The sequence below is a fragment of the Neovison vison genome, chromosome 2 (genome assembly GCF_020171115.1).
Source record: "Neovison vison isolate M4711 chromosome 2, ASM_NN_V1, whole genome shotgun sequence".
Taxonomy (NCBI): domain Eukaryota; kingdom Metazoa; phylum Chordata; class Mammalia; order Carnivora; family Mustelidae; genus Neogale; species Neogale vison.
In genome coordinates this window covers 49,766,560-49,838,648 of record NC_058092.1, presented here as the reverse complement: position 1 = coordinate 49,838,648, position 72,089 = coordinate 49,766,560, and positions in this window count along the sequence as shown.

Below are 72,089 nucleotides of genomic sequence, written 5' to 3'. Positions count from 1 at the left end.
CACTTCTCTCCTAACATACAGTCACTGGAAAACCAATGCAACAGCAAAGATTTTTAAAATTGTAAATAATTTGAAACATGAAGAAAAATCGCAAGAATAAGAATAGTATTGATGATAGCCAAATGTTTTTTACTCAGGTTCTCCTATTTTTAGTATTCTGCTCTATTTGCTTGATCATCTCCTTTCTTCTCCCTTTTCATGCACACACATGCAGACACACAGACACACACACAGACACAAATACACAGATGCACATATACATGTACATAGATACATATAGACAAATATACAGACACAACTCAGACACAATTATACACACGGGCACACACACAAATACACATAGACACACACAGACAGACACAAATACACAGATGCACACATACATGTACACAGATATATACTCATACAACTCACAGTTATACACACACATGGGCACACACACAGATAAATACATAGAGACACAAATACACAGACACACACATTCATGTACACAGATACATAAAGACAAAGAAACACAGACACATAACTCAGACACAGTTACACACTTAACTGACTTAACACACTTAACACATACACAGATACACATAGATAGACACACACATAGACACATAAGCTCAGATAGACATGCAGATATACACATATACACACAGACACACACACATTTGCACAGACTTTTTTCTGAACCATTTGAGACAAAGTTGCCTATCTTATAGCTTTTAATTTTCTTATTTGCTATGAACAATGATATTCTTTTATATAACCATGAGGTGATTATCAGCTTTAGTAAACACCGAACTAATACTTTGATATACTCTACTGTCCTTATTCCAACTTTGTCAATTGAATAATATCTTCTATAGATTTTTCTTACCTCCCTTATAGAGTCCAAAAGTCAAAATTTTATAAAAAGCTGTACCCAGAGGAGAGTTAGTTACTCCTGAACCTCCCTTTCTCTCTATTTCCTCACACCTGTAGGTAACCAACTTAATTGTTTCCTGGTTTATCCTCTTGTACTGGTAAAGATAAGCAGGAATTTGTATGTTCTCATATTTCCCCTTTTACATAAATACATGTTACATATGTTATTTTGCATTTTGCTTTTGTTACTTAACAGTATCTCCTGGAAATCACTCTATGCCAGTGCATAGAGATAACCACTCTTTCCTCCAGCAGCGTAGAAGGACACTGTGTAATACTATGGTTTATTCAACCAGTCGCCCGTGCTTGAGTATTTGGGTAGTTTCCAATGTTTTGCAAATAAAAATGATGCTGCACTGACTAGCCTTATGTGTACGTAGTTTCATATTTTTTGAGGTGTGTATTCAGGGTAAATTCCTCGAAGTGGCATTGCCGGATGGAAAGGGGATACACATGCAGTTTTGATACTGACAAATTGTCCTTTAAAGGGGTTATACCGTTTTGCATTCTTAGCAGTGAAAGAGTACCTGAGAAACCCAACGTTTCAACTTCCATTTTTAAATCAGAAGGGATTTGGGAGCCAGAACAGAATGCAGAGCAAAGGTCAGGTGCTGCAGGGAGTAGGAAAAAAGGATGCCCAACACAAAATCAATTCACAAAATGCTTTTTTTCCAGACACTTGGACACCATCTGCTTAAGGGCAGGGCAGTCTTATTTAATTTTTCACTCTTGGGCTAGGCATCTCTAGTAAGATTTCTTGCTACAGATGCCAATGTAGTAGATGATCTGTAGATATTGACTATTTAAATGAATGGAAGAATGAACTGGCAAAAACCTGGCCTTGTTCATGGGAATAAATGAATAATAAATAAATCTACGTGGGAGATTATTTTGAAGGAGTGTATCTCACCTCTTCTTCTCTCTTTCCCTCCTAGACAGTTGCTTCCTTGTATAGCCATTCCCGGGGACTGAGCAGTTTGAAGTTTCCAGAGATGAAAACTTGTAAGCAGTCCTTTGCATTAGGAGATGGGGCTGCACAGAGGCCTATTGTCCGCAGGGACACAGGGAGCTCTGTGGTGAAAGGGGAGTGTCCTCCACCACAGCCTGGTCTTTTCAGCCTGAGCATTGCCTTTTCTCTCTGGAATGTAATATTCTACCCATGCCCTTCGGGTGGCATTGTGCAGTAGCAAGGTCAGCCGTGGGGGGTGGGGGGCACAAGCAGGGAAATGATCTCTGGATGGGCAACCCAGTAAGTCAGAGGCAGCATCAGAGGGCACAGCCAGGTCTGGGCCTCTGAATGAGTGCTTTGTGAGAGTCTTGGTGACAGTGGCTGGAGAAGCACCTTCCTCTTGCAGCTCACCTGGTGGCTGAACAAAGCTGTCTTTCAGGCCTCAGGCCCCACAGCAAACACTGTACAGGTGATAGATCTGCTTTCCTGCCCTGCGATGGCCCAGGGATCACATTTCTGCCTGGCATTTCTTGTGGGTTGCCACTAGGGCCCATACTCCTTTCCAGAAAATGAAACAGCCGGACCAACCCAGGAGGAGATGGAGCACCTGTTCTGAGGCCGTAGGGGTCACTGAGACTCTGAGGATTTCTTTTCAGAGTCACAGGGGAACAGGCATAGCTATTCTATGTTTCTGCTGACTCTTGGCATTGTCCACGTGAGCAAGCACTCTTTGTCTGGCTTTCAGCATTTCTACAATCCTTTTTTATTTTTTATTTTTTTAATTTTTTTATTTTTTTTTTTCTACAATCCTTTTTTAAATTTGATCTCCATGATGGTTTCAAGGGGTCAGTGTGGCAACTTTTACGCAAGAGAAAATAGAACCATGCGTGATGAGCTGAAGTGGGTCCAGTACGGCAGAGTCTTCTGCCTCCAGATTCAGAGTTCTTTCTAGGAGACTCTAGTCCACAGTATTGCAGGATCAGTGAGAGGGTGGAGGCGACATACTATGCTGCAACGATATTTTGGGTTTTGTTGTGGCTACTAGCCAGACTTGAAAGGACAAGAGGTTTTTTTCCCCCCTCCCTTAATGCAAAAGCCAAATCTCTGTGCTCTGAGCTTGGGTTCCTTGTCATTTTTATGTGTCAGGGTTAAAAACAGAAACTGTGAAGCCCCTGCAGAAAAACACTCGGGATTCTATTTGGGCTTGTAAGTTTGTGGAGAGAGGCTGGTGCTGTGATTCAAGGGATAGAAGGGGTTAACCTGGAAGTGCAAGGATGGGTTTCCCTTGTGTCTGACTGAGACAGGGCTAGTTGGGATTTGGGGTGTTTTTGTGAATGGCAGAGATCCATGACCTACGTGTATGAAGCACCAAGTATAGGGAGATGTCCATGAGAGGACTGAGAAGGCCAGCTGCCAACGCTGAGGCATTTGGGGCAGGCACTGGGTCTGTGTTGAGTGGAGAGGCCCACTGTGGAGCATTTCTGAGCCACCTGGAAGGCTGTCATCTGCTAGATGGCAGGGTACGGTTGGCCCAGTAGCATCTTGTACAGAATGGACGTATAAGTAAGGATGATGAGCACCATGTAGTAATCCCTCATTTTGTGAATATCATCTAAACGTCCAAGATTGTTTTTAAAACACTAGGAAGGGAAGGAAATCCCTCCTCAAAAGTGACTGAAACTGAATCTTCCCCACGCCAATGAAGTAGGATCTCAGAGACAAATTTAATTTGCTTAAAGAAAATGAAATAATTCACTCACATATTCATTCATTCCACAATATTTTTTGTTACCGTGAGTCAGTATGATCTCAAAGAACATCAGTATTTCCTTCTCTGAACATCTTAACAAAATTTGATTAAAATGGATTATTTTGATATTTAGCCTCTGTTGTGGTTCTGTTTTCTCTGTCATGCTTCCTCTTCGTGGGTCATTTGCTGCAGTGTTTGCATAAATCCTCCTCTCCCTTCAAAATATGCCTCAAATGTTTTTTTTTCCCACTAACTTTTTCCCACAGATTCTTTTTTCTCCCACTAACCCATAAATTAAAGTGGAGTTGGGTCTCAGCTTGAACATGGGCCACATCTGTTTAGGGATCCAGGCATGTCTGGGAGTGTCTGGAAAACTGCAGATTTAGGCCTGATGGAGCTCTATTTTGGGGGGCCATTGAGAATCCTCCTGTGAAAGAAATCATGACATTTCCACTTGTGGGATCCAGACAGACACATTTCAGCATATCTGGAGAAGCACTAGAGTGACTTCAGGTTTTAAGGAGGGGATATCAAATCACCAGGAAAGACCTTATCCTCTGGTGACAAGGAATCCTACCTAAAGATCTTGGTACAATAACAAACTCTACCTTCATAGGCCAGAGTGCAATAGCTCTGAACATACTACAGTGTTTGCCATTTGGGTTTATCTCCTAGCTTGCCTTATTAGGCTCTTTTGTAGGCTTGCTCTTGGGAATATGATGTTGCTATATATAAAAACAGAAATCACTGCTTCAATCTCTGCAAACTTTGGGATAAAAGACATACATCTTGGTAACCCCTCCCTGCCTCCTCATTGTCAGAGATTTGCATGAAAGGAATATAGATAGTCTCCTCCATTTGACCATAAAATTGTGTTGACACTTTGGCACATTGAAGTCTCAGCCACTGAAGGTGGGGCTTGTCAGAACAGAGGTAGAATAGCCATGAACCTTCATCTCAGGCTTGACTGGGGAGCATAGAGGAGCAGCCAGCACTGTGGTGCCTTGTGTCAAGTATAGCACTTCTTCAGGAGTGAGATCTGCTTGTGGAATTCCAGAAATTACTTGAAAGAGATCTCTTACAGGTGGTTAGTGTTAGTCCAGTGGATGCAAAATGCCACAAAACTTTTCGTTGTTCAAGTAAATGTAACCCAGAGCCTGAAGTGTGGTTGAAGGGATGATGGCAACAAGGGTGAGGAGGGTGGTAGGGGAAGGTGCTGAACAGTCTGGGAGCCAGTGCAAGGAAGCACAAATGATCATGAGGACTGAGGTCTGACTGTGTTTCATGAAGATCATTCTGGAGGTTGGTTACTGAGAGGGAAGGGGTAAAATTGAAGATGAGGAGCCCAATGGGATGGGATTCTTAATATTTCTAGGGTTACGCCTGACCGTGGAGTATATCCTGTGCAGGAAATAGCATTTCCTCCCCAATTTCTTCTATTTGGATGGACTGACTGTCTGGTGATTAAGTTGCAGACTTGGTCATTATCTTGAATTCATTTTGACAACTCTGCTTTCTAGTTATCAAAGAACCCTTTAACTTAGAGACATTTGTTGAAGAATCCTTCATTTTATGAGTCTTGTTGATAATCACACTTTTGTCTCAAAATTAATTTCTGCTTTTATTATAGGCATCTAGAAGTCCTGACCATTCTGGGATAGTGGTTAATACAGAAAGAATGGATGAAACCTGGTTCCTCTAGTAGGATTCTCACTCTCCCATGTTTTCTCCATTTTGCTTTAAGTAATGAGAATACGCCTTTCTTTGAAAATTTTGTTTGCTCTTTAGTATGTCTAGTAATGTTTGTCAACCCTTAGTTCTTATTTGACCCCTCCCTCCTACACTCAACATACCACTCCTGAAGTGCTTGACTCTCTCTCACCAGAAACAGTCACCTTCTCCGTACTACACAGAGGAACTTTACATGTGTGGCAATGTAAGAAAATTTACATGAAAGGCCAAACACAAGAATTACTGAAAATAAGTTTGTAACTGTGATATTGTCCTTCATTTAAAATGCCATTGGGGGTCATCAGAGAATGCTTTCCTACGGTGCCTGGTGAAGGACTATGAAAGGTGGGCCAATGGGTCATATAGTCAGAGCGGGAGGGCAGCTTGTCACGGGTGACTGCAGTGACATAATGTGGGAATTGCTTGTAACTGAGGAGTTTGGTTTACTTCTTAGCTATTTATGTGTTTTTATGACTGATGATTATTTTAAGATATTGAATTGCAATTATACCATTATAATATCATCTTTTAAAAAGATAATTGAGCTTCTTAACAATAGATATTGAAACTTTATGAGTATTATTAATCTGGCAAAGATCAGAGCTGGAACATTTCAGTTAAGGGGATATATTTATTCTTTTTTTTTTTTTTAACATACTTTGTTCCAAAGTGTGGAGGATTTAAAGGTGTACTTGAAGTTAATTTAATCACATGTTCAATAAAATTTTATTTTAAAAATAAAATAAAATGTAAATGAAATTTACATTTTTATTCTCCATGTGTTAGAATTTCTCAAAATGGCCAGCTTTCTTGTCCCTTTAAAAGTTACTTTAAATATAAACTAAATAAAAGGAAGAAACATGGAAATCTAGTCAGGTAATTTATGGTTACGTGATTTTTTTTCAGAAATCTTTATTCCAACCAAGATTATACATGTAAAGGGATGCTCAAACCTTCGATAGTACTTCAAATCCTTTTCTGCCCAAACACTGAATTTCCTCAAAAGTGGCTTAACATTTTTTTTTGTCAAGCCATAGTTGAAGACTATTCTTTTCATAGTTCTAGAAAATAATCTTCTCTGTCTCATTTTTATTTGTATAAAAAATGGTTAAAATGGGACAATGCCATTTTTTACCCTGAATGGTGACTGCCAGCTATTAAAATGCTAATTTCAAAAAAAAATACAAAAAACCAAATAGAAGAGCCAAAGACAGCCAGGAAACAAGAGGAATGAAGTCTACTGAGTGATTAATCATTTGATTAACCAGGTAAGTCTCTGGCACATTACTAATTAGCTCACTTACAAAGCCCTGGACTGAGCAGCCCTGGTTTGATTAAAGAGGTGCTGAGCCATTCAAACCCTGATGCTTGAGCTTCTTTTATAAAACAAAATGCTACTTTCCTGGGCTAAGCTCATCTCTTTAATCCAGCTGTGATTTCTCAGGCTTCTAACACTCAAGTCTAGGCACATAAATCAAAGAGAAGAAAATGGTCTTCATGAATGTTTAGAGAATATGACCTATATTTTAGGATGCTTTTTTCCCCCCTAACTTAAAAAGGGGTTTTTAAAATTATGAGGTTGGGGTAACTACCTGTTGACTGTCTTCAAGCTGTTGCTTTGGATGACCCTTTAGGTTATCTGAAAGTCTTGAGAGAGGTCTGCCTTTGTAGGAGGAAATAAATCTGCTCTCATTATACTCTATTAATCTGGGAGGATTTATGAGCTCAAAAAAAGGATATTTGAAATTAACAAAGGCCTTCTTTACTAGGGAGTACACCTTTAAAATATTTTTTAAGCTTATTTCTTTGTGGTTAAGTATTTGTACTCTTAGTCCTGTGAATGCCACCCCTGCCTCCCATGCTAAAGTACCCATCTTCTTGTTGGTACTAAAGTAGAGCCATTCTGGCTGCTTAAAGAATAAGGAGGTGTAGTGCGCTTTTCCTGCTCCATGGTTCTACTTTGGGTCTTGTATAGGATCTCTGCTTCTTTACTTTAAAGCTTATTTAAGACAACGGAATACTTTCTCAGGCTGTGCACCATAGCAATGAATCTAGGGGCCTCAGTTGTGGTCTCCTTTGTGACTGTTGCAGGAATAAAGAAACTAACAGAAATGTTGGCTGGATCTATCGAAGTATAGGGTTAACGCCAAAGCCAAATTCTTATCTCAGGATATTCCAGGTTGATCACATCATGGCTAGATGTCCTCTCCTTGTGGGTGCTGTAGTATAAAAGGGCACTGATAATCACAGCTCATCTAGCAAAGGCCAGAAAGGACAGGATGGTGTGGGAATCCTTGCCATGAGGGGAAGAGTAAAAAAATAGGAGAAGAGAATGCTGGGGTAGATCCAGGGTAGAGGAATGTGGTAACTGTCTTTGGATAGTTGAAGGGTGTCATGTTGCATAGTGTGAAATGTGTTCTTGTCCACTTTGTATCTGCAACATGTCATAGCACAGCGCTTGGTGAAGAGCAACCAAAACAATATATGAGTGATTTATATTTATGGGCACAACAGTGGTCACCGTACTTTGAGTGCAGCGCACACCATATGCCAGTCATTGTAAGAGTGCTTTGCTTACCTTACCCCAGAAATTATTCCTGTCTGCAATTAATAGCAGAGGAAGCTCAAGCTTTAGATTAAGACACTTAACCAAGGTCACAGAATAAATACTTAAGCTAGAATTTGAGCCATGTCTGTCAGGGATGGAGGACCCCTCTCCACAGTGCTCTGTCTCTCAAGACCCCTCTCCTGATGCAGCAGGAGGATGATGTCACCCCACACTGGGTGTAGAGATTACTTAAAAATAAATTAACTTTAAAAGAGCTATAGAAGATAGTGAAAGAGGGGCGCCTAGGTGACCCAGTCAGTTAAGTGTCTGACTTCAGCTCAAGTCATGATCTCAGGGTCCTGGGATTCAGCCCGGTGTCAGGTTCTGCACTAAGTGGGGTGTCTGCTTGTCTCTCTGCCCTTGAGCCTACTCATACTCTCTAAATAAGTAAGTAAGTAAGTAAATAAATAAATAAAATCTTAAAAAAGATAGTGAAATTTATAGAAATGTTATGGAAGCTGTAGTAAAACATAACCAAAAACTTTAAGTGGTATTAAGCTGTCTGTATAGCTGTGTAGACAAAGCAGTCTTTTTTCATTCAGGAGAGATTCAGTTAAGTGCTCCCTCCTAATTAAGGAAATGTAAAAATTAAGCTGAGTGTGCATGCACAGCCTTAGCAGAAAAGCATGACTGCTCTTGAGTGCACATGGACATATCCGTGTGATTTAGCGAAAGCTGTGTTTCTTAGGTCCTCTGACGTATGGAGTCTTTGGGCGGGGATAGATCCGTTTGCCTGCTGAGATGGAAGAGTAGATAGAAAACCAAATACCTGCTTCACACGGTGTGAAGGAAGGGATCTTGACTGAGTAGATAGGGACAGACATGACCAAGGTGTGCTGTCAAGAAAGGACTCCAAAGGGGCACCTGGGTGGCTCAGTGGGTTAAGCTTCTGCCTTCAGCTCAGGTTGTCATCTCAGGGTCCTGGGGTAGTCCTGCATGGGGCTCTTTGCTCAGCAGGAATCCTGCTTCCTGCTCTCTCTATGCCTGCCTCTCTGCCTACTTGTGATCTCTATCTCTGTATTAAATAAACAAAAACTAAAAAAAGAAAAGAAAAAAAGAAAAGAAAGAAATCAATCAAAAAAGAAAGGACTCCAAAGAACCTAATGGCCCCAGAGTAACTCACTGTGAGAAAAGAGAAACATGGTGACTTCCAGATTGACATGTCCAGCTTCATTCTCTTTCATAAAACCCAGACTTGTATATCTAACCTGACATCTCCTTTAGTAAGTCCAGGGAATAATCTCCTGATTCTCTCTGCTCACGGCCCTCCACTGGTTTCTTATCTTTCTCAGGGTAAAAGTCGACATCTTTACATAGCTGCCAGTATGCTTTATGATCTGGCCTCATCGTTCCCTGTTTCTAGTCTTCTGTTCGGTCCCCTCTGCCCCTGCCACGCTGGCCTCCTTGATGTTTCTCTGCCATACTCTGGGCTTCTGCGTTGGCTCTACTCTCTGCTTTGAACTCTATCTCCAGATATTCACAATGCCTGTCTGCTTGTTTCATGTGGATTTCAGAAACTACCTCACTGCTGAGGACTTCCACAAGCCACCCACCTAGAATAGCCAGAACTGGCCCTCACCACCTTCCCCCTGGGTACTTTATCACTGTGCCTTGTCTTATGTCTCTTCCGTGCACTTGTCACCATCTGACATATTCTATTCTTCTATTTTTGTTGTTCATTTTCTTATTTTCTGTCTTTCTCATCTAGAAATATGAGCCACCCTGTCCCTTTTGCCTAGACACCCAATGGGCACTTGTAAATGTTTTTAAATGAATGAATAAAATGGGCACCTTGGAATGTGACCGTGGTCAACCTAAAAGTCTAAGCAATTGTGATGATTTCCACCTGGGAAAGTGGTAGGGGGGAGGTGGTGGACCATGGTCTGTCAGATCGCACAGGTGCAGCCTCAATAGTGACCTCATGTGGCATGAGAGTCAAAGTCATCAGAGGGCTGACTTCAGACCCTTTACTTTTCTTTCAGCCTGGCCTGGGGTTTGTAAAGTAGGACTAAGTAAGCTCCAAAGGTCTTAGGCAATTCTAAGTGATATGTTTTTAAAATTTTAATTCAACATATGCTGTGATAAGGCAATATGTTCACATGACTTTAAGATGCAAAGGTACTGTAAGGTAGATAGTGAGGGGTTACCCTCTCACCTCTGTTCCTAGTCACCCAGAAATCCTCGGTTTCTTGTGAGGCCTTCTGGAAATAATCTATGCAATCTTAAAGAAATACACATAGAGACTTGTGTATTTTCCTCTCTTGTTTATTTTGTGCAAAATATGGAGTTTTACATATGCTGTTCTGTACTTTGCTTGTATTTTTTAACTAAGATGAAACATCCACAGTGAGGTACAGCAATTTTATTTATTCATTAATTAAATATTTATTAATTAACAAATTTTCCTTCTAACATATACTCATATAATCCTCATCTACATCAAGACACACATTTCTAGCATCCTGACATCTCCCTTGTGCGTCTTCTCAGTCTCCCCCGAGGTCATTGCTATTCTCACTCTTACCACTGTCTGCTTGTTTCCTCTGGTCTCGAATGCCATATGGAATCAGCTCATATATGCTACTGTGTTTCTGACCGTTTCCCTCAAGAGCGTGTGCTTTTTAATATAAAGACGTATCTGTTTGTGATGATTGTATTTCAGAAAGATAAAGGACATGAAGAATTTCCTCATCCTCTTTTATGATTATATGGTATCCCATTCCAAAAATGCCCTATGCTTTGCTTCACTGCTCCACCCTGATACAGAAGGGTGTGGCAATAAAATAGGCAGAAACACTGGTGCAAGTGCATGTGGTCATTGAATATGAGGGAGTGGAAGCTCTAGGTCAAATAGTGTGTATGTGTATAATTTTGAGAGGTACACCCAGTGTCCCGTGGTGCTTGTGGGGATGCATAACCCCATCAACAAGACCCGAGAGTGCTTATTTCCCTAACCATCCAAGTGTTTTCAAACTATGGAGATTTGCCAATTTTAAAGACAAAAGTGACATCTCAGTATATTTTCTCATTATGAGTGAGAATGAACATTTCTTATTTTAAAGACCATTTTTATTCTTTTGTAAACTTCATACATAAAATTTGACCATTTTCCATGAGATTAGTTATTTTTTCATATTTCTCTCTGATCACCCCAGAGGTATTAGGAAAATTTCCCTTTGATGTGATAAGGATTCCAGATATATTTCCCCAGATATTTCATTTGTCTTCTATGTTTTTGCCATTTACAAATATTTTATTTTTATGTGATCAGACTTAATTAATTTCTTTGAATTTTCAAGATTTTGTTTTATTGCTTAAAAGGGCTTCTCTACTCCTAGTTTGTTAAAATAAATCATGTACTTTTTTCCAATCTTTTAATGGTTTCTTCTTAAATTGTTAAATATTTTGATATTTCCAGAAGTCATTTGTGAGTAAGGTATGAAGTAGGCATCCAACATTTATTTCCCCCAAATTGCTCCTATCACACTCGTTCTCTTTATTCATGGATCCAGTTTTTCCAAAACTGAAATGCCACTTATCATATGACAAATGCCTCTATGCATTTGGGTTTGTTTCATAATTTGACATTGTTCTATTTATATGTATAAATATGTTCTATTTATACCAGACTAAACTACTGTAGCTTTACTATGTTTTAATATTTGGAAGAGTTATAAGTAGGGGTAGGTCAACATGAAGTTACTGTTTTCCCTTCTAATAATGAGAGCAGGCTGTATAGCAATTAATTATAATAATTAAAGAGGTGTAACTATATTTGCATCTCAAACTTGGGGAACAAAATACAGTAGCCAGAGAAGAATAAAATACAGCAATAAGAGGGTCTTAGATTAAAATTCCAAAGTACATTCCTATCTCCTTCCTAACCCTCATTCCCCCCCCACCCCAGCACTTGTGTGCACATGGACACACACACACACACACACCCTGCAGATCGCCTGCCTGGAGCAGACAGGACAGAGTGCCCAGAGGACTGTAGATGGTAACATGAAATGGGTAAGTCAGCTTGATTGTGGAGCCTGTCCCTTTACTCTTCATCCTCTAAAAGTGATCAAATAAATAACAGATTTTATAACTCCATTTTCTTAATGATTTAAAACTTTATTTCAACTTAATTAATAATTTATGTATTTACTTATTCTTTTAAAGATTTTATTTATTTATTTGACAAACAGAGATCACAAGTGGGCAGAGAGGCAGAGAGAGAGAGAGGAGGCAGGCTCCCTGCCTAGCAGAGAGCCTGATGAGGGGCTCGATCCCAGGAGCCTCTCTGATCATGACCTGAGCAGAAGGCAAGGCTTAAGCCACTGAGCCACCCAGGCGCCCCTAATTAATAACTTAAAAAAATTATTTCTTGAAAAAACATTTATTGACTCCACACTTTTTAGAATAGTCAAAGTCCAAAACATTGCCAACACCAAATGCCAGAGGGGATGTGGAATAATAGGAACTCTCATTATTGCTGGTGAGAATGCAAAATGGTACAGCTACTTTGGGAGATTGGCAGTTTCTTATAAAAGTAAAACTCAGATCATATATAAAAAAAGTAAACTCAGATCATATATAAAAACCTGCACATACATGTTAATAGCTGTTTTATTTATAATTACTAAAACTTGGACTTGGCACAATGTCCTTTAGTCGGTGAATGGACAAATAACTGTGGTACATCCACACAATGAAATATCATTCAGCACTGAAAGAAAATGAGCTATCACGCCATGAAAACACATGGAGGAAGCTTAAATGTAGACTTCCAAGTAAAAGAAGGAAGTCTGAGAAGGCTATATGCTGTATGACTCCAACTCTATGATATTCTGAAAAAGGCAAAACTATAAAAAAAGTAATAAAAGTAATAAATTGTGGTTGCCAGGGGTTAGGGGCAAGGGAGGGATAAACAGAGCACAGGGGATTTTTAGGGCAGTGAAACTATTCTGTACAGTGCTGTAATGGTGCATACATGTCATTATGTATTTGTCAAAACCCTGCATTTGTTAGTGTAGCTTCACTGATTGTAACAAGTGTACCACTCTGGTGTGGGCTGTTGATAGTGAGGGAGGCTTTGTGTGGGGGGGAGCAGGGGGTCTCTGTGAAATCTCTCCACCTTCCTCTCAGTTTTGCTGTAAACTTAAAACTGCACTAAAAACCTGTTCTGTCTGTTCAAGAAAGGATTTTTTTTTTTAAAAATATTGAGTTTCCATTATATTTTAGATAATTTTAAGGATTAAGTGATAGTCCTGACTGTCGTGGATCTTGAGACTGCTGATTCAAAGGTTAGTGATGTCTGATGAAGGAGTCCTAAAAAGTCTTGAAGGGGAAGCAGTAAGTTTGAAGGGTTTTGGTGGTAGTCACCTGTTACAATTCTGACTACACAACATACAGGCACAACTTTGGGCATAGTTTTTGAGACCACGTGCCCAACTGCAAGGAGATAAAAATGCTTCATTTGTAATATTATTCTAAGGATTAAATGATAAATGTAAAGGACATAGAGTAGCACCTGACAAATAATAGGTGTTTATGAGATAACAGGTCCTTCCTGATGCCTTGTATGCCATTCTACTTGGGCAAACCAAAGGGTAACCTCGCTCAGAGAGTGCTGGCTAAGGCTTTCTGAATATGTAGCATGCATATTTCTATAGAGAGCTTGCCTGGCCCTGGCAATTTCCCCCAGAATCTTCCCAGATTACACATTTTTTTTCAAACTATTAGACACAGACTAAACATTCATCCTGCATTTCATGTACCTTTCCCTGGGCTTCTCATGTTTACGCTTTCCTCTTCCCTTTGGCTGAAACCTTGTCTTTTTAAGACATTTCCCAAGTGAAACGCCTTCATTTAAAACAAAGAAGGTAGATGCTTTTGACAACTGTACATCATTATGATATTTATACTACGTATAATATTCCTAACATCTGCTTCTGTGTCAGTTTCCCAAGGCCTAAACTGAGTGATGATATGACAGGCTGATGCAAAATCAGCTATATCAGTTTGATGCACAGTTCTGCTTTTTGGGGGGAGGCATCAGAGGTCAGAGCTGAGTGCTCTTTAGTATCAGTGTGAGAAGAGACTGACTTATGTCACCCAGACAGGAAATATGTGCCATGTGTCTGACATCCAATCGGGATTAGATTCCCTCCTTCCATTCCTCCCTCAGTACCCTATGTGTTTGCCCATGGACAGGTAGTGTTGGGTAGTCATTAAATTCTGTGGGCTCTGAAATCTGACTGCTGTTGTGTTCAGAACCCACTACCATCGTGAACGCATTTTGGACCTGTATTAAATTGCTGATCTACTCTGTGCCTTAGTTATCTCATCTGTAAAATGGGCTTAATAATAGCACTTACATCACGTGGCTAATGTGAGGATTGAGTGAATCAATGCACAAGAAGCACTTGTGCTTTGTACTATCCTACGTGCTTCTTATGCATTTAATTTATTCAATCCTCACAACAACCATACGAGACAAGTGGCATTATCAGAAATGCTCAAATATGCTTAATATTTTTTTGTATCAAAACAGTTATCACACTGAATTGTAAATCTATGTTTACTTGTGTCTCTACCCCACTAGCCCATGAGGTTTTGGAGGGAGGGAAGACATTTTGTTTATTGTTGTATCTCCAGATCCTAGCTTGAGCTAGCAGGTAGTATGTGTTCAATATTCATTTTAAAATTATTTTTAAATAATTTCAAGTTCAATAATCATTTTAAAAGTAACAACAGTATGGAGGGGCCTTGAAGGCATTGTGCTAAGTGAAATACGTCAGGTAAATACTATACTAAAATACAAATACTGTACGATATCACTTCTAGGTGGAATCTAAAAAAATCTAAACTGGTAAAAACAAAAAGTAAAATCATGGTTACCAAGGGCTGGGGGTGGTAGAATTGGAGAATTGATATTTAAGGGTATAAACTTATAATAGTTGATAAATAAGTTCTGGAGATCTAATATGCAGCATAGTAATTATAGTCAACAGTACCATACTATAAAAGGTGCTAAGAGACTAGCTCTTAATTATTCTCACCACAAGAAAGAAAAGAAAATTATGTGACATGAGGTGGTAATTATATTGTAATATATAAATGTATCAAATCAACAGGTTGTACACCTTAAACTCACATAATGTCACGTGTCAATTATATATCAGTTTAAAAAACTATGGGGTGCCTGGGTGGCTTAGTCAGTTAAGCATCTGCCTTTGGCTCAGGTCATGATCCCAGGGTCCTGGGATTGAGCCCCACGTTGGGCTTCCTGTTCACTGGGGAACCTGCTTCTTCTATCCCTCTGCCCCTCTCCCTGCTTGTACTCCCTCTCTCTCTTAGAGAAATAAATAAAATCTTAAAAAAAAAACAAATAAAAAATGAACGAATGGATAATATATCACCCTGGTCCATCAATTCAGTAGTTGGGTGGGGACTGAGGTCGTGTGGTGGTCTTGTGGTATCAATCAGCAGAAAGATGTTTCTATAGAGATCATCCAGGTTGTACACTGAAGAAACCCAAAGCAACCATCTTTGTAGACTGTACAAAGCAGTGACGCTGAAAAAGACATCCTTAGAAACCATGAAGATGGGATAGGGAGGGAGACAAATCATAAGTGACTCTTAATCTCATGAAACAAACTGTGGGTTGCTGGGGGGGAGGGGGTTGGGAGAAGGGGGGTAGGGTTATGGACATTGGGGAGGGTATGTGCTTTTGGGTAAATTGGAAGGGGAGGTGAACCATGAGAGACTATGGACTCTGAAAAACAATCTGAGGGGTTTGAAGTGGCGGGGGGGTGGGAGGTTGGGGTACCAGGTGGTGGGTATTATAGAGGACACAGCTTGCATGGAGCACTGGGTGTGGTGAAAAAATAATGAATACTGTTTTTCTGAAAATAAATAAATAAAAAGAAAAAAAATTCACAGTGAAAAAAAAATTCACTGAAATATCCAATTTAAAAAAAAAAAAAGAAACCATGAAGAAGTGATAGTTTTGCACATGAATAATTATTCTTTTTTTTTTTTTACTTTTTTTCCAATTTATTTATTTTCAGAAAAACAGTATTCATTATTTTTTCACCACACCCAGTGCTCCATGCAAGCTGTGTCCTCTATAATACCCACCACCTGGTACCCCAACCTCCCACCCCCCGCCACTTCAAACCCCTCAGATTGTTTTTCAGAGTCCATAGTCTCTCATGGTTCATCTCCCCTTCCAATTTACCCAAAAGCACATACCCTCCCCAATGTCCATAACCTTCCCCCCTTCTCCCAACCCCCCTCCCCCCAGCAACCCACAGTTTGTTTCGTGAGATTAAGAGTCACTTATGATTTGTCTCCCTCCCTATCCCATCTTGTTTCATGGATTCTTCTCCTACCCACTTAAGCCCCCATGTTGCATCACCACTCCCTCATATCAGGGAGATCATATGATAGTTGTCTTTCTCCGCTTGACTTATTTCGCTAAGCATGATACGCTCTAGTTCCATCCATGTTGTCGCAAATGGCAAGATTTCGTTTCTTTTGATGGCTGCATAGTATTCCATTGTGTATATATACCACATGCAGCATATTTTTACTCAAAAGAATATTTAAATTCAATTAAAAATAGCTTTCTCCCAAAGTGGGGCATTGAGCTAGATGTGGATTTTAATATTTTTCTTTTCAGTATGTGGTCAGTTTCCATATGGTTTATTTCCCATGGTTGGTTTTCTTAAACACATGTTTCTACCTTTTACTTCATAGAGTCAGCACTTTATGGTCATGGGGGCACACCTAGGAAGGCCAACTAAATCAGAGTTTCAGGGTCAGGAAAAGTTAGTGGAGAAAATGACAATTCAGTTGACAAGAGAGAGCTACCCAAGCATAGTTTGAGGGCAGCAGGTCCTGGCCAGCATCACCCACAAGAGAAAGTTGGGGTTCTGGGGGATTTTCTGATTGTATGATTGGGGTTGAGGGAGAGAAAGGAATGGCTCTAGGTAAGTATTCAGTCATTGACAGATGTTGGGTCATAGAAGGTCTTGCTAGCACACGGAAAGAGGGCTTTCTAATAAGGGCAATGGGGAATCACTGAGGGTTTTTTTAAAATTTTTTATTTTTTATAAACATATATTTTTATCCCCGGGGGTACAGGTCTGTGATTCGCTAGGTTTACACACTTCACAGCACTCACCATAGCACATACCCTCCCCAATGTCCATAACCCCACCCCCCTTCTCTCAACTCCCCTTCCCCCAGCAACCCTCAGTTTGTTTTGTGAGATTAAGAGTCACTTATGGTTTGTATCCCTCCCAATCCCATCTTGTTTCATTTATTCTTCTCCTACCCACTGAAGCCCCCATGTTGCATCACCACTTCCTCATATCAGGGAGATCATATGACAGTTGTCTTTCTCCACTTGACTTATTTCGCTAAGCATGATACCCTCTAGTTCCATCCACATCATCGCAAATGGCAAGATTTCATTTCTTTTGATGGCTGCATAGTATTCCATTGTGTATATATACCACATCTTCTTTATCCATTCATCTGTTGATGGACATCTAGGTTCTTTCCATAGTTTGACTATTGTAGACATTGCTGCTATAAACATTCGGGTGCATATGCCCCTTCAGATCACTACGTTTGTATCTTTAGGGTAAATACCCAGTAGTGCAATCGCTGGGTCCTAGGGTAGTTCTATGTTCAACATTTTGCTGTTTTCCAGAGTGGTTGCACCAGCTTGCATTTCCACCAACAGTGTAGGAGGGTTCCCCTTTCTCCACATCCTCGTCAGCATCTGTCATTTCCTGACTTGTTAATTTTAGCCATTCTGACTGGTGTGAGGTGATATCTCATTGTGGCTCTGATTTGTATTTTCCTGATGCCGAATGATATGGAGCACTTTTTCATGTGTCTGTTGGCCATCTGGATGTCTTCTTTGCAGAAATGTCTGTTCATGTCTTCTTCCCATTTCTTGATTGGATTATTTGTTCTTTGGGTGTTGAGTTTGCTAAGTTCTTTATAGATTTTGGACACTAGCCCTTTATCTGATATGTCGTTTGCAAATATCTTCTCCCATTCTGTCAGTTGTCTTTTGGTTTTGTTAACTGTTTCCTTTGCTGTGCAAAAGCTTTTGATCTTGATAAAATCCCAATTGTTCATTTTTGCCCTTGCTTCCCTTGCTTTTGGCGATGTTCCTAGGAAGATGTTGCTGTGGCTGAGGTCAAAGAGGTTGTTGCCTGTGTTCTCCTCAAGGATTTTGATGGATTCCTTTCTCACATAGAGGTCCTTCATCCATTTTGAGTCTATTTTTGTGTGTGGTGTAAGGAAATGGTCCAATTTCATTTTTCTGCATGTGGCTGTCCAATTTTCCCAACACCGTTTATTGAAGAGGCTGTCCTTTTTTCCATTGGACATTCTTTCATGCTTTGTCAAACATTAGTTGACCATAGAATTGAGGGTCTATTTCTGAATTGAGGGTCTATTTCTGGGCTCTCTATTCTGTTCCATTGATCTATGTGTCTGTTTTTCACTGAGGGGTTTTTAATAAGGGTGCTGATATGAGAAAGTGTTTTCTTTAGAATGACCTTTCTGACTACTGTGTGAAGAATGGGTAGAGAAAGAAAGATGATGACAGTGAGACCTCTTAAGAAGTTACTGCAATTCAGATGCCAAGGGTTGTTGATTGTTCACATAAACATGGTGCTCTGGGGGATAGAGAAGAGTAAATGGATTCTAGAGATATTTTAGAGGTTAATGTATGGAGTGCCATGGTTTATTGGTTATAAGGAGTGAGAAAGAGTTGAGACACCCATATTTAAGTAATTGGATGATGTGGGTATTATTAATTAAGGTAAGAGGAAAGGAGCATGTTTTGTGAGAAAGAGAATAAATTCAGTTTTGTACATGGTCTATCAAAACAAGACGAAAACCAGGAGGCAATAACACAGAAGCCAAGGGAAGAAGGCTTCCCTAGGAGAAAGGAGTGGTTACCAGTAACAATGCTGACAAGAGGTCAGATAAAAAAAGAAATAAATTAGAAAAGTAGATCCAAATTTCAGTTAGAAAAAAAAAACAAATGATAGAATTATTAAATAGGTTAAAGATGTAAAAGGGAGCGATTTTCATGGAGAAAGGTTTCTAGTGCAGAGGTTTGGGAGAAAAGGGAGAAGTAGAAAATGAATCTGTGGAAGATCAAACAGCAACATCAACATGGTGTGCTTTTATTATATGTACCTTGTAAAGTGTTTTACTCGTATTATTGAATTTGATGCTCTCACTCTTTCATTTTTGACATTCTTTTTTTTTTTTTTTGGAGGTGAAGTAATTTTTTTTTATTATTTTAATTTTTTTTATTTTTTTATTTTTTTTTTCAATTTATTTATTTTCAGAAAAACAGTATTCATTATTTTTTCACCACACCCAGTGCTCCATGCAAGCTGTGCCCTCTATAATACCCACCACCTGGTACCCCAACCGCCCACCCCCCCACCACTGCAAACCCCTCAGATTGTTTTTCAGAGTCTATAGTCTCTCATGGTTCATCTCCCCTTCCAATTTACCCAAAAGCACATACCCTCCCCAATGTCCATAACCCTACTCCCCTTCTCCCAACCCCCTCCCCCCAGCAACCCACAGTTTGTTTCGTGAGATTAAGAGTCACTTATGGTTTGTCTCCCTCCCTATCCCATCTTGTTTCATGGATTCTTCTCCTACCCACTTAAGCCCCCATGTTGCATCACCACTTCCTCATATCAGGGATGATTGACATTCTTAAAAGGTCCCTTTCATTGATGAAAAAACTGAAGTTCTGAAAGGTTAAATAAATTCACCTAAGGTCACAGAGCTAGTAAGTGAGAGTCTGAATTTGAACACAAAACTGTAGTCTCAGAATCCTGCTCATAATCACCAACTATGCAGCCACCTAGAAAATGTGCATAAAACACTGTGATGAGTAGAAGATGAGAAATAACAGGTGGCCACAAAGACCCGGGTCTTTGAGAGTCTGACCCTGTGAATTGCATCATTTGGGATCCCTTGCAGGTTGCTCTCTGTTTGGTTTCAACCAATGGGAGATTGGTAGGGAGAAAGAGAGAAATATCTTAACGTGTTTTGGTATTCCTCATCTGGTAATAGCTGTCTACCTCTGACAGCTCTTCCTCCTTTAAGGCTTCAGTCCTCACTGAGCTCTGGTAGACGACTACTTTCTCTTTGTCACTTAAGCCATAGTGGGGAGTAATGGCATTCAGCTATTGCTGGTCTCTTGTCACCCCACCATCCCTTTTTTATTCTCTTAACTATATGCATACCTTTCTACATAGGGGCTTCATTAGAGTCTCTCCATTAGAATCATCTGGAAATGAATCATTTCTCCTGCAGTGACCCTGAATGGAGATAGTAGCCAAGGGGTAAGGGAGACATGGGGACTGAAAGATTTAACTGGCTGCAAACCCTGTACACTCCATTGCCATAAATAGCAGTAAGGAGAGTCCTAACACTCACTCACAGTTTTTGGCACTCCACAGTTTATAAAGAGCTTTCACGTAAGTTCTATCATTTGAGTCAAGAAATAATCCCAAATAGTAGGTGTGATGATTTGCATTTACGTTTCAGACAAGCAAACTGGAACTCAGAAGAGTTAATTTTCTCAAGATCTCCCAGTTGGCAGAGCTGAGCTTCTGAAGCCAGACCTCTTGAGACCAGGACAAGTGTTCTTTCTACAGCACCTTGTCTGCTTCCCGAGAGTTAGTGAGGTGACAGGATGCCTTTTCTATACAGAGCCTCCTGCAGTGGGCAGGCAAAGAACGTCTAAATCGTGTCAGGAATCCCCAAGGACTTAGTGCGTTTCACATGTAGCTAGATTCATGTGAAACAAAAATTCCCTCCACCTCCTGGGACCTGTCTCCCTCTGTGTAGGTTGAAGAAGACTAATAACATGTGCCAACTTCACCAACAGTATCAGTATAGAATGGAAACCGATAGAAGGTCTCTGGGGGCTGAAAATAACTGGACAAAATTCTATAAATCACCCCATGATGCCAGGAGATCATGCTGATGATTTCATTGAGCTTAATCCTTGGGTCTGCCACCCTTTTCCCACATATTGGACATTTCTCCTATGAATGTTGCTTATTTCTCAGGATCTGTACTAGCTGGCCATAGACGCACATTTGAAGACATCTTTTGAGAGCCTACTCTGTGCCTGATATTTTCACATGCATGATCTCATTTGGATTCCCATAATAACTCAGACAGGTGAGGTGTCTTTCCTCAAGGTGGTAGGACTAGTAAGAAAGAGCATGGACTAAAACCTAGGTTTCCTGGTACTTTTCAGAGGATAAGTCCCTTAATTCTACTTATGCCAGTTAGAAAGCAGCTCCTGCAATTTCTTGCCCACTTAAAAAATTTTATTCATTTATTTATTTGAATTATAATTGACATACAATATTAGTTTCATGTGTACAAGATAGTAATTTGATATTTTTATACACTATGAAATAATGGCCATGATAGGTCTAGTTACTGTCTATTACTATATGAAATTATTAAAATATTATTGACTATATTTCCTATGCTGTACATTATGTAATGGTGACTTATTTATTTTATAACTGGAATATTTGCCTCTTAATCTTCTTCATGTGTTTCATCCATCCCTTCCATCCCATTCCCCTCTGGCAACCACCAGTTTGTTCACTGTATTTATGAGATTGCTTCTGTTTTGTTTGTCCATTTGTTTTGTGTTTTCAATCTTACATAAGGGAAATCATACAGTATTTGTTTTTCTCAGACTTATTTCACTAACTCTTTATACCACCTAGGTCCATTTTTTCATGTGTCTGATAGCCATTTGAGATACATATATCTTTTTAAATTAGTGTTTTCATTTCATTCCCATAAATAACCAGAAGTGACATCGCTGGATTGTATGGTAGTTTTATTCTTAATTTTCTGAGAGATATCCATACTATTTTCCAGTATGGTTGCACTAATTTACCTTCCCACCAACAGTATACAAGGGATCCCTTTTCTCCACATACTTGCTAACACTTATTATATCTTGTCTTTTTGATAACAGCCCTTCTGACAGGTGTAAGGTGATAGCTCATTGTGGTTTTGATTTTCATTTCCCTGATGATTAATAACGTCGAGTATCTGCATATACAGGATGTTTTCTTTAGAAAAAATGCCTATTCAGTTCCTATGTTCATTTTCTAGTCAGGTTTTTGTTTTGTTTTGTTATTGAGTTGTATGGGTACTTTATATATTTTGGGTATCAACCCCTTATTGGATTATCATTTGCAATTATCTTCTCTCATTCAGTAGGTTGTCTTTTGGTTTTATTGATGGGTCCTTTCATTATGCAAAGGCTTTTTAGTTTGATGCAGTCCCATTTGTTTATTTTTCTTTTGTTTCCTCTGCCTGAGGAGTCATATCCAAAATATATTGCTAAGAATGATGTCAGAGAACTTACTGCTGGTGTTTTATTCTGGGAGTTTTTTTTTTTTTAAGATTTTATTTATTTATTTGCCAGAAACAGAGGGAGAGAGAGCTAACGAGCACAGGCAGACAAAGAGGCAGGCAGAGGCAGAGGGAGAAGCAGGCTCCCTGCCGAGCAAGGAGCCCGATGTGGGACTCGATCCCAGGACCCTGGGATCATGACCTGAGCTGAAGGCAGCTGCTTAACCAACTGAGCCACCCAGGCGTCCCTTATTCTGGGAGTTTTATGGCGCTAGGTCTTACATTTAAGTCCTTAATCCATTTTGAGTTTATTTTTGCAAATGGTATAAGAAATGGTCCAGTTTTATTCTTTTGCATGTAACTGTACAGTTTTCCCAACATCATTTATTCAAGGGATAATCTTTCTTCTTTCTTTTCTTTTCTTTAGATATGTCTAGGGGAAACTGAAAGAAGCATCAAATTCATGGGGTTGAATCTGTTGATTCAGTCTAGGGGTGTATAGAAGGGGCTGTGCTGAATGCATAGGGAATGAGGTTTATGGCATGGAGATTTATATTTTCAAACCCAGGTCTTCATTTCATCTTTCCCTAGATACGTAGAGAGAAAGGAAGAGGTCTAAACTTGTTTGTTTATTTCTGGGTTATGAAAAGGTAGGCTTGGAAAACCTCTCCACTAAAAGTAGCTCCTGAGAGTTGTTCTAACCCAGTGCTCCAGCCTGAGCAGAATAGCTCTCAAAGTGACCATGACAATGACAGTCAATATATACTAGCCATTATTCATTTTATTATTGTTTGTTGCCTAAATCATTGGAATAGTGTACTAGCCTCAGGGTTTATAACCTTCTTAAGAACTAATGGTTCATCCAGACATCATTCTTGAAAGAAGTCTTCAATCCTCAAGTGTGACAATAACAGCCTGAATGTGGCAGTGGCAATGGAGATGCAAAGACACTTGCGTTGAACAAACTCATAGACGTTTAGCATGGAGTATATGGCTTCTCAGTTTGATCCAAAATTATGCTCTTGCCATGTAACCTGTTTATGATTCTCCTCCATGCCCACTGAGCTACAGTTCTACCAAACTATTCAAGATCCTTGAACATATCATACCTTCATGCTTCTGTAAGATTTTCCTGCGGCAAACTTCTATCCTTTTCCATTTGAGAAATGCCTGTGTTTCAGACCCAGTTCAAAAATCATCTTTTCTCTGGAGCCTTCCCTGATTCCCACTTCTCATTCCTACTGCTCTAGAACTGAACTTTCCTTTTTTTTTTTTTTTTTTGTCCTCCTCAAGTATTGACATTTTATGTTTAGCACAGGGCTTATTACTTATAGAAAGCAAGCTATTTGCATTTGCATTTCTGGTAAAATCTCCTCAAGGGAAATAGCTGTTCTAAAGTGGGCACTCAATGGAAGCTGATGCCTGGATAAGGGATTTAATTCTCATTCTGTGTGTGGAGGATTCTAGTATTTGATGATTCTCTGATCTTCACGAAGCATTCCAGATTGTGGTTACACAACGGCAATTTATATCTTAGCTTTCAGATAGGACCAAACTTTGGCTTGATGCCTAACAATATAGTGGACATAAATTAACAGTGGAGCAATTTATAGTCTGTCATGTCTTATTGCTTAATGAATTTGTCAAAAATCATATTACTCTGAAAATTATGGCAAGCAGGGTCCATGGGGCTTATGTCTTTAAGAACAAGATTGTTCCAGCCTCCCTCAAGCAAAACTGCTTCACTTCTTTCTTCTTTTTATGTGGATACCAGAATCTCAGAGCACTTCTGTTTACTTATCAAATCTCTGTTGACTTTCACTTTGCATTAGGACTACCAGGGATGTCCTTGGCCAGTTTGCAAATCCTCAACCCCAGTCCACCTGCTGTCAGAGCCAAATAGGATTTAAGAGTCTCTTAAACTCCTGATTCTATGCTAATATGATGTCATCTGTTTCTGGCTTATGCTCACTCTAGACTTTATTACTCATTTTTCAAACAAAGCCAAAGGCTTGTCCTCTATTATGAGGGTACCAAGCAGCACCCCTAATGCCCCAACTATTCCTCTATCCTCTTTCTCTTTTCCAATTTATTTACTCCCCAAACCTCTTAACATTTATTCCTCTTTGTTTCTCAAATATGAATCATTTTTGAATGCTATTTCACAGGGTAAAGAATCAGATAGGCTTGGGATTTTCTAGACACTAAGTTCCTCATTTGTAAAATGAGATTAACAACTAACTCATTTGGCTAGTGTGAAGATTAGAGTGTGCCTGGCATCCGTCTACCTGTCCGTCCATCCATCCATCCGTCCATCCATCCATCCATCCATCCAATCATCCATTCATCCATTTAAAACTCATTCATTCATTTTGTAAATGTTGGAGAACATAAAATGGGTCAGGCCCAATGCTTGTCATTTAGGATGCATAGTTGAACTTAGTGCTACTGTCAAGGACCTCGGAGGTCACTGGGAGGATGAACAAATTAAAAAATAAATAAAAACTAAGATGGCAAGTGATTGAGACATGTTCAGACAAGATGACAGCTTCACAGTGATCTTCACAGGGCTCTAGGGAAGTGTGTGGAGGGCTGCCAGGTCTCTGTTCTGGAGGGACAACTGCCCTTAGGTTTGAGGCCATGGTTAATACTCAGAAATGACAATGGCACTGCTGGTGGGAGCGATAGCACTGGCAATAGTAGTTTTGATTGTTGTTATCATATTTCTCTGTTAGTTTCTCTCTCTCTCTCTCTGTTCCTCTTTCATTTTCTTTTCGCAAGGCTCTCTCTCTTCCTTAAATTTCTGCATTTCTCCTTTCACACTTTATCTTTTAATTCTTTTGGGAGCATCTAACTATGGAATAACTGATGGCCAATTAAAACACAATTGGATCTTTTTATTATGTATTTTTCCTAAGGAAAAATTGCCCCAGTGACACCTGAGCATATGGAAGAGCCATGGCTGGGTTGCAAACCAGTGGGGGCTGCCCCATGAAGGTGGCAGATGCCCCCGGGCAGCTCCCTGGCTCATCCTGTGATCTGTCTCCTTGGCCAAATGGAAGCAGGCCAGGCACCTAACAGTTAACTGTGATGCTTTTTTCCTCCATTTCATTTCAATCTCTTTGTTCCATGCAACCAAAGAGCTAATGCCTGGCGAATTTATTATGACCCATTGTTTGGCTTGTGGAATAAACCGATTCTTCCCCTTTCTGTGTTCTGACTCCCCCCTTTGTCTGCAATTTTATTTTATGGTTCTTTTTGTACACATCCAACACATGCTGAGGTTATTGAAAAGCACAAATTACACAGAATTTAATTTGCATATCTATTGAGGGTCCAATCCCAGAGTCCTTAGTCAGGCAAAATGCCCATTGACTCTTACCTCCTTTACTCTGCTCCTTCTTGGCAGCACAACCTGCAGGCTGCCCCTCTGCTGCTTCTAGCACACCTGGAGAATGGCCTTCATGAATGGTTTCAGCAGAGTCACTCCATGGAGGACAATGAGTTGGGTTTTGTGAGCTTCCAACAAAGTCACTCAGAGTGTCTTAGTGGGCAAGGTAGGAGAAGAGAGGTCAGATAACAGCCAGTGAGGTCAATTTAGTACTGGTGTTACTGAGAAAGTGCAGGTGTTGAAATCATACAGGATTATGTGTAAATCCCTGTTCTTTCAATTACTTGCTTAAAAAAAAAAGGTTTTATTTTAAGATGGCTGTCAGTTCACATGCAATTACAAGAAACACAGAGAGATCACTCATGTACCCTATAACTGGTTTCTCCCATCATTTGATTTTGACCTTGGGCAAGACACTTAATTTAGCTAAGTCTCATTTTATTCACCTATAAAATGGGTGAAATAAAGTACATACCACATGAAATTGTTTGAAGATCATTTAAAATAGCATTTATGAGACAACCTAGCATGGTACTGGTACCCAACCTGTCCTCAATAAACAGATATTCTCCTCAGAATAAATGATGGTAGCTGAATAATTCTGATCATGAGAAATAGTAACCTTGAGAAAGAGTCTAGAAATATATTCATAATTTTGATCTAAAACCTGCTGTCATGAAAAATAGCTTATGTATTTAAATTTTGATGTAAGAAAAAAAAAGAATGATTCTTACAGAAAAAAATTTAAAAATAGAGTTACATAAAATAACCTAGAATCCTAATATCCAGTTAAAATTATCCCTCATAAGTATATATCCCTCATAAGTAGATCATACCTCTCATAGTCTTCATAACCATTATTTTAGGGCTGTGTGATATTGTGGAGTAAGGAATATCAGATTTTATTTACATTTGAGGTGTATTCAGTGTCTTGCAATTTATTTCCTTTCTTCTCCTCCTTCTCCTTCAACTTCTCCTTCAACTTTCACTCCTCTTATTCCTCTTTCTCCTTTTTTATTTTTTACCTATAAAGAGATCTACATTAAACATCCTTGTAAATAAATCTTTGCGTTTATCTATGATTATTCCCTCAAAGTCAATTTCTAGGAATAAATAATTATGGCTCAAAGAGTCTCCACATTTTATGGTTTTTGATACATAGTAACTACATTAGTATCAGCTATTTAGGTCAATGATTCTTTAATCAAGGTACACATCCAAATCATCTCTTTAATTCTATAATTCTGAGTCTTGGCCTCTGGAGACTTTATCTCAAGGATCTGGAACTTTTAAGATGCTCCCAGGAGATTCCCCTATGCAGATCTGCTTGGGTACCACTGGCTGAGAGGAAGTCAGAGGTAAAAGTCAATAAAATTTTCAAATAACAGGAGGCAGGAAAGAATTAATTAATTGGGTGATAATATCAGTTTTCTCAAAAATGCTCATATACTGGAATTATAGGAATGCACTGAGGAGGCTTAATATATAGGGAACACCTTTTGTAAGCTCCACACTGCATTGCCATAGCACGTAGATTATCTGAAGATTGAAACAATCAGGCAAGAATGTGCTCTATTTTACAGATGAGGAAATTGAAACTCAAAGAGTTAACTTACTTGCCCAAGGCCAGTATTTGCAGAGCTAAGTTTTGGCTTCTTATCTCCAAATCTTATACTTTTTAATTTTTCCATACCACAAATTTTTTAAAAAATTTTATTTATTTATTTGACAGACAGAGATCACAAGCAGGCAGAGAGGCAGGCAGAGAGAAAGAGGGAAGCAGGCTCCCCGCTGAGCAGAGAGCCTGATGCGGGACTCAATCCCAGGACCCTGAGATCATGACTGAGCTGAAGGCAGCGGCTCAACCCACTGAGCCACCCAGGCGCCCCCATACCACAAATTTTTATTGGTGAATTTAAGGGGAATCAATACAAAGCAATGAAGGTGGATCTCAAATCCAAATGGACAAAACACCATCAGGAGATACACTTTATCTAAGACATCTGTAAGAAAAATTTGATGTAACATTCTCAAAGTGTAGTCCAAAAATCACTGATTCTAGAATTATTGGTGGGAGAAATTATTTAAAAATGCAGGTTCTTGAGCCCCACCTTAGATCTACTGAATTAGGATCTCTAAATTGGGAGCCAGAAATCTGGATTTCTGATAAACACCCAGATGAATAGCAGGCACACCAAAGTTTGAGAACCAAAAGTTAAAGAGTTTTAATTAAATCTGGGTTTAATATAAATCGACAAGGTAATACTCCTGAAAAGGTAAAGAAATCTTATTGGGAGTCAAATTTATAGAGATCAAAGAGCAAACACGCCTGTGGTATGGAAGTCACTTTTGAGCAACTCATTTAAGGATATTTAAAATTTGTAGTGTACACAGAGAAGTGTAGCCAGCATGGGGGGTATACCTGATACAGTTCAAGGAACTCTGACAGCTCAGCCTGCAATGGCAAAACTTATGTACCAGATAGCATTGCTCTTACCTATTTCTAGTTATAAGTGATGATATTTGCAACTTAATATAAACCAGCACTTGATTTTTAGGAGTATTAGAATTAGATATTAAATACAAAGAGCATATAGATTCCTGCTTTTAATTATGTTAAACTACTTTTGTATATGCTGATTGAATGAACTAGTTAAATAAAGTGTTCATGGAAACAACTATTCTTTTTTCTTGAATCTAATAAAGTTTGGCTTCTAGAATGTTTTACTTTTGCTCATAAGAATTAAGCTTATTGACAGTATTTTTTTAAGACTAGAATAAGAGAATTGCCTTTATGTTAAGACTAAGCATTTAAAAATTATGTTTGAGACTTTCACTTGTAATTTAAAAGAAGGTCAGTCAAATATTTCTTAAACAAGATAGAAAAGTCATGAATTATTATAAAAAAGATAGATAAATTAAAAAAAAAGATAGATAAATTGAACTTCATTAAAATTAAGATTTTTTTTAATCCCCATTAAGCAAGGGAATGTGCAGTTTGCACACTTGGATAAGATGTGAACCATACATATTTATAGAAAGAACTTATTCAGAATATATAAAAAATTGGTATGTGCTTTTGGGTAAATTGGAAGGGGAGGTGAACCATGAGAGACTATGGACTCTGAAAAACAATCTGAGGGGTTTGAAGTGGCGGGGGGGTGGGAGGTTGGGGTACCAGGTGGTGGGCATTATAGAGGGCACGGATTGCATGGAGCACTGGGTGTGGTGAAAAAATAATGAATACTGTATTTCTGAAAATAAATAAATTGGAAAAAAAATTCTTGTAAGTCAACTAAATAGCAAAAGACAAGCAACACAATTAGAAAGTGAGCCAAATACTTGACAAGTTTTTCATAGACAAGGATAGACAAATGGTCAATAAGCATTTGAAAAGTTACTCAGCATTACTGCTTAGCAAAAAGCACATGAGAACCACAATACTATATCAGTACACATCCATCAGACTGGCTAAAGTGGCTAATAAAAAAAAGGTTGGCAACAATGTAGACCTCTTACACTTGCTGGTTGGGATGTAAATTGTATAAATACATTGGAAAACTGACTGGTAATATATACTAATGATAAAAAATATGTTTTCCTTGATACCCTCTTAGACATATACCACAGAGAAGTGAATGCATATGTCCACCAAAAGACATGTACAAGAATTGTCATACAGAAACTTTATTTATTATGGCCAGATCAAACAACATAAATGTTCATTGGCAGTGGGGAAAACAAAAACATTTGTGGGAATTTCAATGTGATGGAAAACTACATAGCAATAAAAAAGGTGCCATACTGTCTCACACAATAACATGGATGGATCTCTAGTCAAGATTGCATACTGTATGCTTCTATTTTGTGAAGGTCAAGAATAAACAAACTGATGGATGATGATAGCAGTCAGAAAGTGGTTATCTCTGGAGAGCGGTGGTAGACACTGACTGGGAAGGGGCAGGAGGGGAAACATTGGGTATTGAAAATGTTCTATATGTTGAGCTATGTTGTAGTTACAAGGATACACACAAATACAATATATATTATAACCTAGGATTTAAGACTTTAATATAAAACTTCAATAATTAATATGAGGAAATGAAGAAGGAGACCAGCACTTTGCTATCTTAATATAAGCTAGATCCTACATGCTTGTATGTGATATCAATAACAACTAAAAGGAAAACAATGATAATTTATTAAATATTAGAGACCCTAAGTTTTTTGTCTAAAAACCACAGTGGTCCCTATGGTTACTTGGGTTTTTCTAGACATGATAATGTCCTTGTGGACATTACTATTTTACAAATGAGGAAATAAAAACAGGAAATCACTTTCCTGCAGTCTGTGAAGCTAGGATTCAAAAGTAATTTTGTCATATTCAAAACATTTGCTTTAGACCTTAAATTTCTTGGAGGGTGAAGACGTGTCCGTTTAACTCACTTGGGTATCTCCAGCACCTGGCACAGGGTCTTGCGATTATTAGGTACGCAATAAACAGAGTTGGATAGATAATAATTAAATGAATGAACAAATGGTCATGTTCTTTCCCTTCTACTAGGCCAGATACTTCTCTGCTGGTGATGTCAACATAAGTGAGGATCAAAATTTATTCCCCCCCACATTTCATTGGTGTGTAGACTAGAATTTAAAAAGTAGCTCAAAACCAACAATGCTCCTAGAATTGAAATGTGATGGAAATTCCAGTCAATCCTGAAGTGCCTTGACTTGGTGGCTTTCTCTCCACTAACTCACCTTCTTCTAGCTCCATGCACTTTACTAAAAGGGCTTCCTGAGGATAAGCCATTACACCTGTCTTCTGTGGCCCTCGTGTATGACCTGGACCCGGGGCTGATATGCAGATGGCAGGCACTGCATCAGCCTTTCAGATTGTTAATACTTTGAATAGCACCCTAACTTCAGACCAAAGGGCGATAAGCCTCATGGAAGGTTTGATCACTGCTTAACACAAGAAAGAAATTCCCAAGGTCACATGAACTGCTTCCTGAAGAAGCTGAGTCCCCATTAGTGGGGGTGCCCAATGCTTTGGACAAGTTTCTGCAGATGCTATGGAGAAGATTTTAATACCAATTGAAAACATGAACAAGATCTATAATTATCAAACTACTTTTTGTTTATTGATCCATTTTTTAATGGAACAATCAGGTGGACGCTCAGTCCATGAAAGAGGTAAAAGAGATCCTAGGTTGGCATGTCAGGGCTTCCTTCTTACCTTCCACTGCAGAGGCTGGCAGTACAGTTGGAAAACCTCGGACTGGGGACTGTATGTTCTCTTTAGCAGGGTGGTGGAGGCTCTTATCTCTGAGGCCTCTGTGGAAATCTTTCTCCAATGGGAGGAAGGGCTGTCTTCATAATGTGGGACTAGGGGCAGCTCTCCTCTACTGTCACAGGATGCTGAAGTTTTCATCTGTCAGGCTGTTCTCCCTCCATTTTTATTAAATAATTTCATGTTGCCAGAGAAGGGCTCTTATTATGGTCCCCTTTTGGGGGTGCTATCACATTCATCACCTCTTTTCCCCTCTCTGTCAGTGCAGGGGAATCTGGGCTTCAGCATTAGGGAAGTTGGGTTTACAGTTAGATGGGTGGTTAAGACAGAACCTGAAATCCCTCTGTAGTGTTTCTTTATCTTCAAGTAGTGATCATCGTGGCTGCTTTGCTTCCTTACAGTATTGCTGTGAGGGCCAAATAAAGAAAGGCAGTGAAAATGGTATGACCATAAAATACTACACAAACTCAGGTTTTAATATAGTTCTTACAACAGATTAAAAATATATGTATTTAAACATCTATGTTGTTTGCAAACTGAGAAAAAGTATTGTGTTCAGCTGTAGCAGGACAGATCATGTAGGAAGGACTAGAGCAAATGAAGTATAACAGTAAGTGCTCGTCCCTTTCCACAAGCTCTAGTCCCTAACTTTCAGGGCTATTGTAAAGTAGGAGTGTGTATGCGTGTAAGGAAGGACCATGAGTCTAACAAACTTGATTTAAATTCATTGTTATATTCCTCCTGCAAACATTGAGAAACAGTTGTGGTAAGGTCCCTATTTTAGAGTTGAGGAAACTAAGATCCAGCAAGTGTGAGCATCTTATCCACAGCAGTTACTGGCAGTGTCTCATGAAGGAAATTGTTGATGTTATGCAGTGGTGAGGGGAGAGGGGATTGTGCTCTTCTATGATATCATTGGTGAAAAAATGTACGATGATTTAGGTAAGAAAGAGAGACAAGGAGGGTCTTCAGAGCAGAGAAGTTGTTTGATAAATGCCACAGGCCTAGGGTGAGCTTGTGCCAAGGATGGTCTCCCCCTACATGCATTTTGGTGTTCCTGCTCTGAGACACACTCTGCCAGTTCCCAGAGAGACAGCCAACAGCACCTGGTTCCTCCTATTACAATGCCCTGGATACTTGCAAGAACAGTTTGTATTTATACTTCCTGTAGCTTCTACTTCTTCCTCCTTCCCCCTCCTTTTCGTCCCTCAATTTTTAGTCTGTAAAAGACACTGTCAAAATAGAGTGTGGATATCCTTCCTCCTCTTCTCCTCACCCTTTGCCTTCCTCCTGGTAACAGTCTCTTATTTATTTACTCTGTGCCAGACTTTGTGCTACGCATTTAAGGCAGACCATCTAATTTAGTCTTCATAACATCACTGTGGAATGTTTTATGATCCTATTTTAAAAAATAGAACTGGATATTAATTTCTTCAAAATAGCTTGGCATGGCCAATAAGTGTTCAAGCTGGCTTTCATGCCTGGGTCTTTGGACTCGAAGTATATCACACTTAACAGGATACAATAACTGCTCTATTCAGCATGCATATATGTTTGCTGCTGGCATTGATAGTTACTTTGGTAGCCGTTAAGAATGAAAGGTTAACAGCTTCTGGAAACCATATTTTAAGAGAGTCCATGCTCTATAGTATGAGAATTATAACTAAAAGTCATATGTCTGGGAATTATTTGTCTTGAAGGCAAAATTAGGAATGGCTACTTCTGTGTTCTCATTGTTAAGAGGCTGTAGAGTTAGGAAAATTGGATTTGAGTCTTGATTCTGCTATTTAATTGTGTGACCTTGGAAATTTTATTTAGTTTTTATAATCTTCCTCTGTATAATGGGAATAATCATAGTGTCATACATATGGTAATTACAAGGATTTGCAGCACAGCATAATTTCTGGTGCTTGTTATTATTCTTATTTTTACTATTATTACGATGATTGAGACTTGAATGTTTTTTATGCACTCTCATGGGTCTTGTAGAAGATGCTGTCATTCTTCATTTTTTTTCTTTTTATACCTAATCAATGTAGAATGGGTAGAAATTTTATGTTATTCCACACTATTAGAAGGACATGTTTTTTTCCTTATGCTTTGCTCTATGACAGTTCTCAGTCTCTTTTTCTTATGGAATTGCTTTGTTCCTGGAAAGATGTCAAGACTTTATGAAAAAATTATGTAAAAATAATTGGTGATACTGTTCTTTCTTCCTCTTGGGAAGAAACAAGACCATTGTCCTGCAGTTAGTTTCCTCTCTACTTAGCTATACTGTGAGCGTCACCTGAGCACACTTGTACTGGCTAACAATACTGTAATTGAGCCCAAGTTACCAGGTGTTTGTTTTCGGTGCTAGTAAAGCCATTTGGATTCACCTTCTAGCTTATAAGCTCCAACCTATCAGCACAGACACTAAAGTTGAACTTTGACCTTCACCTGCCATCTTTTGCTTATTCTTCAATATGTTCAGGTTTCAGGAGTAGAAGAGAAGTGCTATTTATTCTGGGTTCCCTCAGAGACCCCCCCCCCGCCACCAAACACTTTCCAGTTAATTTGGCGATAATTTATTAAACAAGTCTAGTGAGACCTCATTACAAGTTATTGGTAAGTCTAGGCTAAAAAGGGTTTACAGTGATGGGGCAAAGGCAGGATGTACCCCTGGGAAGCCCATGGCCCTAGATGACAGTATGAGTGGTACAGTCAAGACAGGGAAGGACAAAAAAGAAAAACGGGTATGAGCTGGAGTTGGTGGAGAGGTGGGCCCTGAGATGAAGTCTGGAAGGATAGAAATTAAATTGGGTAGTAGAAGAATACTTGAAAAGCCTTCTAGGAAGCAAGAGAAACAGCATTCAGGAAATGGCTAGACTCTGAAATTGGAGAGATTTTGATTACTGCCCAAACAGAATATGGACCTCACTTGGCGGTGGAATCCTCAGTCTTTAACTTACTCATTGAATGAACTTGGGCAAGTGAATTCCCCTCTATGAACTATGGTTTCATCATCTTTAGAACGAGAACTATAATTTTGCCTTTGCCTGGCAGTTGTGAGATATTAATGAGGCAATAGATAGAAAGCATACAACTCCATGCCTGGCACATAGTAAAAGCTTAATACATTTATTTGCTATGACAGGAGTAACTGCAGTGCCTGTAAATGAAGTGACTTTCCTGCCGGGAGTGAGTGTCGTCTATACTTTTTCTAAAATCATGTCAGAATTCTTTGAGCTCTGAAAACAAAGGACCTAATTCTTAAATGGATATAATCATTATTCAGTAGACCAGAGTTCAACCATTAACTTGTAGTTGCAAAATTCTTTAAGCTCTAATCTTTCTTCAATTATTCATTTTCACTAAATTTTTAATAAAAGAAATGTAAATACAGAACTGGAATGACCAAATTACAGTTATGATGTTTTGTACCAATTATTAGATGTAGGTTTTAAATATTAAAGACCAGGATTACTAAGGAGGATTTTATGAAATCAAGTCTTGCTAGAGGTTTCATCTGCCTTAATTTCTTTTTTTTAATAATATTTTTATTATGTTATGTTAGTCACCATACAGTACATCATTAGTTTTTGACGTAGTGTTTCATGATTCATCATTCACCTTAATTTCTTATTACAGGTTTTCAATCAAAGTCCTGTTTTCTGTCAGCAACTCAAATGTTCATTGATTTGTGTTTTCAAGTACTTTAAGCATGAACAGTGGTTGAAAATAGCTATGTCCTTTGATAACAGTTAGTTCACAACTAATAGAATAACAAACATTCTAAGGATATGAGGAACAGTTCTTGACATGCATTCAGAACCAGAATGCAACTTGAAGAATATCACCCTGCCATTTCCCATTGGCCACCCCAGTGACAGTGATGGACTGTCCAGGTCACCCACTTGATGACCATTGCCATCTATATACAGGTGACTTCCAAATCTAGATTTTCAGCCTAGAACTTAATTCTCTGCTCCACTCATACTTGCTCAGCTCCTTACTGGGCTTTTCCACCATGATGTCTCAATTGCCTCAATGAACATGCTCCCAAAGAAACATGATTCTTTCTCCCAACATCTGCTCTTCCCTATGTCAGGAAGTAAATGACATGGCCATACATCCAGTAGCCAACAAAGAGCCAGTCACTCTTGGGAATCACTCCTGGCAACACAGTGTTGGTTGTATTCATATTAATGATTAAGAACATAGACTCAAGAGGAAGACTACCCATTCACTAGCTATGGGACCTTAAGTAAGTGACTTAACCTTTTCGTGTCATATTTATCACATTTATAATTCAGGGATGATAGTAGTTCTAATTTCATAGGTTTGATATGATGATTGAGTTAATATTTCTAAGTGCTTAGACCTGTGCTTGGCTCATAAGAAATGCTATGTAAATATTTCTTAAGTAAATAAATCACATATAACATTCTTTAAAAGACTATTAATTTCACATATTCCTCTCTGTCTCCATGGAGGCTCTCTTAGTTCAAACTCTAACTCCTCTGGAATAGTTCAGTGATCTTCGTTTTCCCAGTGAGCTCTTGCCTCTAGTCTTGTGCCCCTTCAGTCTATACTCTCTAGGGCAACCAGAATGATCTACTGAATGCAGGGAAGACTGTATTTCTGGTCTACAACTTTGAGTGACTTCTCAGTGTCATATCCAGGCTAACTTGGTTCATCAAGCATAGTAGGACTCCTGCCTGCATCTCCATCAGCCACCTTCCTTCTTCATCACTCCATATACTAAACATGACAAATGAATTCTGTTTTTTATTTTTTTATTCTTTTTTCCATTTATTTATTTTCAGAAATGCAGTATTCATTATTTTTTCACCACACCCAGTGCTCCATGCAATCCGTGCCCTCTATAATACCCACCACCTGGTATCCCAACCTCCCTCCCCCCCGCCACTTCAAACCCCTCAGATTGTTTTTCAGAGTCCATAGTCTCTTGTGGTTCACCTCCCCTTCAAATTTCCCCCAACTCCTTTCTCCTCTCTAACACCCCTTGTCCTGAGTGAAATAAGTCAAGCAGAGAGAGTCAATTATCATATGGTTTCACTTATTTGTGGAGCATAACAATTCTGTTTCTTTAAATCTGTCTCCATTTGCTCTGATTCCTGTTGGTAGAAAGCCCCTCTCTGCCTTATTTACCTACAGATCCAACTTAAACATCTCTCTCTCTCTCCCTCTCTCTTGACTCCCTGATACTTCCACCAGGACGAATTCCTTCTCTTGTGTTTGCTCTCTCTATATAGTTTTCACTGCATAATGATCCTTTATGCATTTATTTGTTGCACATCTCCCTCTCCAACCAAAATGTGAGCTCCTGAAGGCATGGAGTGTTTTCTTTCTCTGTCTCACTCATATGTAATCTTAATTAACTTTTGTTTTGTTTTATTCTAATAACTTCTACAATGTCTGATATAGGGTAGATGTTTAATCAACATGCATTGAGTGAATAAAAAATAAACTGAATGGCATCTTATTGATCACATAACACAACCTTTAATTTTATGAATGAGAAAACAGATCTCAGAGAATTTAATTTAACTTGTTCTAGGTTACTCAGCTGGGTAGCATTAGAATCCAGACTAAAACATTTTCCAGCATTTCTTATTACAACATAGCCTCAATTATTAAGGCCCTTTTAGGTCAATTACACAATTTAAGATTCTCAACTGGGGAAGCTAAGTGCTCCTTAACCCCATTCTCCTAATATATTCCCATTAAAAATACCTTTCTTGATACCCTGGATTCAGACCTTGTGGTTAAGAATGCTAACTGAATCTCCAAGTCACCAAGGGCTTCTATGGCAGGAGTATGATTTGCCTACTCCCTAGGCACTAGACATGACCTTCACTCTTCAGCATTTTAACTGGGATTGGGTTGGTGCAACAGACCACTTTTTGAAATTTAAATATGGGAACTCTTTTAAGAATTATTGTTTTATCCTTCAGAAACGTGTGTGTGTGTGTGTGTGTGTGTGTGTGTGTGTGTGGTGAGCAAGGGAGTTATAGGTTACTTGAAAGAGTGGTTCAGAGGTGAGAACTTGGGGATGCCGCTGGGTTTTGCATTCCCATTGAAAAGTCATCAGAAAAGAGTAAGGTCAACTCTGAATTCTGCCAAGTTTTGCCTTCCGTGCTGCAGAATGAAATGAGGTAATGTACTTTATGAACTGTGAAGAGCTACAGAAGTGTGAGGCATTTTTAGAATCATTGATTTATGGAAAAGGGAGGCCTTTAGAAATGATGTAGCCCTCCCACTTCCTCATTTCACAGAGAGGAGAAGTGACTCTCCCAAGGTCATAGCTAGAAGATAGCCAAGATTGGCCTTGCTCTGTCTCTAGCTCATAGCTTGCCTCTTTTTACAGATATTCTACAATCTCACCAAATAATGTGTCCCTGAAAGGGCTGGACTCTCCCCTCTTCCGTGCTTTTGCAAATGCTCTTCCCCATGCCAGGATACCTTGTCATTTATGATGCCTGGGATACTTCCTCATCCTCAGCTGATAATCCTATAGTCTCCTATCTCTGTACTTTTAATGTCTGGTCACAATATAAAGCATGTAGAAGACATAGTTCTTCCATTAAAGACATTTACCATGAACTATTTCCATTTCAAAGGGATCCCTTTAAGTACATCTCCCCACTCACAGAAGTGATTACTGCTGGAGATCTTTTAGGTGGTGGGAGGTGGGATTGGAACACAGAGAAGATCCTCCTACAATCCTCTTGGTCCTCTCCAAATTACAACTCATAGGTCATGTCCTACTCTACCAATATATAAAGTCAGGGAGGGAGTTTAATCTTGGTGATCTGAAACATCCTACAATATCTGCTAGAAGAACATTTATTTTTTCTCAGAGATTAAGTTGCAGAGAGATAGATTTTAACTTAGTTAAAGGAAGACCTTTCCTATCAGTTAGGGCTAAACATCCATGGGTTGGAGTGCATCCCTTAGGAAGTGGGGATCTCCCTGTTCCAGGGAATGTTCAAACACAGCACCCAGCAGCAAGCTGGGCTGAACCACATACCTCCAAGCTTCCATCTGGCTTTGAGGTCCTTGAGTCAATAAATGAGTTTCTTCACATTGCTACTATTGCAGTTTTAGGTCTGGATCCCACAAAGTGAAGGAGAGAGTCTTTCCTGTGGACCTCTATCAGTGTGTTAGTTTAATCAAGACTGGAATGATCAAGTGAAGGTTTCTTGAAATGTTAAAAAAAAAAGAAGTCATAATTGTGGTATAAGTGTATATGTGTTTGTGAGTATGGAGAGGCAGGAATATAGACATATCATCTTTTTCTTTTCTCCTTCATCTCTTCCTCTCACTGGTAATGCTACAGAACACTTCGGTACACATATATTGAGCGCATATTCTGTATCTCACTTTCTAAACTAGATGTTGGGCTACAGATTAAAAGATGAATAATATTTGGACTCTTCCATTTGCTCAGTTTAGTAGAAAGAGAAAGACACTTCTTTCACTTAGCCCTCAGCTGGTTCAGTATCTTAATCTGTCCCTAACAAAATATATGCATTTTCTCCCCATCTTTAATGAATTTTCACGTATTTTTTTGGAGTGTTTTGGCAAAGCTTAGTCCCTGAAAGAAATAGATGGCATACTTAAACTGGGTGATTAGGGCAGACCTGAATAAAGGATTCATTTTCAAAGGTATGGATAGGGTGTATGGAGATCACAAGGAAAATAGTGTCCAGGGCTATGAGCAGCTGGATATTTTACCCTTGTGTGTGAGGGATAGAAGGAGAAAGCAGTTAACAGAATCTAATGGTATAGAAAATGGTATGGAGCAGGCCACTTGGCAGGAGTTGTGACCTTCTACCAAGTACGTGGCCGCCTGAGATGACTGCAGAGGAGGGAGCTTGAGATGACTCTTCTTTCTCTTGGATCTCCTAGATGTCCTTCACCATTTAACTCAACTAGAAGTTAGGGAAGAAGCCCTTTGATAGAGTCCCCAAGGCACATAGCTGGTGATAAGAGATCAGGAGTGGATCTGGGGTAACAAACTGGAGATAGATAGTTCATTATACTGGATAAAATAAGCCATTTGTCTGTCTGTCTGTCTTTCATCATTTACATACCGTACATACATACCATTCAATCCTATAAAAATATGCTCAGGGGCTCCTCACTCTGTATGCATGAATACCTATATGCATCCTCCCATCCCTCCAAATTTATAAGAACTCGCTGGTATCAGATAATATATGAAACATATCATCTACTGTATTTTCTTATATCAACTTCACAATCATGACTCAAAGTAGGTGAAGAGACAGAAAAAAAATGAGAATAAAATCTTTCTGACTCCAAAGCATCTGTAGCATGCCAAATTTCTGAGCAGTACGAACATGTTTGCTTTGGCCTGTTCACTGGGCAGTATCCTCCAGATACAAACTCTCCTTTGGCTGGACACCCTTCCAAGCTCCATCTACCTGACCAACCATGATTCTTCACTCCTGACTCACGTTGGTTTTCTCTTCTAGTAATCCTTTATAGAACCTCCCAGCTAGTGGTATGCCCCTCTCTTATTCTCCCTTATGTACACTGGCCTCAATTCTCATGTGGCACCAACCATATTGAATTTAATCATCTTGATTATTTTCCCTCTGAAACTATAAGAAATTTGAGATCAGGGATCATTCATTTTTCATTTATATGTCTATAGAGACAGTGTCTGCCATGCACTAAAACTGAGGGAGACAAACCATAAGTGACTCTTAATCTCACGAAACAAACTGTGGGTTGCTGGGGGGAGGGGGGTTGGGAGAAGGGGGGTAGGGTTATGGACATTGGGGAGGGTATGTGCTTTTGGGTAAATTGGAAGGGGAGGTGAACCACGAGACACTATGGACTCTGAAAAACAATCTGAGGGGTTTGAAGTGGCGGGGGGGTGGGAGGTTGGGGTACCAGGTGTTGGGTCTTATAGAGGGCACAGCTTGCATGGAGCACTGGGTGTGGTGAAAAAATAATGAATACTGTTTTTCTGAAAATAAATAAATTGGAAAAAAAAACAAAACTCAGTATTTCTTAACTGAATGATTAAAAAATAAGGACTCTTTCTATAACTAAAAAAGATCAGGTGGAAGGATGCTAGGAAGATAATGTGCAGAATATCTTTTATTTTTCAATGTTTCAGAAACATTCAAATTCAGGAAACCCAGTAGGTTCTACAATCAGATAGACTGAAATGATGTCATGAAAATCCCACTGTTATCACCCATGAGAACACCATCCTATTGTAGTTAATGGAAATAAATGTACCATTTAGTACTTTAAATCACGAAGCAACATAACTGCCTTCTATTTGCAGTGACCTTCTTGTGCCCTCATTATTTCTCACTGCGGATGTCTGTTCCTGATCTTGTTGATTCAGCATAAGGGGGTGCATCCAAAAGATATAGATGAGGTACAGAGAGGTAGCAGAGTTGGAGAAGGAGGAATCTGGAGTCATCTGAGGAGTAGAGAAGGATCACTCATGATTTCTCCACCCTTACCTGCATGTCTTCCCTTAGCACATTCATCACATTGCAATGCTTTACACATCTCCCCACTGGACCATGAGTATCTCGAGGGTTAGTGTCACATTTAGCTTACCTCTGGGTCCTCATTTCCTGGTATAAAATGTTGGACATTGAGGATCTCAGTGTGTATGGTATGTAAATGATGAAAGACAGACAGACAGATGGCCTAGATTCTTTCTAGCCTCTATTCCTTATCCAGAAGAATGACTGAAAGAGTGAGAGAGGAAGTTAGAACCCAGAGAAGAAGAGGATTGAATTTTGGGGGTAAAACTCCAGACAATTTTTTTTTCTTGGTGCTATCCTTTTCTCTCTGACAGCTTTTTTTTCTTTCCCTGTGTTGACATCCATCGCTGTAAAACCGGGCACCATAAGCCCTATATTTGTTTGGTTCAATGTGATATCCTCACTGTTTTGTAGAGAACTTGGCACATTGTTGTAACTCAGTATTTCTTAAATAAAGTTAAACTATCTGGGCTTTTATTCCTCCTCTCAACATTTGGTCCCTCCTACCTACCTCCCCTGCCAAGGCTGCATACACACCCTGTGCTGCCTTGCCCCATGGACATTCCAAAATGAAACAGGAGGGGGCTATCTTTCATGTTGTAAAAATTTTCCATTCATAAATATTTCCTTCATGTAAGTGGGGAGAGGGCAAAACAGGGAGCCTGACGTGGGCCTCAATCCCAGGACACTGGGATCATGACCTCAGCCAAAAGCAGTTGCCCAACTGACTGAGCCACCCAGGAGCCCCTGTTTTTCTTTTTTTTTTTTTTTTTTTTTTGTTGTTTGTTTGTTTTGTTTTAAATAAGAAACACTTGTTTATATTCAGAAGCTCAATGTGTAAGACAGGCAAAGTCAGCTGCTCTGGTTAAAGTAGCATTGGAGACACTACCGCCAAACTCAAACACAAATGGCTCCTGGGGAGCACAGTTTGAAAACTGTTAATGTAATAAGTCTTTGTTCAAAGCCTTCTAATGAGGGTGAAGGGAAGGATCAATTGAGATTGAGCTCTTATTCATCTTTCCATGTGAGACTACCTGATGGTGGTGGTAGTTATGAAGTAGTTATGCCTAGTAGATGGGAATCACAAAGAAGATGGGAGGCATGCTAATTTGGAGACAGAGGTTCCAGGTTCAGGGCTCAGAGCTGCCAATTCTTAAGGGCAAGTTGTTTTTTCAAAACCTCTAATTCAGTCTTGATTTCTTCAAGATATAAATGTAGCTTCATAATATAAGTGGTGAACAAGCTATTTATCTTCTAATATTAAGTCAGGAAATAAAAAATGTTTAAGTGCTACTTATTTAAATAATTCAAAGTGAAAATAACTTTATGGAATTCTATGGAAAATTATATGCTTATAACATATATTATCTTCTTTATCAAATAGGATATTTTCAATGAGAAACATGGAAGATTTCTAAGCTACTAAAATTGAATCTCAGCATATTTGAGAAATGGCATTAGAGAGGTAAGTTTGTAGTATTCCATTCTGAAATTGTAGAATAATTTAACATTCACATTGTTCTCATGTGTTATGTCTATTCATTAATGAAAAATCCTTCCAATGTGTTATAATTGATTGGGAGACTTGAAGAGGTAAAGTGGTTTCTCTAAGTCATCCAGTATGTTTGCCACAGATTTGGGACTCAGAGTAGCTAACTCTAGTTAAGGCAATGTTCACTAACTATATTAACAAAGGCAGGCCTAACAGGTATAATGAATGGACCTCTAAATCCTAATGGTTAATACTATAAAAGTTTTTTTCTTGCTTATCTGAGAGCCTAATGTGTATGCTTATGGTTTGGGGGTCTTTTCTAATTATCAAGTCAGGAGCCAAGCTCCTTCCATCTGTAGTTGTATGGTCTTAAATTCATGGCCCCCAGGTTACCTGGGGGTCATCCCCATTCCATTCAGTTGGAAAGGGGGAAACACACAAAGGATTGCATGAAGAACACTTTTATGGAGCAGGGCTGGAAATGACTCACACCATCTTCCATGGTCTTGGACAATCACATGACCATTCTTGACCCCAAGTGGGCTGGGAAATGTACTCTCACTGGGTGCCTGGTAGGAAAGGAAGGGGGCATGATAATCTGCCACATTAGTATTGTGAGCATCTTGAGACTAGGACTAGGTTTTATTCATCTCTGTGTGTTGAACATGTGCTTTTGTATATGAGTATGTGCTGAGAATCTTCCTACCATCAGAACATTGCTCTGGTGTTGTTGAAAGGTCTTCTTCCTATTGGTCAGATGGAGTGTGAGATCCTAATTCCTTTCTCTTTGCTTCTGGTAGTATCCTACTCCTCCCCCATCCCCATTGAAATGTATACAGCTGCAGTTGCCATATTGTTGAACATAATCTTGCTTCTCTAGACACAATGATTGGTACAAGATTATGAACTCTGTGCAGTATGAGGCCCAGTAGTGGTTGGTAGCCATGTTTTCTACTTTGCAGAAGGCACTCAACAATGATAGGTAAGGAGGCCAGCAGTGCAAAACCAGGGAGGTGCAAAAAAGAGATGAGCAAGTCCTTATGGTTCATGTTCCTGATTCCAATGGCTCCAAGACTCAGCTACAGTCATACATTCCTGAAATTTGGTTCAAGGCTTCCACCTATGTGAGATAATCCAGTATCCTTCTAATAAATATTTTCTTTGCCTGAGCACATCTGATTTGGGTATACACCTAAAGCAATCACAAGAGACCTGATCATGTGGTTTAAAAGCATAGGGTGAGCCAGAACTCTGCTGCCTTCCAGAAGGGCTTTATCACTCCAGTGGGTTGTAATGAGTTCATTCCCCTCCCTGCAAGCCATTCCACCAACATTGAGGAAGGGCACAGTTCCTCCCATGGGATTCTTACAGGAGGATATTGTTCCTGAATAATCTAAGAAAATTTTCTGTGTGGTTGCATGGTAGGCTTTTTCTTTCTCTTTCATTTTCTTCCTGTAACCAAAATCCCTGATTGTATTTCTAAGTATATTGAAGGTCTTATCCAGAAGCTATGTGGGCCAAAAAAGATGCTGGTTCTGGGTTCATTCTTATCTCTACCAGATGATCCGTGGCATCCTTTCCTACTCTGAGCTTTATACAAGTGTTATATACAAGTGTTATATATGGGTTGAAAGTGGAAAAACAGACCCTTTAAGAATGATGTAGTGTTCTTCCTTATCCCTGACGACAGTCTTTAGTTTAAAATCTAATTTATCTGATCTAAGAATCACTACCCTACCTTTCTTTTGAGGCTCACTGACATGAGAGATGCTTCTCCATCCCTTCACTTTCAGTCTGGATGTATCCTTAGGTTCCAAATGGGTCCCTTATAGACAACATATGGATGGGTCCTGTTGTTTTATCCAATCTGCAACCTTGTGCCATATTATGGGAGTGTTTAGGCCATTCACATTGGGAGTAATTATTGAAAGATACATTTTTATTGACATCATGTTGTCTGTGAAGTCCTTGTATCTATAGATTGTCTCTGTAAATTTCTGTTCTATGACACTCTTGGGTTCTTTCTTCTTTTATAGAAACCCCCCTTAATATTTCTGGTAGTGCCAGCTGTTGGTCACATACTATTTTAAACCTTGAAAGCTCTTTATCTTTCCATCCATTTTGAATGTCAAGCTTGCTGGATAAAGTCTTCTTGGCTGCATGTTCTTCTCATTTAGTGCCCTGAATATGTTTTGCCAGCCCTTTCTGGTTTGCCCGATTTCTGTGAACAGGTCTGACATTATTCTGATGGACTTTCCTCTGTATGTAAGGAATCTGTTCCCCCTAACTCTCTCACAAGCTCTCAAAAGCTCTTGTCTAAAATTATGATTCATCAGTCTCACAATCAAGTGTCTCGAGGTCTTTCTAGATTTGTTGATCTTGGGGGGTGATCTTTCTGCCTCTAGGACATGAACGCTGGTTCCATTCCCCAGATTGGGAAAATTTTCATGGAGAATCAATGTACATAAATCAGTTATTTTCTTATATGCTAAAAATGAAAATATAGAAAGGGAAATTAGAGAATTGATCCCATTTACTATAGCACCAAGAACCATAAGATACCTGGGAATAAACCTAACCAAAGAGGTAAAGGTTTGTACTCAGGGAACTACAGAACACTCATGAAAGAAATTGAAGTAGACACAAAAAGATGGAAGAGCATTCCATGCTCATGGATTGGAAGAACAAACATTGTTAAAATGTCTGTACTACCTAGAGCAATCTATACTTTCAATGCCATCCTGATCAAAATTCTACCAGCATTTTTCAAAGAGCTAGAACAAACAATCCTAAAATTTGTATAGAACCAGAAGAGACCCTGAATTGCTAAGGAAATCTTGAAGAAGAAAAACAAAACTGGGAGCATCACATTGCCTGATTTCAAGTTTCACTACAAAGCTGTGATCACCAAGACAGCATGGTACTGGCACAGAAACAGACACATAGACCAGTAGAACAGAGTAGAGAGCCCAGATGTGGGCTCAAGTCATATGGTCAAATAATCTTCAAAAAGGTAGGAAAAAATATACAGTGGAAAAAAGACAGTCTCTTCAATAAATGGTGCTGGGAAAATTGGACAGCTATGTGTAGAAGAATGAAACTTGACCATTCCCTTACACCATATACAAAGATAAACTTGAAATGGAAAAAAGACCTCAACATGAGGCATGAATCTACCAAAATCCTAGAGGATAACGTAGGCAGTAACCTCTTCACCATCAGCCATAGCAACCTCTCTCAAGATGTGTCCCCAAAGGCAAAGGGAACAAAAGTGAAAAGTGGGACTTCATCAAGACCAAAAGCTTCTGAACAGCAAAGGAAACAGTAAACAAAACAAAGAGAAAACCCATGGAATGGGGGAAGATATTCACAAATGACACTACAGACAAAGGGCTGATATCCAAGATCTATAAAGAACTCCTCAAACTCAACACACACAAAACAGATAATCACATCAAAAAATGGGCAGAAGACATGAACAAAGAAGACATACAAATGGCTAGTAGACACACAAAAAAAGTTCATCATCATTAACCATCAGGGAGAGTCAAATCAAAACTACATTGAGATACCACCTTACACCAGTTAGAACGGCCAAAATTAACAAGACAGTAAAAAAGTGTTGGAGAGGATGTGGAGGAAGGGGATCTCTCTTACACTGTTGGTGGGAATGCAAGTTGGTGCAGCCACTTTGGAAAACAGTGTGGAGATTCCTTAAGAATTTAAAAATAGAGATACCTTGTGACCATGCAATTGCACTACTGGATATTTACCTCAAAGATACAGATGTAGTGAAAAGAAGGGCCATCTTACCCCAATGTTCATAGCAGCAATGGCCACAGTCGCCAAACTGTGGAAAGAACCAAGATGCCCTTCAAAGGACAAATGTATAAAGAAGATACAGTCCATATATACAATGGAGTATTATGCCTCCATCAGAAAGGATGAATACCAGTTTTTGTATCAACATGGACGGTACTGGAAGAGATTATGCTGAGAGAAATAAGTCAAACAGAGAGAGTCAATTATCATATGGTTTTACTTACTTGTGGAGCATAAGGAATAACATGGAGGACTTTGGGAGATGGAGAAGAGAAGTGAGATGGGGGAAATTGGAGGGGGAGACAAACCATGAGAGACCGTGGACTCTGAGAAACAAAATGAGGGATTTGGAGAGGAGGGGGGTTGGGAGTTTGGGTGAGCCTGGTGGTGGGTATTATGGAGGGCACATATTGCATGGAGCACTGGGTGTGGTACATAAACAAAGAATTTTGAAACACTGAAAAAAATAAAATTAAATTAAATTAAAAAAAAAGAAAGTGGAAAAATAATTATTTCTGAAGTATCTCTCTTTTTACAAAGTGACTCTCCCATACATTTTTTTTTTTTCCAATTCCCATACATTTTTTAAGGCTCTAAGGAGATGAAAGACTCCATCACACATGAGCTTGGTAGCCCAGTGATCTGTAGGATTTCTGTTTCCTCATTTGTAAAATTCGTGATTGGTGAAGATTACATTCTGTTAATGTATGCAAAACACCCAGCCAAGGACAGGAACTTGCTAAGTATTAGTTTCTCCCTCACACCTCCTCACATTACCTATCTCTAAATTCAGGGTTCTCAGCAACAGCGGGAGCTTAAGGCAAGAGGAATACAGTGGTTTTGTCCAAATTCTCTCAGGAACAACCACCTCATCCCCCTAACCTCCTCCGCTTGGCCCTCCTCTCCTTCCTCTCTCCTTAACCCCTCCATGTCTCTCTCTTTTTTGGTGCATTGTCCTTGTATTCTCCCACAAGCCCCGCTCCCTTCCCTGGTGCCTCTCCCCTCTTCCTGCCAGCCCCAGCTGCTGGTATGCCTGGCTGTTCAGATGCTATTGATTTTCTTCTATAAAAGATTGCTCAATTCATTTTCTCCACCTCGGCCCAGCGCCAGACCTCAGGGTAGGCCCCATGATGACCGAGTTGATTATGTGCACTGCTTCCCCTGAAGGACTGCAACCACATTCCCTCTCGATTCCCAGGCAGAATAAGACAGTGAAGGTGAACATGATTCATAAACTCTGCAGAGCTAAACAGAGAGCAGTGGACCCTGACTTACTCATCTCCATATTTACAATGCCTAGCACAGGGCCTGGCACCAAGTTGGTGTTAATAATGTGTGTTGAAATTAAATGAATCTCTTTTCTTAGCTTCACAGCATTCTGGGCACACAAGGAGGATCTCCATTGCTTCTGATTGCCTGCAGCAGTGGTTTGCAGCCCTGGCTGCACATTAGAATCACCTGGGGACATTTAAAAAAAAAATACCCATGGTCTGGTCTTACCCAAGACCAATTAACCTGAAATCGCTATCAGTATGGCCTGAGCATTGGCCCTCTGAGCTTGAAGGGTGACTGTAATCTGTGCCCATTGTGGGCTTACAAGGTAAGTCCAGGTTGCCAGGCTGGCACTCAAGGTCTCCATTCCATGTCTCCCCTCCTATAGTTTCCAGGATCATCTCCTTCCCCTGTAATCCACATACTCCATGTTCTCGCTACTTTGGCCTTTTTTTTTCTTTTAGTTTCACTGGTAGAATTTATTGATACATCAGTTGCCTATAAGGCCCAGTGCTCATTACATCAATTGTCCTCTTTAACGCACATGTGCCCAGTCATCCCTTCTTCCTCTATCCACCTCCCCTTAAGCAACCCTCAGTTTGTTTCTAGAGTTCAGCGACTCTTATGGTTTGCCTCCCTCTCAATTTTAATCTTATTTTTCTTTCCCTTCCCCTTCCTTTGACCTTCTTGCTTTTCCCCTTGGCAATCACTATGCATTTGTCCCTGCCATTTCCCCTTCAAGAACTACGCTTCCCTAGTTTCTCTCCCTGCAAGCTCCTACTCATCCTTTAAGACCCGGATTAAATGCCACCTTTTTTAAAAGATTTTCTAGCCTTTCCAAGACTCTGGTGCTCCAGATTCTCACCTCTGCCTTATATTCTCTTCTCTGAATAGGTTTGAATGATAACTTCCTGTTTTTGTTCTGTCCTGGATTTAGTATCTTTCACTCTGACAGGTCCCTGCTGCCTAATAGTCCAGGTGGAAGTTTAATCTGGCGTGTACTGTAGTTTTGTCCTTGGCCAGGGCCTTTTGGGGTCTTCTTTGGCTGTAAGCTTTGAACTCCACTTACCTAACCCGTCTCTCTATCTTTTCTTGGCTCCCAGAACCCCGGCACAAATACAGTGGCTGGGATTGCACATCTCTGAAAGAGGCAAATTGCACTGGTAACAATGGCTCAGACTCACTGAGTGTTTATTATGTGCCACGCTGAAGTGCTTCACTGTATTACCTCCCATAACCCTTTACTATTGAGTCACGGAGACTTAACAACCTCAAGTGAATTGTCCAATGGCAAGTGGGCAGCAAGAGGGAAAGCTGGAATTTCCCTGTGGCTAGCAGTCTCCAAGTCTACATTTCATGCCTACATGATACTTGAATGCTTCTCTGTACATTTGGTTTTCATCCTGTTGTTACATTCCTGTGCTGGAACATAATTTATTGGTTGATGTGTCTGGTCTAACCCCCTTCTCTGTGACCTTCTCAAGGTCAAGGGATGAGGCGTTCAAGTCTATATTCCTAGCATTTAGTAAATTGCCTGGCATGGGACAGAGGCAAAATAAATGCTTGTGGCATAAATCAATACATGGCCACTACAGCCTTAAGGGAGACTGGTAGGGAAAAGGAGACAGAGCAGTCTAGACCACAGTAAACCGAAAAGCCCACTCTCCTAGGGCTCTGATTGGTGAAATCCGTTAGGCAGGAAAGGCAGATGGGTGGAGGAGTAGGGGCAGCAGGCCTGAGGGCGCCTTTCCCTGGTTCCCTTGAAAGCCAGCGTCTGTCCTGTCCTGTCACCCAGCAGCAAGAGAACATTTGTTCCCCGAAGGACCGGCGCTGTGCCAGCAGCAGGTGGCGGCCTGTCCACTGGGAGGGAGGCAGCAGGCGGGAGCACTGATGTGTGCCCGAGACAAGATGCTGCAAGTCTGCTCTCCGCACGGCCGTGACAGCAGCTGGGACAAGGTTGCAAGCCACCATTCTGTAACCATTAAAAACCAGTTGCTGTCCCTTTCATAATAATAAATTAAAATATCACTCCAAATTGTGCTGGTTTCAGAGAGCAAAAAAACACAAAAAACACAACAAAATCCGCACAAGAAACAACAACAGCAACAAAGAAGCCACCAAACAGTGTTGGACCATATGTTATCAGTTGGATTGTCTATAAAATTGATAGTTTTCCTGGTAATTACAGAAAAGCTTTATGGCTGCTTTTCAAGATGCAATTTTTCATTTCCTTACAGGAAAAAAAAATAAAAAAAAACAAAGCAAACCTACCATCAACAGACAACGTACACATTTGGAAACAAGAAGATGAGAAGGAGAGCAGAAGCAACGTATTTCTGCCTGCTTAAACCTCAGTGTTTTTACTAAACCAAGTCATCAGTATCTCTTTTCACAACCATCTGAAAATATGCACATTTGATATTGGCAGGACCTGTGTGGAAGCCTGGGGACCTCTGTGGCCTCATGTGCTTTGAGCTTCTGCAGGCCACTTTTTAGCGGAATGACCAGACACAGTGTCTGGGAGCCCTTCACCTGTCTGCAGTGGGCAGCTGAGTGCCCTCCAGAAGATGGAAGTGGATTCATGACATATCTCTTCTGATCTCATAGGGTCTTTTGCTGTGAATTTTGGCTTCTTGAGAAGCCGGCTCACACATTGCCTCCGGTGGCTGCCCTCCTGTCTCTCTATGCTTGGTTCCATTTATTGACAGTTTCTTGTTTATTCTCCAAAGCATCACTGACAGAAGGCAGCTATATGGAACAGATTTTTACTAAAAGTTTAGGGATGACTACAGGATTATAGCACAGAACAGGAAGCGACCTAAAACGGAAACTGGATTATTAGAAGTCTTAGAGACTGCCAGCCTTTATTTCCCACAAGGGAAATCTTCCCTTGCCGTGTATATTTAGGTCCTACTTATGCACTTACGGACATGTTTCATTTGACCACGGCTCCAAAATTCCCATTTATTTATGTGCAGTGCAAGTCAGCATGCTCTCTCTCTCTTCTTTCTTTCTTTTGTTCTTTTTTTTTTTTTTAAGATTTTTATTTATTCACTTGACAGAGATCACAAGTAGGCAGAGAGGCAGGCAGAGAGAGAGGAGGAAGCAGGCTGTCCACGGAGCAGAGAGCCGGATGCAAGGCTTCAACTTAGGACACTGAGATCATGACCTGAGCCAAAGGCAGAGGCTTTAACCCACTAAGCCACCCAGGTGCCCCTCATTCTTTCTTTCTTTTGTAAGTTCTTACCCATCCAGAACAGCATAGGAGGGTTCAAAACATTTTTTTTTCTTATAAACAGTTTCTAAATTTTATTCCAAAAGAAATAAAAATCTAGATTTTATAAATACTAAGAGAGGAATCTGGAGAAGTTTGATATCAAATTCTCACTGTTCAATATCACTACTACTATGACCATTAAAACTACCATACTATACGCAGAAAAAGTTGGGCTGTTCTAAATATTATTTATTTATTTTTAGAGCGAGAGAGAGAGCGAGAGAGAGCGAGAGAAAGCACATGGTGGCAGGGCTGGTGAGGGGCAGAGGGAGAAAGAGAATCTCAGGCAGGCTCCACGCCCAGTGTGGAGCCCAAGGTAGGACTCTATCTCACAACCCTGAGAGCATGACCTGAGTTGAAATCAAGAGTTGGATGCTTAGTTGACTGAGCCACATGGATTTCCCCAACGTTGGGCCCCTCTGTGCCCCTGAGTTTAGAGGCCGAGAACTCATGCTCTGAGCCCTGGCCTGAGCGGCCTGGGGCTGGGAGGGAGAGTGGCCGTGTGGCAGTCATGGAAAGGTTACACAGTGATCCATTTGGAATGACTTCTTTAAAAGGGAGCTATAAGTATGGTAGGTATTTAAATTTTTGGTCTGGTCTCTGCTAGGATAAAGCTGGGTCTTTCAGTTAAGGGGATAGTGCTGATACCCTAGCTGTGTGCTTAATCAACGGAAGGATAAAAATGTCTCAGTAGGGGGCACCTCGGTGACTCAGCGGGTTAAGTGTCTGCCTTTGGCTCTGGTCATGATCTCAGGGTCCTGGGTTGAAGCCCCACATCGGGAATCTCTGCTCAGCAGGGAGCCTGCTTTGCCCCCTTGAGATCTGTGGCCACTTTCTGGCTGGCCAAGTTGTCATGGTACTCCACCTGTTTCCAGCCTCTCATGTCTATGTGATGGCTCTCATTCCAGGGCTTTCCGGCGACTACAGAGGCAGGAAACACTGATACTCAGTGCAATGCATGCATGCTGGCTCATGGTGGTTGGGCAGCTGGGGTGCAGGCTGTATCCAGACAAGGAGAGCCACAGGCTCACCACCTGCAGTGACTCACCCCTCAGCTACTGCCAGTGGGCTGGTTTCAGGAGTCCAGGGATCTTATGTTCCCGAGGTTGCCAGGGGGCTGGCTAATAGAGCTGGATGTGTGAGGGAATTGATGCTACATTGGGTCAGCTTTAGCAGTGGGGTAATTCTCCCTTTTTCTCCATATTACTTTTCTATGGAGAAGCAATGGTTTCATAGCATCTCTCGGAAGACATCCTCTGAGAGTAAGTTATGACCAGTGTGATAAGGCTCCTGGTATCACTCCCTTTCTCTGCCTCCTGTGTCCCTGGGATGTACTCTCCAATAAAAAGCTTTTGAAAGCTTTTGACTCGGGATCTGTGTTGTGGGGAGCCATGCCTAAGACAGAAAGCTTCCTGCTGAGTCAGCCTATCTAAATTGGGATATTCGAATGACCTGACAAAAATGAATAGTTACGGGGAGAGAGGGCTGAAGGATTTTAATATTTGTCTATTTTTCTGTAAGTCCTGGGAATAATATGTTTGTTGTAAGAAATTAAAAAAAAATACAAACTTTATTATTAATACACTCATTTTCTCTCTTCCTCTCTGCCCTTCCTCACTCACTCACCTATAAATCCAAATATTTGCTCTTTAATTGATGGGGAAAAGCTCTGGTATTCATTCCCTGAAAGACACTAGGGAATTTCCACATTGCCTTTTCCAGGGAGAAGTTCAGCATCTTCAGAATTAGCCCCCAGAACCGGAACTGACAGGAACGTGGGGCACAACAGGCCAGTGCGCGTACGAGACACCGTGCTAGCGACTCGCTTGGCCTGGGCTCAGGTTGTATTCCAGATGCAAGTGTGTGTGCACATGTGTGTTTTGTGCATTGCAGGGTGAGCAGTGAGGGGCAAACAGCAAGAGAAAAAAAAAGTGTCATCCCACTTGTCATCCCATTGAAACATGGCGAGTTGCTAGCATCACAGCCACATGGAACCTCGTCTTTCAAAGTGTGCACGGCAGACCTTTATCAGAGGAGCTGAGTCCAAATGCGTTCACATTTTTACCTTTGTCAAGTGAAGCTTCTAATGACTGCAGGGGTCTTTGAGAGATATTGTTTGAAAATAAATGTAGAGGTTTGGCAAAGCGGCCAGAACCCAGACCTTCACCTTTTAAATCGCTTTAGTAATGATAGCATGTGTGGTTGCTGGGACGAAATGGACTTGAAATATCATCAGGAAGGAGAAATAAATCAAGATATGTTTCCTGCCGGTGGCTCACTTTGAAAGCAGGAACAAAAGGCCCAGGGATAAGAGGGGGTCAGATCTGGCTTGCATTTGTTACAGCAATGAATGAACAACAGCAGAAATCCATTCTTGATCCACAGAGCTTGAAGAGCGATCGGATCAGATAAGTAATAGGAGTTCTAGACAGAAAGAAGATTTCTCGCAGCCCAGCCAACCGGGCAATCGAGATGGACTCCTGAGAGCTGGTGGGGGGACCCGAAGAAGGAGCTTGAGAGGAATGGGAAGAGAGTCCTGTGGGTTGGCAGCTGGGGTGAAGGGCTTAGCTTAAGGCTTCAAGACTTTGCATCTTAAAATTTAACTTTTTTCCCCATCTTACTCTTGGATTGGGACACCTGAAGGCCTTTTACAGGAAAACCTCAAGATTGAACAGCTGTTTTTAAAATTTGGCTTTTTGGGTGGTAAGGAACAGAGTGCAGCCTCCATTACCTGAGGGGAAAAAAGTGTTCTTTTGGGACACATCTGGATGGAAAGGGGGTTGTTCAGGAAGCAGGCAGCTCTAACGACTGCTTCTTTTCTCTACCACGGCTTCATGGTTCTCCTCTGCTCTCTCAGAAGTCTCACTGCTCCTGTGAGCATATCCAATGCGTTCTTCTTTTGCTACCACCTGGATTTCTAGACACCTGTCTGTTCTTGAGCCCAGTGTCTTTGGCTTGCCCTGGGCTCATCGTAGCTGCACTAGTCCTGACTCTTATCCCTGAGCTATAGTTACCAACAGTAACGTAACTCATCCCCTTAGCATTTCTTATTTCAGCTTTCTAAGAAAGGACGTCTGATTGTTGACCTCTAGGTCTAATTAGCTGTAGTTAAAGACCAGAACCATATAGTATACCATATAGTCATGTAGGGGCTGTGGGAGGACTGTAGGGAGGACTTTTTCACTTGGAAGAGGATCTGGGTGAGAAGGTACAATAAATGCCTGATCCCTCCAGCCCAACAGGCAAGCTAGATTCTGAGTAGCAATGTACACTAGATGGTTTTGGCTGAGTGTGATCAGACCGAGTTCACCTTTAGGTAATCAGCGTGATCTGGATATGGGTATGGCAAAACCCACAAGAAGTAGAAGGGAAGGAGCTAATGTGTCAGTAACCAGCTACGAGTTAGGCATTTACAAGGAGGCAAAATGGCCTTGTATTAGAATGAACAGCTCTGGAGAAACTATTTAGACTCCCTTAGATTCCGTTTTCTCCGCATTAAAATAGTCACATCTACCTCTCTCTGTGGCCATGAGATCCAACAAAAGGTTATGTGTGAAACCCAGGGGACATTCAAATATTTGCTGGTGGGACAGCATGGTGTGGCTTGAGAACATATATGACTCAAACTAAATTTAAAAATCCAGGCTAATGACTGACAAGGACTCACTAGGGCAACCTTGAACAAGTTCGTCAACCTTTCTGGGACTTGGTTTTGTCATTTTGTGAGGTTAATAGGAGTGAATGGCATAAAGCATATTCTGAATAGATAACTTGGTGCTATTATTATAGCTATTAATGTTTATTACATATAGAAATAATTATGTACGTGAGACTGTCAGGTGGAGAATGGGAGTAAGGAATTATTTGGGTCAGGGAGAGCAATGTATGTAGGCATGGAGGTGTGGAATAATTTGTTTGGAAAACAGAGAGGGCCCCAGTGGAGCTGAGTGAGATTATCGGGCAGATGGAAAGACTGGCAAAAGCCACTTCATAAAGGACCAGGGCAGAAGTGTTGGCACCTAGTGTCTTGGATTAGGGAGACGCAGAACTGTGGTACAGAGTCAGCCCTGCAGAAGTCTGTCTTTAGGCTTGCCATCTTCAATCCCTTCTCCCTGATGCTGCCAGAGTCCTCTTTCTGAGTCTCAGGTCTGAGCATATGGCTCTCCAGACAGAGTGCTCCAATCCCTGCAGGATCAACCTCAAATCCCTTAGCCTGGCGTTTAAGGCCTCAGGATCATTCCAGGATTCTCTCCCTGCTACCACAGCTGTGCAGCCAAAAGCAGTTCTCCCATCCCTCTGCTTTGTTTCTCCAGCTGTGCAGTCAGAGCCTTAGGAAGGGGCAAAGGATGGATGGAGACCAGGTTATGGCCCCACACCTCCCTCTGCCATGCAGCTGGACAAGTGAAGCCTCCATTGCCATCTTTCAGGCAAGCATAGAGTGCAAGTCGCTTTTTCCGTACTCCAAATATGAGTGGTGGCTGACCTTTACAGGGATGTTTGAAGTGAAGTTTTCGCTATACTATGTTGATTTTATAGGTATTTTTCTTCCTTCTGTTTCCTATTTGCCTTTACAGATGAATAAAAACCATATTATTTTACATCTAATTTACATGGAATATTAATGATAGAAATGGCCAAAATAACAGAAAATTGGTAATGGCTAAAACTTGATGTGATTGTGTATTATAGATGAAAAAAAATGGAGAAAGTTGAAAAATGCAAAGGTCAGCTGGGGAAATGACAGGATTTGGAGCAATAACCTAACAAAACCATCAAAACCTAAAACTACATATGGGAAAAAATTGACAAGATATTGATGAGTGAATAAAATCACTTCAACAAAATTTATAAACTCAAAACTGAGTCAAGAAAATTGGACTTTGTGGAAAATATGGTCCCCAGAGAAAACTTATCATGGCAGAAGTTACTTTGATTCAGTTCGATGTGGATGGAAAAAACAAATCAATGGATGAAAGCTCTATTATTATTATTTTTTTAATTTTTAATTTTTTATAAACATATATTTTTATCCCCAGGGGTACAGGTCTGTGAATCACCAGGTTTACACACTTCACAGCACTCACCAAAGCACATACCCTCCCCAATGAAAGCTCTATTATAAAATGTATTTGGAAAATGGGATATTCATGAAAATAATTTTAATAAGATAAAAAAGAAGTCAGAAAATATAACTAAAAATTGGTCATAGAATTAAAATGACTTTATATATAAATATACACATATATACACAATACATATCTATATATCTATAGATATATAGATATATATGTTTTTTAAGGAAAATTCACTGATATTGATATAATTCTGGGGATATGTTTGTAGTTGTGAATATTGAGTTTAAACAATTTTAGGGTCACTACATTTTGACTGAATTGAGCAATTGTCAGCCAAAATAATACCACTCATTTATTGGCAATGGAACTATAAACCTATTTATTAGAAAAGCAAATTTTGGCTGAAGTTTCTCTCTGAACTGAAGATAAAAGGCACGGACTTATTCATTTCTTCTGAGTTGATAATTAGATTCTGAGAGCAAGCTGCTATGCAATTTGCTACTGATAGGAGAGGACCCCCACTGGGGAGGATGGCAACTGTCATTCTGCACTACCTGGACACTTACAGAAAAGCCTGTGTTCTTCAAAGGCATTGGGTGGTGAACAACCAAGAACAGCTCAGTCTGAGCTTCTTGGGGCATCCCAAGGGGTCTCTCTCTTTCTTTTGTCATCCCCCTAAATAATTTCTCCTCTCTGTTGCTGGGATCCTGGGGGTCCGCTCCCTACCAAAGGCAATGCTGCGCTTTGCACACCATGTAGGGTCTTACTGTTTTGACGTAGGATGCATAGGACATCCCCTCAAGGTAGCCCCATGGACACTGGATGCTGAGATCTGTTTCTGCATCCATTAACAACATCTAAAAGCATTTATTAGGATCTCTTTGTAAATGCTTCACTGTGACACTGGACACAATGAAGGGAACAGATGTGGTGAGCCAACCTCCAGGGGTTTGTAATCCAAGGCAGAAGGACAGACAGTGTGAGCACAGATGAGCGCTCAGGCATAACCTGCAAACCAGGACACAGGTATGACAGTTGGGATTGACACAGTGCTGGAACCAAGGCTGAGTTCCTCCCTTTGCAGAAGGATGCTGCTTTTTACCATAGGTTTCCCTCTAGGGCTCCTTTAAACAGCTGGCTCTCTTTGTGCATTTCTAATAGGATCTGATTTACAAAAATGTCTTGAAAACAACTTATGCAACAGCACATTGACTGCCTATTGCTCATAATGTTGTATAAAAGATGTGGTCAATACTGAACAGGGCAGTAAAGGAACGTGAATGTGTGTTTACACGTTAAACAATCCTAGGCGTTCCTTCCATTGTACATAAGCAGTTAAAAATTCTGGTTCTTTGCTGTGCCCAGCCAAACACCTGGCATGTGGGAGATGGCCAACTAATGTTTATTAAATGAATGAATGGATTCAAAACAAAATACCTAGCCCCATCATAGGCAAGATAGATAAAATTCATTTCTGCTCTCTACTTTTTCTTTCTTCTCTGCTTTTCTCTTTCTCCTCCCCCTCCTCTCCTTTCTCTTGTTTTCTTCCTCCCCTTCTTCCTTCTTTTTCTCCTCTCCCTTCTCCTTATCCTTCTTCCTTTTCTTCCTTTCCTTAACACATATCATTTTACTAAGTATGTAATTTATTTTGGTATATGGTATAAGGTGAGCCTTTACACACTTTTCCCCCCAGGGTATTAATAAATTCCTTATAGATATTTACTAGGTAGTCCTTCCGTTGCCACTAATTTAAGCCTCTTCAGGGAAAGAACTCCTGGTTTATTAAACTTGATGTCTCTAGTACCTGCTGCAAGGCCTAGAACACATTATCTTCTTATTGTATGTTTGACATATTTGTGTTGCCACATAGCACCTGTTATGGGCTGAGTTGTATCCCTCCAGAATTCAGGTATTGAGGTCCTAAACCCTGGTATTTCAGTATGTGACTATGTTTGGAGATAAGGTCTTTAAAGAGGTAACTAAGTTACAATGAGGTCTTTTAGAGTGAGCTCTAATCCAATATGACCAGTCTTCTTAAAAAAGAGGAAATATAAATGTGGATACACACAAGGAAAATCACACGAAGACAAAGAAGATGGTCATCTTCTGAAGCCAAAGGAGAGGCTTCAGAAGAAATCATTACAATACTACCATCACTTTCATGTCAGATGTCTAGGCTTCAGAACTGTGAGAAAATAAATTTCTGTTGTTCAAAGCCACTCAGTCTATGGTATTTTGTTATGACACCCTAGGAAACTAATGTGACACCTATAAAAGTAATCTATTTTTATCTTGGGATCTGTGAGTTATCTACTTAATCTGACCATGCAATCTTAACATTGCCATTTGAATATGCATATATTGTATCATTTCAAGTATGCAGCATATGTATAGGAAAAAGTAAAGGAAAAATAGCGAAATGTTAATCATGGTTTATCTCTAGGTAGGGGATTTTGGGTTAATGTATCTATTTCTTTGTATTTTTCAATATTTAAAAAATGTCTATAATGAGCATGAGTTAGTCTTCTAATAAGGAAAGAAATTATTTTAAAATTATATAACAGTGTTAGTGTATTTATAAATTGGTAACCTGGCTATGAGTCACAGGTGAGGTTTATGTGTAGATGAGTTTTTTGATCTCTGATATTTCTTATCCATTTTTGAATTGCCTTAGTGTATGTTTATTTTGTAAAATGCTTGTTTCTGAAAATGATGATTTGTTTGGATAATTCCCCATCACTTCCTCTTTTGTCTGTTTATTGTACAGTTGAAAAGACACTGTTCACCTATACTAGCATAGTTCACACTTCTATTCTTGTCACTGACAGCATTATTTGCAGCTGCTTTTTTAAAAACCTTTTCTAATTTCCACTACCACTTATTGTATTTCATTAAAACTGGTTTAGAAATGCAAGGCATATAATTAGATTGAGAAGTATGCTATCGATTTAGCTTCCCATTATGATGTTATCACATGCACAAAAAGAAAAGTCATTTGGTACAATTGTTATGATTAAAACCACAAAAGAGATCTATTACATCAGACTTAGTTTTCAGTGCCTGGTGTGGTATAAAATAGGAGAGAGGGGTTAATCCATTTTTATTAGAGCTGTATATGTCATGTATCCATAATGCCTATAGACTAATATTTCAAACAAATCTTCAATAGACAAGAGGTTTTTCAGGAAGTCATATTAAGCAAAAGTACATCAATACTTACATGTTCTGTTTTTAAGGTTGCTGAGGATAATAAAACATTTCTAGCTCTGCACTGCGTGAAAACACATTCCCCAGGTCCGTATGAGGCAGATTTTTATTGCAGGGAGAGGAGGAGGGGCGAAGCGCATGGATTCTGGAATCAGACAGAAGTGGGGTCAAAGCACAGTCCTGCTGCTCTCTAGGAGAAGGTGGGATCACTGTTTAATATGTACATGCCACCAGTCAGGCTTTTAGATTTGTTATTTTGGCCAATTCATACAACTAAGTTACTGGCTCAAGTTCATAGCTAGTAACTGACAAGATTTTAGTCTTTGTCATCTCAAAGTCCATGAACTTTCTGCAATAGTATTCTCTTTCCTTTTGTTGAGTGACATTGAATAAGTTATTTAATATTTCTGAGACTGTGTTTTCTCATTTGCTAAACAAGGATAATAATATTTTTTCATAAAATGGTTTTGATGGTTAAATGAGTTACTATCTGCTTAAAACTGAACATCCTGCTTGGCATTTAATGCCAGTATAGGTACTTGACCTTTCTATTTGGTAATTTGGGATAACCTGGTGGTTGCTCCCATTTGAAGGAGAGACACTGATATCCCTTACTCCTGCATATACAGGTAAGGAACATACAGGTTGAGAAAAAAAATCACAATTGCTGGTATGGAAAGATCTTGTTTATTAATTAGAATGGTTTGGGAACTAGGTATAAAGTTTATTTTATGGCTCTATTTTTTGTTGTTGTTGTTGTTGTTTTTTTAATAGATTTTATTTTTTAGAGCTGTTTTATTTTCACAGCTCAGTTGAGAGGAAGGTACAGAGATTTCCCACATTTCCCCTACCCCACCACATGCATAGCTTTCCTCTTTGTCAACATCTCCCACCACAGTGGTACATTTGTTACAATGGAGTTGACATTGATATACTACTACCACCAAGAGTACAAAGTTTCCATCAGGGTTCACTTTCGGTGTTGTGGATTCTATGTGTTATGCACATTTACAACGACAGGAATCCATCATCACAGCATCATACAGAGCAGTCCGTCGGCTCTGAAAATCCCCTGGGTTTTGCCTGTTTATCTCTCCCTTCCTTTTAACCCCAGGAAACTACTGATCTTTTTACTAACACCACAGTTTTGCTTTCTCCACATAGTTATATTGTTGGGATCATATACTATGTAGCCTTTTCAGATGGGCTTCTTTTCCTTCTTCATTTCAGGTTCCTTCAGATCTTTTCACTGTTTGATAGCTTATTTCTTTTTAGTGCTAAGTAACATTCTTTATACTAGAGTTAAGTGGTTAACTAACTACTTTAAATTCAGTATTCTGAATTTTACTTATTTTTATCTTTACCAGTGTGTTTTACATTTTCATATGTTTTCATGTTGCTAATTAGCATTCCTTCATTTTCAGCCTGAAGAACCTCTTTCAGCATTTCTTGTAAGGCAGGTCTAGTGTGAATGAATTCCCTCAGATTTTGTTTGTCAGGGAGTCTTCTCCATTTCTGAAGAACAGCTTTGTTAGGTAAAGATTCTTGGTTGGCAGTATTGTTTTTTTTTAAATTTTTAAAAAAATTTCAGCATAACAGTATTAATTATTTTTGCACCACACCCAGTGCTCCATGCAATTTGTGCCCTCTCCAATACCCATCACCTGGGTCACCCAACCTCCCATCCCTCTGCCCCTTCAAAACCCTCAGATTGTTTTTCAGAGTTCATAGTCTCTCATGGTTCACCTCCCCTTCCAATTTCCCTCAACTCCCTTCTCCTTTCCATCTCCCCTTGTCCTCCATGCTATTTGTTATGCCCCACAAATAAGTGAAACCATATAATAATTGACTCTCTCTGCTTGACTTATATCACTCAGCATAATCTCTTCCCGTCCTGTCCATGTTGCTACAAAAGTTGGGTATTCATCCTTTCTGATGGAGGCATAATATTCCATAGTGTATACGGACCACATCTTCCTGATCCATTTGTCCGTTGAAGGGCATCTTGGTTCTTTCCACAGTTTGGCGACCGTGGCCATTGCTGCTATAAACATTGGGGTACAGATGGCCCTTCTTTTCACTATATCTCTATTTTTGTGGTAAATACCCAGAAAGTGAAGGGATGGAGAAGAATCTTTCAGGCCAATGGGCCTCAAAAGAAGGCCGGGGTAGCGATTCTCATATCAGACAAATTAGATTTTAAACTAAAGACTGTAGTCAGAGATACAGAAGGACATAACATCATTCTTAAAGGGACTATCCACCAAGATGATCTAACAATTGTAAATATCTATGCCCCCAATATGGGAGTAGCCAATTACATAAGAAAACTATTAATCAAGATAAAGAGTCATATTTATATGAATACATTAATAGTAGGAGATCTTAACACGCCTCTCTCAGAAATAAACTGACCATCGAAGCAGAACATCAATAAAGAAACAAGAACATTGAATTACACACTGGACCAGATGGACCTCATAGATATATACAGAACATTCCACCCTAAAACAACAGAATACTCATTCTTCTCAAGTGCACATGGAACCTTCTTCAGAATAGACTTTGTACTGGGTCACAAATCAGGACTCAACCAACACCAAAAGACTGAGATTATTCCTTGCATATTCTCAGATCACAATGCTTTGAAACTGGAGCTTAATCACAAGGAAAAGTTCTGAAGGAACTCAAACACCTGGAAGCTAAAGGCCACCTTGCTTAAGAATGCTTGGATCAACCAGGAGATCAAAGAAGAACTGAAACAATTCATGGAAACCAATGAGAATGAAGACACTTCAGTCCAAAACCTATGGGATACAGCAAAGGCGGTCCTAAGGGGGAAATACATAGCCATCCAAGCCTCTCTCAAAATAATTGAAAAGTCCAGAATACACCAGCTGTCTCTACACCTTAAAGAACTGGAGAATCAACAACAAATCAAACCAACTCCACACATAAGAAGGGAAATCATCAAGATTAGAGCTGAGATCAATGAGGTAGAAACCACAGATACAGTAGAACGTATCAATGAAACTAGAAGCTGGTCTTTTGAAAGAATCAATAAGATTGATAAACCATTGGACACACTAATCCAAAAGAAAAGAGAGAAAGCCCAAATTAATAAAATTATGAATGAAAAGGGAGAGATCACAACTAACACCAAGGAAGTAGAAACAATCATCAGAAGTTATTATCAACAGTTATATGCCAATAAGCTAAGCAACCTAGATGAAATGGCTGCATTCCTGGAAAACTACAAACTCCCAAAATTGAACCAGGAAGAAATCGACAACCTGAATATACCAATACCTAGAGATAATAGACCGATAACGAGATTGAAGCAGTGATCAAAAACCTCCCAAAAAACAAGAGCCCAGGACCTGATGGTTTCCCTGGGGGAATTCTACCAAACTTTCAAAGAATAAATAACACCTATTTTCCTGAAGCTGTTTAAAAAAATTGAAGCAGAAGGAAAACTTCCAGACTCTTTCTATGAAGCCAGCATTACCCTGATCCTCAAACCAAGCAAAAACCCTACCAGAAAGGAGAATTTCAGACCAATATCACTGATGAATATGGATGCTAAGATTCTAAACAAGATCCTAGCAAACAGGATTCAACAGCACATTAAAAAGATAATCCACCCTGACCAGGTGGGATTCATCCCTGGGCTACAAGGATGGTTCAGCATTTGCGAATCAATCAATGTAATAGAACAAATCAATAAGAGAAGAGAGAAGAACCACATGGTCCTCTCAATCGATGCAGAAAAAGCATTTGACAAAATCCAGCATCTGTTCATGATTAAAGCGCTTCAAAGTATAGGGATAGAGGGAACATTCCTGAACTTTATCAAATCTATCTATGAAAGACCCACAGCAAATATCATCCTCAATGGGAAAAAGCTTGCAGCCTTCCCGTTGAGATCAGGAACATGACAAGGATGCCCACTCTCACCACTCTTGTTCAACATAGTATTAGAAGTCCTAGCAACAGCAATCAGACAACAAAGAGAAATAAAACATATCCAAACTGGCAATAAAGAAGTCAAACTCTCTCTCTTCGCAGATGACATGATTCTTTATATGGAAAACCCCAAAGACTCCACCCCCAAACTACTAGAACTCATACAGCAATTCAGCAATGTGGCAGGATACAAAATCAACATACAGAAATCAGTGGCTTTCTTACACACTAACAATGAAAATACAGAAAGGGAAATCAGAGAATCGATTCCATTTACTATAGCACCAAGAACCATAAGATATTTGGGAATAAACCTAACCAAAGAGGTAAAGGAACTGTACTCAAAGAACTACAGAATACTCATGAAAGAAATTGAAGAAGACACAAAAAGATGGAAGACCATTTCATGCTCTTGGATCGGAAGAATAAACATTGTTAAAATGTCTATACTGCCTAGAGCAATCTATACTTTTAATGCCATTCTTTTTTTTTTAAGATTATTTATTTATTTATTCGACAGAGAGAGATCACAAGTAGGCAGAGAGGCAGGCAGAGAGAGAGAGAGAGGAGGAAGCAAGCTCCCCACTGAGCACAGAGCCCGATGCGGGATCCCAGGACCCTGAGATCATGACCTGAGCTGAAGGCAGCGGCTTAACCCACTGAGCCACCCAGGCGCCCCCTTTTAATGCCATTCTGATCAAAATTCCACCAGTATTTTTCAACGAGCTGGGGCAAATAATCCAGAAATTTGTATGGAATCAGAAGAGACCTCGAATTGCTAGGGAAATGTTGAAAAACAAACTTAAAACTGGGGGCATCAGGTTACCTGATTTCAAGCTTTACTACAAAGCCATGATCACCAAGACAGCATGGTACTGGCATAAAAACAGACATATAGACCAGTGGAACAGAGTAGAGAGTCCAGATATGGACCCTCAATTCTATGGTCAATTAATCTTTGACAAAACAGGAAAAAATATACAGTGGAAAAAAGACAGTCTCTTCAATAAATGGTGCTGGGAAAACTGGACAGCTATATGCAGAAGAATGAAACTCGACCACTCTCTTACACCATACACAAAGATAAACTCAAAATGGATAAAAGATCTCAACATGAGATAGGAATCCATCAGAATCCTAGAGGAGAACATAGGCAGTAAACTCTTTGATATCAACCACAACAACTTCTTTCAAGATATGTCTCCAAAGGCAAAGGAAACAAAAGTGAAGATGAACTTTTGGGACTTCATCAAGATCAAAATATTCTGCACAGCAAAGGAAACAGTCAAAAAAACAAAGAGGCAAACCAAGCTCATGGAATGGGAGAAGATATTTGCAAATGACAGTACAGACAAAAGGTTGATATCCAGGATCTATAAAGAACTCCTAAAACTCAACACACACAAAACAGACAATCATATCAAAAAATGGGCAGAAGATATGAACAGACACTTCTCCAATGAAGACATACAAATGGCCATCAGACACATGAAAAAATGTTTATTATCACTAGCCATCAGGGAGATTCAAATTAAAGCCACATTGAGATACCACCTTACACCAGTTAGAATGGCCAAAATTAGCAAGACAGGAAACAACATGTGTTGGAGAGGATGTGGAGAAAGGGCAGCCCTCTTACACTGTTGGTGGGAATGCAAGTTGGTGCAGCCTCTTTGGAGAACAGTGTGGAGGTTCCTCAAGAAATTAAAAATAGAGCTTCCCTATGACCCTGCCCATTGCACTACTGGGTATTTTGTTTTGCTTTTGCTTTTGTTTTCTTTCTTTTCAACACTTCAAATATATCATCCCACTTTCTCCTGGGTTGTAGTGTTTCTGCTGAGAAATCAGGATTATGGGGGTTTCCTTGTATGTGCAGATTTTTTCTCTTACTGTTTTTAAAATTCTTTGTTTTTAACCTTAAACAGTTTTTCTTTTTTTTTCCATTCAATGGTCTTTTTTTTTTCCAGTTTATTTATTTTCAGAAAAACATTATTCATTATTTTTTCACCACACCCAGTGCTCCATGCAAGCCGTACCCTCTATAATACCCACCACCTGGTACCCCAACCTCCTACCCCCCCGCCACTTCAAACCCCTCAGACTGTTTTTCAGAGTCCATAGTCTCTCATGGTTCACCTCCCCTTCCAATTTACCCAAATTCCCTACTCCTCTCTAACGCCCCTTGTCCTCCATGCTATTTGTTATGCTCCACAAATAAGTGAAACCATATGATAATTGACTCTCTCTGCTTGACTTATTTCACTCAGCATAATCTCTTCCAGTCCCGTCCATGTTGATACAAAAGTTGGGTATTCGTCCTTTCTGATGGAGGCATAATACTCCATAGTGTATATGGACCACATCTTCCTTATCCATTCATCCGTTGAACTTTAAACAGTTTAATCAAAATGTGTCTTCAAGATCCCTTTGAGTTGAATTTGTTTGGGCACATATAAATTTCGTGAACTCGAATATCAGATCTCTCCTCAGATTTGTGAAGTTCTCAACCATTATTTTTTTTAAATAAACTTTCTACCCATTTCCCCCTTTTTTCTGGGACTATAAAAATACATAGTTTTTTTTTTTTTCATGGTATTCTATAAGTTCATAGACTTTCTTTACTCTTTTTTCTTTTTGTCTTTATTCTCTTCTGACAGGGTAATTTCTGATCTCTCTTATCTCCCTCACAGATTTTTTCTTGTACTACATCAAGTTTGGTATTTATGTTTTCCATTGTAGTTTTCATTTCATTCATTGTAATCTTCATCTCCAGAATTTCTGCTTGGTTCTTTGTGAGTTCTGCTTCTGTTTTAAACTTCTTGCTCTGTTTGTGTATTTTTTTCCTTGATTTTGTGAAATTGTCTTTCTGGGTTTTCTTAGCTCACTGAGTTCCCTTAACAAAACTATCTTGAACTCTTTTTCAGGCAAATCACAGATCTCCTTTTCTTTAAGGTCAGTCACTGGAAAGCTTTCATATTCCTTTGGTATGTCACATTTCCTTGATATTTCATGTTCCTTGAAGTCTTATATTGCTCTCTTTGCATGTGGAGAAGTGGTCACCTCCTCTAGTCTTTATTGACTTACGGCAGGAGAGATATATCTTCCTTCAACCCATCAACCTTCCATCATCCATGGGGATGCTGAGATTTTCTCAAAATTTATAATATGCAGCTCCATTATTTTTATTTCTTGTGTGGATTTCTTAAAATTGTATGCCTTCTCTCAACCTACAGAACAGGGTCAGGTGCTGACAGCCTCCCATTTGCTTTTCCTGGAACAGTAGTTAACTGCTCAAGTTTGCATGCTTTTCTTCCAGTGCTATAGAATTGGGCCAGCTTTCTGTGCATGCTCGCTAGCTATCTCAAAGGCTTGGTCTTGCCATTCTCAGGAGCACACACTAGGAGCCAACCACAGCGCACAATGTGTGTAGGTAAGGCACACTGAGTGTTGGGGGCATCCGTTGACTGGTTGGGGGTGTCTACAGGCAAGACGTCCTTACTGGCTAACAGGCAGACTTCTTAATGGAGTCTGAAATGCAATTAGTAGTACTACATCCCTTGGATGCCCTCGGAGGAGCCTGGCTATTGTTCTCCAGACACCTCCTGCCAGACCACCACCCAACCCCCGCCCTGCGCCCCTGCCCAGTTGCACAGCACATACCAGTATACTAGATGAAGTATGTCTTTGGCAGCGTCCTGCATAGCTCATTCAAAAATTCTCACATGTCTTTGTGGAAGAAATCATGGGCCTAGAAGGCCTCTTTTGTCACTGAGCTGTGCTGCCTTGAGGGAGGGGTGACACAGGCAAAATGAAACTCCCTCTCTTACCTTCTTTGTTATGTCTAATAATGGATTTTTCTTCTAATAGCATGCTGGAATTTCTCTGTTGGACTAGGGGACCTCTATAAAGGCACTCTTGTCCATGGGTGATTGTCAAAATCAGTGTTCTTTGGTGGTATGATAGTAGAAAACTCCTATTTTGCCATTTTGATGACTCATTCTCCAATAATCACCTTTGATACTTGGGATAAAGCTCCAAGAGTTACATACACTCACGGTGATGAATTCCTTGGTAATGAAGATATTGTACATTAAGTGATGGTGTTATGGACTGAATTGTGTACCGCCCAAGTTCATATTTGGATGCTTTAGCCCCGCAGTGTAACTATATTTGGAGATAGCACCTTTAGGAATGTAATTAAAGTTAAATGAAATTATTAGGGTGGGGTGCTAATCTAGTAAGGAGTGGTATCCTTATTGTGAAGAGAGAGATATCAGGGGCATGCATAGAGAAAAGTCGATTTGAGTACACAACTGAGTAAAGAAGGCCCAGGAGAAACCAACCCTGTACCTTGATCCTGGATTTCCAGTCTTAAGAACTGTGAGAAAATAAATATATGTTGTTTAAGTCACCTAGTCTATAATATTTTCCTATGGCAGCCCTTGCAAAATAATACAGATGGCATCTGGCCTCTTTTACCTTTCTGGAGGCTTCAAATCATATTAGATTTGTTCTCAAAAGTTTCAATAATTCATGCCTCTTATAATGGTAAATATTCATGTTTATTTAAAGAAACAGTTGTTGTGTAGATTAAATTAAATTGTTAGGATTCAAAAGCAGGATAGCTTTTCATACCATAGAAGAGAGCTTGAGAAGGACAGGTCTGAAAAATGAATAGGCAAGTGGGAAAATGTGTTGTAGAAAAAGTACCAGGTTTTTTTTTTCCTGACACTAAATGTGAACCTGATATATTTGTTCTTTTCACATTAATATGAGCAGCAGCAGGGCCACAGTCACATCCTGAGGGCCTTTGAGAGGAATGAAAATGTGTGACAAGTCATTTAACAAGCAAGAGGATCACACATTCCCGAAAAGACATTAAAGAAATTGCAATTAGGCAAGTATATCGTATTTATCGAGCTCTCCCTCTGTACCATGCCACGTGCTGAGCCATTTACTCAGGGTCTTTATAGAGTTTCTATTAGTAAGTACAGTATTTTATTAATTGGGCAATTCTAGCTGTTGTAACAAATAAAAGTCAATATGTTAGTAGGTAGACTTGGGAGAAATTTATTTCTTGATCCTGTTACAGTCTAAGCCAGCATTCCTGTCTAGTGGGAGTCTCTTCCATGTGGTGATTTGGCCGTTGGAACTTCTTTTGCTCGGTTATCCCTGAGGTCCTTTCCCCTGGAAGATGGAAAAATACATGAGCTGCTTCAGCACTTCGGTTCATGGTTGATGCTCTGTACTTCTTATGTTCGTTGGTTCGTTGCACGATCCATTCAAGTGTTCGCGTTCTCTTCAATTGTGCGTATTTGTCACTGGATTGTAGTTGTTCAGTCTGGTACTACTGAGTCCTCTCTTGCAAAAAGTTAGGGCCGTGTTACCCGCTCTCGTTGATGGAATTTGAATGGAAGCGATGTATGTCATATCTGGGCCATGCTGGTTAAAAGTGGGCTTCATTTTTCACCCTGTTCTTTCCCTTCTGGTGATGATAAGGCTCTGAGGCATGGCAGGGCCCCAAAGGAAAGAAACCTGGGTCTCTGGATGACCATTTAGAATGTTTCCCATTTCATTCACCATAACTACTTTCATTTTATTGCAGGGAAAACAGAATACACTTTTATTGTGTTAAGTCTCTGAAATGTTGGGATCTCTTTGTTACAGAGGCTAAGATTACTCTAACAAATCCACATGACCTCATTGAGAAGCAAGAGAGGATGGGAGATATGATTTTGAGTCATACAATCACTTCTCAATGAAAAATGTCTCAATATTGGAAATAGAGGTACAGCCTGTGGCTGCCTTGTTTGCTGACTCTGCCCAAGCACCCCTCACAGTGCCTGACACTGCTGAATGAAGAAATGGCCCATAATTAAATTGATGCCTATTTGGGGGGAAGCTCTATGGAATTTTATGTAGCTGTTAAAGACTAGCCACAGTACTTTTTATAAACATTTTGAGTTATTTATGTACATTATTTCATTTAACTTCAGTGATAATCCAATGAGTCAGGTTTCATTTTTACTGTACTCATTTACTTGCATGCTGTTCTTTCTTCTTGAACTGTGATCTCCATGCCATTAGGATTAGTGTCTAACTTTTCCTTGTGTCCTTAGTGCTTGGTACAAAGAGGGGAGTCAGTGTTTGTTGACTGAAAACATGCATGGACAGGTGGATAGATAGATACCAGATAGTATCTACAAATCCAAATACCCAAGTACATGCCATATAGGACTTATTGTCAGAGCTGGGAGGCAAAACAGAATAGGAAAAGGGTTTGGGGAATAGATAAGTAAGGTGAAGGATAGAGGCTAGGTGGTAGGTAGTATGATAATCTTCAGCTAGGAGAAATTCCAGTTGAAAAATTGAAGCACAAATTAGGAATATATGGTTTTGGGCCAGAGTCCCAGCAAGTGTTGAGTAGGTCTCCAAAGTTAGGGGATCTAGTTGTCCTTCAGATGTTTCAGGCAAGTAGTCCTTAATCGTTTGGGCTACATATTTGTCATCTATAAAGTTGCCAATTTAGGAAAAACGATGTATCTAAAATGCTTAGTTATCTAAGACAGAAGAGCAATCAGAATTTTCTGGGTAATGTCAGCACTTTTTTAAAAAAGGATCAGATGCATAAGATCTAAGTTAATCTTCTACAGTCTGGTTCATCTCATCATCAGTCTTAGAAGGTGCCCTTTTTGTGTTGTATTTTAGTACTTTCTCCCTTCATCTCTTTCCCTAACTCTGCATCTTCCCTCTCCAAAATGCCACACAAATGATATATTTGATACATACCCTTTTTATTCATCTGCTCCACAAGAGGTGTTGTGGCCTGCTGTGTAAGAACACGGGCGTTAGAACCTGCAGTCCACCGTCACAGGACAGTGGGAGCTTGGGCCTGCTGGTTAGCCTCTCTGTGCCTCAGTTGCTTAATTTGTATGTGATTATTTGATGAATAAATAGGTTAAAATGTCTACAGTATAAAATTAGAGAGTGGCGTAAAATAAGTGCTTATAAACCTTTGAAAATATACACATTGTTGGAGCGCCTGGGTGGTTCAGTTGGTTAAAGCCTCTGCCTTTGGCTCAGATCATGATCCTGAGGTCTTGGAATTGAGCCCCGCATCAGGCTCTCTGCTCATCGAGGAGCCTGCTTTCCCCTCTCTCTCTGTCTGCCTTTCTGCCTACTTGTGATTTCTGTCAAATAAATAAATAATATCTTAAAAAAAAAAAGAAAATATACACATTGCTGATGTGTTTAAGATGGAGATATTTATAGATCGGTAAATATCATTTTGTTTACTTTCATTGCTGTTAGGGTCTATGGGTTTTGACAAATGTGTACTGTCGTGAATCCCCAACTATAGTCCTATACAGAAGACTTTCCACTGCCCTAAGTCCCTGTGCTTCACTTAATCAACCCTTCCATTCTACAAATCCCTGGTATCCACTGATTGATTGGTCTTCTGTCTATTATTCTGCCTTTTCCAAAGTGTCCTGATAATGGAGTCATAAAGTATGAATTCTTTTAGATGGGCCCCTTTCATGTATTGATACGCGTGTAAGAGTCATTGGTGTATGGATGAATAGCTGATTCCTCTCTATCACTGGCTGGTGTTTCATTGTATGAATTGGCACAGTTTGTTTACCATTCGCCTACTAAAGGACATCCGGGTTGCTTCAGAGTTTTGGCAATTACGAATTAAGTCTCTAAAAACATTTTGATGGAGATTTTTGTGCAGACCTTACATCTACTTTTAAAATTAATGTTGGCTTGTGTTTTTACTTTCTCACCTTGTCTTCTGATTTCGGTATCAAGTATATATTAGCTTCACAAATGAATAGGGTTGTTTGACCTCTATTTCTATTCTTTTTAAAAAGATTTTATTTATTTGAGAGTGAGAGACAGAGATAGCAGCAGAGGTAGTGAGAGAGAGCAGGAGTGGGGAGGAAAGGGAGAAAAAGGCTCCCTACTGAGCAGGGAGCCCAATGCAGGGCTCGAACCCAGGCCCTGGGATCTTGACCTGAGCTAAAAGCAGATGCTTAACTGACTGAGACACCCAGGCATCCTTCTTTTTCTGTTCTTAAAAATAAACTTGTTTAGATTAGAATATTTATTTCTTGAAGATTTAGTAGAATTCATCTGAAAGTCTGTCCAGGTTGTGGCTTTTTAGGTCAGCAAGGTTTTTTGGTAACCATTTCATTTTTAAAAACAATTATTGATTCATTAAAATTTTCTAATTACACATGTGTCAGTTTAGACATTGTATATTTTTCTAGGAACATAACAGTTTTCTGTAGGTCTTCTTGTTGTTTTATAAAAAAACTCTATTATATCTGAATTTATTTCTCATTTTTCCTTTTGTGCATGTGTGGGTGTGGGTATACGTGTGCATATGTGGTTTCTTCTGTGTTTGTCAGTTTATTCTTACTAGAGATTTATCTATATTACTAATCTTTTTAAAAAATTATGGTTTGCTGTTTATTTGTCTTTCTTTTTTTCTTATTTCTACTCTTTATTATTTCTTTCTTGTTTCTTTGTGTTTGTTAATATTCTATTTCTAGCTTCTTCTATTATAAAAAACAGGTAGTATGACATCTACCCTTTTAACATATTTTTAATTGTATAGTACAGTACTGTTCACTCTCTGCATATTGCTTTACAATATTTGCAATTACAAAGGCAGGTAACAGGACATCTATCCTTTGAGCATATTTTTAATTGTATAGTACAGTACTAACTATATGCCTATTACTTTACAATATTTATAAGATATAGTATTTACAATATTACAGATTTCCAGAACTTTTGCATCTTGCATGACTGAGACTGTATTCACTGTGTAACAATTCTCCATTTTCCTTCCACCCTTCTCTTGGCAGTCACCATGACCTTAACAACTTCTATGAGTCTGACTGCTTTAGATGCCTCAGATAAGTGGAATCAGACAATGCTTGTCCTTCTGTGACTGGCTTTTTCCACTTAGCACGATGTGTACAAGATTCATCCATGGTGCAACCTATGAGAGAATTTCTTTCTTTTTCAAGATTGAAGAATAATTCATTGTAGGTTTATATTACATTTAGCTTGCCCATTTATCCCTAATGGGCATTTTGTTGTTTCCACCTCTTGGCTATTGTGAATAATGTTGAATGAACAAGAGAGTGCAAATATTTCAAGATTCTGCTTTCAATTGTTTTGGACAAATAGCCAGAAGCAGGATTGCTATATCATGTGGTAGTTCCATTTTTAGTTTTTATGAAAAAGCTCCTTACTGCTTTCCATAGGGAATGCAGCATTTTATATCCCCATCGACAGTGCACAAGGGTTCCAGTCTCTTCACGTTACTTA